We start from the raw sequence: 70,752 nt of genomic DNA, 5'->3' as shown, positions 1-70,752 counted from the left end.
ACTGGAAACTTGGCAAGTGCTACTCTCAGCCTTAATCAGAAAAACCTTTCTTTCCAGTGAACTATGGTAAATGCATGTTCATGGCTGCTCAGGTACTGAGAATAAACGATGGGTGAGCGGTCAGCCCTGACAAGACATTGATGCCACCCCTCCAAGGCTCAGGGAACACTGTTGAAGAGAGGATAGGAAGAGTGTAAGAGCTGGAAGATAAGGACAAGGCCTGTGAGGTGCTGTCTTCCGAGCAAGACTCAGCATCTGAATCGTGATCTCACAGCGGCTGTGGACGCCTTCATGATAGTGGCTCTGACAACAGACAGATGTGTGGAGGAGGGTCCCAGGGGCCTTTACCCCCACAGCTGAACTATTTGCTTCTTGTAGATTCCAGGAGAGAGAGCCATCGCCTTCAGTTGTTCATGTGCTGGTGACCCCACACAGCTGCAATGAATAGGTCAATCCAATGCTTACACAGATGGTTTGTGTTAAACTAAATGGGCCAAAAAATAAAACCTAAAGCCACCATTCTGGAGAAGGGTCTTATAGGGAGGAGGCGAGTTGATAGGGCTGGGAGGAAGATAAGAGAGAGTAGGGGGAGAGCGCTTTATAGACATGTGTGGGATTGTCAACGAACCAAATTGGTCAGTAAGAAGTAATTTCTAACATCGTTTAACAGAACATGTAAAGGAGGCAAATAATGCAGGGGACTATGAGCACAGCAAAAGTCTCTCCACTGCTGGTGAAGACCACCTTCCTGCCAGGCGGCCACGCAAGCCAGTCACCCCTCCTGGGCAGTGCCAACAGCATGGTTTCCTTAATTCTGATGCCTATGACTTATGATGCCTGAGGGAGTGTTGCAACCATGATTGTTTTAGAGGTCTGAGTTGGTCAGTACTCCCCAGGAGTGCCTTGGCTGTTCCTGGAAACCTGAAAAGATGCCCAGCTGGGCAACGAGCACATGAGAACCTCCACACATGCCATCCTATATCCAGACAGCTCACTTGTGGCTACAGCTGAACGGGGAAGGGTTCCAATATGTTCATCAAATGACACATTTCAGGACACTGGGCTGTTTCTAGCTTTGAGAGATTTTGAGCAGAAGAGCCATCTACACGTGGTAGCATATGCACCACACATATGCAATGACTATATGTCTAGTTTTACAGTGCAGTGGGAAGCCCCTAGACTTCCTTTGCAGAGCAACTAGACCATCATGTTCACCAACCGTGTAGGAGAGGCTGCACCCACCACCGTTCGGAGATGCTTAGTGTTCTACCTCAGTCTCTTGAGAAGCTAGAAGGCCTGGTTGGTCACCGTTGATTCACGACACCTACTGGCTAATGGTAGTTTATGACTCTACTTTGAGGAGGGGTTGGTTGGTTTATCAGCTCACATCTAAAGGGGTGGAGATTTGTGCTCTTGGTCGGCCTTGCTAAAGACATGGGTGGATTGAGCATTTGTTTACACCTTGGGGCTCACTCTCCTGCCTTAAACTTAAGGTGTGGAATTTGTGCTAGTCCTTGAATGATGACACTCACAAATTGCAGGACTGAGTAGGGACCTACCTCATCCTCTCCTGGACTCGACCTTGTCATAACACTCTATAGAGTCATGTCCTCCCTGCCTTGAAGAGAGAAGGTGGTTATGATCAGGACAGGACCATGTGGCCAGAGAATGAATGAATGGAGAGGAAGCTCTGCAAGGGCCTGGAGGCTTGGACAGGGTGCTGGGGACAAACACCAGTGACACTAAAAGGGCTGAGTTCCTTGCCAGCCCATGCCACCCAACACAGGAGACCAGAACTAATTGGCAGTATGGGGCAGATATACTTCACCATGGGGTAATTGGGCCCTGGAGTCCCACATCCTTGCACAGGGGGAAGGAAGCGTCCCTTCTTCCTTGGTGCCTCCTTTAAACCAGCTATGGCTAAAGCAGCCCAGCTGCTCTCAGGATTAGTCAGGTTGCAGTGGAAGCCAGCTCTCTGGGAGTGACAGTGGGCAGAGAGAAGTGAATCTTTGGGTTTCAGCAGACTGAAGACAGCCACACAGACTCCGGCAGATCTCCAAGGTAGGAGGCCCTGGCATCCTTCCCTCTCAGTAAAGGGATCACTGTTCTCAGAGCTGATTGTACCATGCAGGGACCCATGCACCCCGACTCCTGCCTCCCATTGGTATTCGCATGCATCAGCCTTTCCAGATTCCATTTCCATTTCCTTTTTTAAAATCCAAACTCCATTTGCATGCCCCTAGAAGATGTCCCTTTGACCCTCACACCAGAAAAAATGGAAGAAACATTCTGAGCCTCAGCAAATGCTGACATCTGCCCTGCTCCACAGGAAGCTAGCCTGTGCTGCCTCTCTCTCTCTCTCTCTCTCTCTCTCTCTCTCTCTCTCTCTCTCTCTCTCTCCCTCCCTCTCTCTCTCTCTCTGGAGGGATTCATTTGGGGACACCAGAAAACCAATCCTCCCAGTATCCAGTGCCAATAAGCCAACCCCATATACTACCAGGGCAGGCAGGACTGTGGGCCAGTTGCAATTCCCAGCGTCCACCTGCATTGTAGCCGTGGGGTGTTGATGGATCAGAACCAAGGACCCAGCCCCTGGGAGAGCTGCCCTCTCTGCCTCCCACCTGCGCATTCTCCCCTTTGTTGCCCTGCTCTTTCCTGCTCCCTCTCTCACCCATTTAAACTTCTGTTGCCCATCTTGGTGAATCCAGAGAGAACCACAATTCTCCCTTGCAACTGGAAGTCTAAGGCCAAAAGAAGCAAAGGAATGCTGAGAACAGCTTCCCCCCAACATTTCCCTTCAGAAGTGGGACTGCCCTCTTTCCTGACCCCTTCCTGGGTCCTGCCTTGCCTCCTTGGGTAGTTAGTCGTGCCCCCGACTGTAAGGAAGATGCAGTACAGTCCCACCTCCAATCCATCCCAGGCGCTAATCCAAGGCAAAGCCCAAACTCCATTCTAGTCAAGCTCTAGCTAGAACCACTCTTTCCTCCATAATTGACCTGAACCTAGGCAGGGCTGGAGACTTCGGGGACAGGCATGGAGGAGGATGTCTACGTTTCCGGGACCCCTCACTTCTCAGGCCCTGCCATACCCTCTCCAGCCTGCTCCTGTCCACTGCCCCTTAGACTGCAGGGTGAGAACGGTCCCCCGGCTTCTCTTGGGAACCAACCTTCACCTCCGCACTCGCCGCAAGTCTTAACGGGGCAGTGGAGAGACAGATCTTGTGCCCGAGCACTCTGCATTGCTTCTGTGAGCCGGGTAAGGCTGGGCTCTGAAGCCCCCGTGCCTGGTGAGCTGGTTCTCTTTCACGGTGAGGCGAAGGGTGAGCAGAACTGAGAAGCGGCAGATGGGTGAGTCTCCAGCTGTCCTCTTCTGAGAGGACTCGGCTCCACATGCAAATGTGCTTCCAGCCCCACTTTTCCACGTCCGTATGTTGTGGTCCTGGCCCCTAGCCAGACAGCAGTATCCCACTGCTGAACTCCAGCAGGGAGACTCTGCTTGGCCTGCCTGGGACCTCACATCTCCAAATGTTCCCTTCCTCGAGATGGCCCGGGGGCACTGTCCTGTCTCATTTCTAGTCTTTCCCCTTGGTTCATTTAATTCACAGCTGGTGGCAATGATAATTTTTTGGTAGAAATATTGCTTTATTGTCATTTGTAAAGTAGAAATGAGCCATATAATATTTTTAAATTTTATTTATTTATTCATTTTATATCCTGATTGCAGCCCCTTCCCTTCTCCCAGTTCCCCCTCCACACACCCCCATCCTCCCCTCTCCTCCTCAGAGAAGGGGGTACCCCATGAGTACCAACCTGCCCTGTGGCGCCAATGATGTATCACCCGGTGTCACCCTCAACTCTCAGGGACTATGCTCAGCCTGAATCCACCGCCTCCTTCCAGAGGGGCCAGCAGCTTTCCACTCGCACCCCTCCTCTCTCCTTCCTCCTTCCTCACTGCACTGATCACTTAGAATGTGGATTGGCCCTGACACAGCCATCCATCAAAAGAGCCAGCTCATCAGCCTCACGTGACCTTCAGATTCTCTTCTTCTCTCGTCCGCACCCCTCTCCAACTAGAACAGCCCTGACCACTTTCACATCCCTCAGCCAAGCGGTATGCAGTCTCTGTCTTCTTCTTCTTCTTCCCAGGAGCCAGATCCTCCTCTCTTGGAACCTTTTCCCGGGTGACACTTCTTGCTACTGTTCCCACCCAGCTGTACCCAGTCCCACTGACCCACTCCTGCCAGGCCACCTCCTCCTCCCAGGCTAGGATCTGTGTGTCCTATCTGCTTTCTACGTCACTAAAAGTCTCAGTTCATGAAGATGGTGGGTGAGGGCTGGTCTTTCCTCCTGATTGATCCAGTGGAGTGACTGCCATAGAGTGGGCACTTGGTGAAGCTGGGTGGGTGATTAAATGGCAAACACCCCACCCCAGTTTTGCCATCCAACCCCTGCCTCCTGATGAGTCCTGTCCATCACTGATTACTCCTGGCACTTTTTGTGGCAATCACGGGTACCAAAACCCAGCATGTCTGCTTTCTAGGTCCTCTTCCACAAATGTACTTCTCAGTACCCAAAGCCCCAGGAAGGCAAAAGCCTTCTTTGTGATCTTTGAAGCAGTCCTTGTTTCCATCCAGGAAGGTCCAAGTTAGCAGGGGCATGGGATAACACTGTGTGAGTGTGTGTGGGTGTGTGTGCACACATATATATGTATATATTAATGCTGAGACAGGATCCCTCTGTGAGGTCTAGGCTGGCCTTAAACTGGTGGTGATTCCCCCTGCCTCATGCTCAAGAAGACCATTTTTAGTATCTATTTAGAAAGCTTGGAGTTGTAACAGTGTTCTGGATTTTCTGGGTGAACAGATCATGACGTCTGAAAATCGGACAATTCGTCTGTGCCCTTATCCCTTTTGTATTGGATAACACAGGAGGCATTGGTGCACAGTGGCCATGGTGGAGAGCCTGCTGTGCTTGAGGGGTGGAGGGGACAGTGAAGGCTGTTGGGTGGCTTTGATCACAGAACAGACTTCCCTGCTGCAGTGGCTGTGTTTCGGTGTGAGGGATTTGACAGCTCCCTCTCTAGCCCCAACCTGGAGGTGAACTGTGCTCCTCTGTAGCACAGCTACTTCCTGGGATCTCCTCAAGTTCCGAGAGTGCAGTAAAACCTGCTGCCACTGTGCGTGCCTTCTTTCCGCAACCTTTGTCAAGTGCGCTGCTGTTAGGAACTGGCTACCACTAAAATAAATCCGGAGGAATTCCTCCTGCTGGGAAGTGGTTCTCGTGGAGCAGGAAGGACCTGAGGTCTGCACAGGTGAGGCTTTTGGGCCAGTCCCTCTTCTCTGAAGCCACATCAGCAGCCCTGTTGGCCTCATGGTGACATCAGCTCTCATGTCAGCATTCTCAGCAAGCAGCCCCTCACTTGGGCATCTGGCACTTACCCTTACAGGGCGACCTTTAACCTGGGGTGTTACAGGGCGCCTCCTCTCACTTGTGAGGAAAGGTGGAAGAGAGCAGAGGTGGCACACCTCCTGGGCAGTCATTACAAGATGCCTTGACATTTGGTGCCCCTGCTCTCCTTGCCTCTTTCTCCAAATACTGTTTTGTTTCTGTTTTGTGTTCTGCAGGGGGTGGCTCTGATACTAAGATGAAGTAATCATTTTTGGTAAAAGGTTATATAAGTAAACTCTCTGGTCGGGGCATGGATTTTACTTGGTGAAACTGTAACACTGAACTCGGGCTTCCTGAGACTCAGTGTGCAGTTTCCAGCTGAGTCTTCAGTCCATGTGTGTGATCGATGTGTGCAGCCAACTCTCCATCAAGTTAAACAGTCCTTTTGTCTCGGTGACCCTATTCTATTCGCATTTTTCCTCACAGCTGGTAGTTTTCCTAATCCAGTTCTTGTTCTACAACACCCCACACATTTTCTCATTTCCTTTATTTCTATACTCCACGTCATTAAACACTTAGTTACCTTGAAAAGATCTGAGAATGTGCTAGTTCCAAATTCTGAGGATAAGTCTTCTGACTTCCTCTTTTGAAAGAAGGCCAAATGTTCAGTTTGCTTATTACAATCTCAGCCTCTCCCAAGGTCCCCTCCGGTATTAACACGGGGCCCGTCATTGTCCCGAAGACGTCTTATTTTCCACTGTGTATCTTCTCCATTGGCAAGGGCTGATGTATGCTGCATTGCCAATGTGCCAACAGCACCTGAAGGACTGAGGGGTCTTTAAAAGATTTATTCCTATCACGTAGCCCTCTCCTGTGGGCAGTCCTCTCCAGGGGCAATGCTCTTAGCCTGGGATTACTGCTTTGTCCCTGGTTAATGGCCGAGACACTTGAGTTTCACACTGCGGGAGAGTGTACAAGTCTTTTCAGAACAGGTGGTCAGAAGTCTGGCCACAGTCAAACAAAGATGGCTCCGGGTCTGGGTACAACTGGTCACATACTCTCAGCCCTCCATGCACTCTGCCCTGTTGTATTCTGAACTCTCAGTGTTTGGGCCTGGAGACTAAGTCTAGACCAGCTGGACTTCCATTTTATCCAGCATTTTATTCATCTGGATGCTTTAGGGTTCTTCTGCCTTGAAGTTGCATTTGTGTGTGTGTGTGTGTGTGTGTGTGTGTGCGTGTGCGTGCACGCATATGCTGTTTGTCATTTGAAACCATCACTGTTCATCTGGGGAGCCCTAGGCAGACTTTGCTGATCCTTTTCCTTGAGTGACCACCACTGCATTGGTTACTTTTCTTGCCACTGTGGCAAATACCTGACAGAGCAACTCAGTGGAAGAACAGTTTGTTGTAGCTTACAGTCACATGTGCTTCCCCTTCTCACAACATGAAGAATTAAGAAGCAGAGAGCTTGAGCCTTCACCAGAATCATATATGGCCTTCAAGACCCACTTCACCCAACTAAGCTACATGTCCTAGCTGGGGACCAAGTATTTAAACAACATGAGCCTGAAGGACACATTTTTACGTTGACATTCAAACCATGATGTCCTTTGAAGGCCCATCTGTCATAGGTCTAACCACAGCCTGGGGAGCCACAGGGGACTGGTGAAAACTTGGGGGGGGGTGGACAGGTGAAGAGGATGCTGGGTCACCTAGCCACTTTTCCCATGATTCCTGCTGTCATGGGGTGGACAGCCTTCACCACATGCTCCCACCATGATGTGCTTAGATTGCCAGAGATTAAGAGCAAGATGGCAGATGTCCATGGACCAAAACCTCCGAAACCATTAGGGAAAACAAAGCTTTACTTCCTTAAGTTGATCTCGCTGGTATGTTCTAGTTACACTGATCAGATGTGACTAACGGGCCTGCCCTCCCTGAATGGCCGGCAAATATTTTATAGTATTAGGCAGTAAACATAGCCATGCCCTCCTGAAGGGACATTGGGTAACTTGTTAATACTTGCTTTAGGTTAATAACAGCCATCTCTCTACAGCCCTGTATTTCTTTCTTGGAGAGGATTCTCTGCTTTTCCTTTTGAGCACTGCTTTGCTCATCATGTGACCTTTGCTTTTGTAGTCTTTGAGAGTAATGCCAGATGGTACCAGCATTTACCCGTCTTAACACTGCACATTTCTAGCCGGCATCCATATGGGTCACTTTTTCTGTTGTTGGAACCTCATGAAGAGAGCCGTGGCCCTGGTATTGGAAGACTGTTTGGTGCCCTGGTGCAGCTGTGGTCTCAGGTAAGTTTACAGACAGAAAGTGTAGGGGAGGCTTCTTCCCAACTGCAGTGAGAGATGGGGAGGTGATTCATGTTACATACTTGGACATGGTAAGAGCAAAGATGTTCTTCATCTTGTTGAGTCTGGCTCTGGTGACCTTGGCTAAAGGCAACAACGAGACTGGCACAGAGTGTGCGACCATAGTTTTCACTCCGAGTGAATCCTCCCTTGACTCTGGGCACCTCGATACTATTCTAGACTTCCTCGACTCTGTTCCCTTCAGACCCTAGAATGGGGGATTTCTCTGTCCCAGAATGGTGCTGAAACTCCTCCACTGTTGATGTCACATGTGGTGTAAAAAGACATGGATGGAGCCACCATCCTGTGCCAGAGACCAGTCCCAAGGGAGTGTCTGATTATAGGCACTACATAACCTGAACCGACCACCCCAGGAGACCTGCTGACGCCATGTCTATTAGAAAACAATCTTCCCTGAAGCCAAGAGGAAGGCCCAACCTCTACTAACATAGAGGACACAGCAAACCCTGATGACCCTAGCAATTGTGAGTCACTTGCCCAGAGAACAGGCACAAGGAGCCCACCAGTGTCCCATGTTCACAGATTTGCTGGAAAGTTCAAGAGTGCAAATTATAGCCTCACCATCACTGTGGATAGAGAGGGGTTGGGCAGTCTATGAGCCCAGTATCAGAGCCATCATCATCTGGCATTAGGCACTAACTACACTTGCATTTTTCTTCTTCCCTGGTGTTTGTAATGGCCAGATGTATCACTTCAGGCCAATCTCATCTGCACGTTCAGCTGCCTGTTCTCCCTGACAGCTGCCCTTCTCCTATCCCAATGCCTTGTCGGTTCTTTCAGGTGAAGAAACATGAGGGGGGAGAATATCACCAAGGTCAGCATGTTCATCCTGCTGGGCTTCCCCACAGCCCCCAGGCTGCAGTACCTGCTCTTCCTCCTCTTCCTGCTCATCTACCTCTTTGTGCTGGTGGAGAATCTGGCCATCATCCTCACTGTCTGGAGCAGTGCCTCCCTCCACAGGCCCATGTACTACTTCCTGGGCATCATGTCCACCTTGGAGATCTGGTACGTTTGTGACATCATCCCTAAGATGCTGGATGGCTTCCTCCTGCAGAGAAAACACATCTCTTTCATTGGATGCATGACTCAGCTCTACTTCTTCAGCTCCCTGGTGTGTACGGAGTGTGTACTCCTAGCTTCCATGGCCTATGACCGCTATGTGGCCATCTGCCATCCTCTGCGCTACCAAGTCATCATGACCACAGGGTTGTGTGTCCAGCTTGTGGCCTTTTCCTTTGCTAGTGGCTTCACCATCTCTGTGATCAAGGTCTACTTTATCTCCAGTGCCACCTTCTGTGGCTCCAATGTCTTGAACCACTTCTTCTGTGACATCTCCCCCATCCTCAAGCTGGCCTGCACTGACTTCTCTATAGCAGAGCTGGTGGACTTCATCCTGGCCTTCATCATTCTGGTGTTCCCTCTCCTGGCCACCGTTCTCTCCTATGGCCACATCACCCTGGCTGTGCTGAAGATTCCATCAGCCACAGGCCGGTGGAGGGCCTTCTCCACCTGTGCCTCCCACCTCACTGTGGTCACCATCTTCTATACAGCCTTGCTTTTCATGTATGTACGGCCCCAGGCCATCGATACCCGGAGCTCCAACAAGCTCATCTCCGTTCTGTATACAGTTCTCACACCAATCTTGAACCCCTTGATCTATTGCCTGAGGAACAAAGAGTTTAAAGATGCCTTAAGAAAGGCCTTGGGCTTGAGTCAAGCTCCCTTGTAGGAGGGAGGGCACCTTTTGATAGCAGAGCATTTCCTGAGCATGTTTCCTTGGTGATGAGGCTATGGGAACACTTGCCATTGCTGTAGTGCTGAAAATATTTAGAGCATCACTTTTTCCTCTGTGGCGTGGCCATCATGGACACTGCGCAGTGATGCCATTCTATCCACTTTTCTGTGTGAACAGAGCAGGACTTGGTAAAACTGAGTGCATTTTCCACCCCTCGAAGACAGTAAGCCCTGCTGGGCCAGGCAGGTGAGGTCTGTAGTATCAGTAGGTCTCATTAGGCGGATGTGTGAAAATACTGAAACTCGGCAGAACAGGCCCCAGGAACCCCCAAAGCACAGTGTATCTGGCAACTGTGCGAGTCCATAGGCTTGTTTTAGCTCACAGGGTATGCTCTGTGCTGTTTCTGGGGACAGCTTTAGCTTTTTCCTTTCAGAGAGCCTTGCCCACAGCCCTTCCACTGCTGAGAATGTGTTATTACTGCTGAGTTGATCCCCAGTGTACCGGGCATGCACAGGTTTGGCCACTAAAGCTTACAGTCCTGCCTAGGCCTACTTGCAGCTGTGTAAGAGATGGAGCGGGGACCTCTGGGAGGAGGAGAGACTGAGAAGGAGATGTTGGACTTTTCTAGAAGGGATGAGTAGCTCCCAGATTGAGCAGTGAACACACGGGAGTGGGATGAGGTGGTCAGGGGTCAAGTGAGCATTTTAGGCTAGGGTGGAGAAGACAAATTGGTGACCCAGACTGAATAAACACAGACCATCCTCTCTCCCTAGGCCTCCTGACTGAATAAATGGGACCAGCTGTCCCACATTCCCACGACATAGCTAGAGCCACTGTCAATATAATTTCTCTGCATGATGGACCTTGCCCTCTAACTGTGAGCCAAAATAAACACTCATTTCCTCACATTGCTTTTGTCAGGTTTTGTCACAGCAAAGAGAAGAGTAGTAAATACAGACATGGTCAAACAATATTCATGGATAGAAAATGGAAGTGATGGTGGAGAGAGAGAGAGAGAGAGAGAAGCAAGAGCACCGTGTGTATCTACAAAGCCCAACTGCTGTGTAACTCCTCCCATGAGATGGATGCTCCTACCAACCTCTGGAGATTCCTCCAGGGATGTCTCATAGAGAAAATAGATTTTCTGATGAATTCTTGGATATTGTTACATTGGCTTTCTTACATACAAATACTTTCCCAACCAGAAAGCATACAGTCTACTGGTCAGGGTGTCAGTTCAGTAGCTTATGTCTGGTAGTGGGCAGACAGAACCCACATGAAACACTGATTGTTCTCTCAGAAGACTGTGGGAACAGTCACCTCTCAGTTGTCTTGTAACCCAGATGACTTCCCTGTCCCCGAGCTTCACAGAGTTGGGCTTTTAACAAGAAAGCTCCGAGAGCTCAGGAGTAACCAGTCATGGAGCCCTCTGTGAGCTGTGCTTACACATCCTTTCAGATATCAACTTTGTTTTTGCCAGATCAGGAGCACAGGTGCTGCCTCTTCATTAGATCTTTCTTTCTGAGGAGGCTTGGACCACTCTGTGGGAAACACTAGTTACTTCTCATCAATGTCAGCACTGGCAGATGCGGCACAAAACCCTGCCTTGATGTTGACTGACATGTGTGAGCTCCATCTTAATGGTGGCAATGTGACACTGAGACAAGGAAAGGAGTTTGTCCACTTGGGGTTGTTTGATGACAGTTCCATGCACCTGAGAAGTCCTGTGTTCCCCTGAGGCCCACCATGCGGCCACTCGGCAACTGTAAATGTGTATGGACGTTTGCTGATTTGTCCTGAACAGTATGGAGTGCAGTGTAGGAAGCTCCATGGCTGGGCCGGCTGGAACCCTGAAAGGTTTTCTGTTACTATGAGCTTACTTGGAGTTTGAGCATCTAGTCTGCCCAACAGCCTCCTTCTGCGTTCTTGGCGTAGGATGCACCAAGGGAAGATATGGCTGAGGACTGTCCAGTAGATGATCTCACAAAGCAACAGCATGAGCCTCTGCACTGGTCCTCCACCCACAGAGCGGATGGCTTCTCCGTCACCAGGCAGCAGTAAGAGGCAGGGTCCAGTAAGATGTTTTCTTAGACCAGCGCTCCTTAAACTTTCTATTTAAAACTCTTTTCACCTGGGAAATTTTTACATAAACCCAAATCCACAGGTACACAAACCAAACATTTGTTGATATTCAGCAAAAGAAAATTATTTTTAGAACAATTCTTTTGTATGTGTAAAATTTTGCCATTATTAAAGAGGGAAGCAACTTTACCAACTAAAGAGATAGACATATTTGTTTGTTTTCACACAAAGAGTAAAGATCTTTAGGGAGGGAAAATGGGACTTCCCATCACAATGAAACTCTCAGGGATTTGCAACACAATTCTAAAGGAAGATTTAGAGAGATCAGGACCACTCACAAAGAAGTCCCCATTTTGAGGCGGCCGTCCAGTAGTCAAGAGATGAACAAGCAGCTTTCATATTCTATATTTCTCACCCAGAAATCTCTTCCTTCTCCATATATTCCTTTATCTACCACCCAGTGTCTGTTTAGAAGGCCTGCTCAGTGCTCCTCTGATCTAGCCCTATATAGTATTTTCTTCTTTTAGCCTTTCTCTTTCTTGTTTCAACTTTTCCCCTCCTTCCAAAACATAGACTGGCCCAGTTTACATGGTCTCTGTGGCTCAGCCTCATGAGAGATAAGACTGTTCTGTCTTATCTGACAGCATCTCCTAACTTCTCTATTTTCCAGTCTATCTGCAATTGGCCTTTGACTACTTTGTGGGCTATTCTTTCTTCTACTCTTCTCTACCCCTTTTCTTTTACCCTTTAAACCCCCTAATACTAGATAAAAGAGATAAAAGGATATAGATGAAAGGAACAAGATCCCCGAATAAAGTTAGAGATAAGAAAGACTACATAGTTGCATAGAGTTTCCTTGAAGCAAGTTTGATCTTCAATAACAGGATGTCTAATTTCTTCTTGTTGTTTCTTCTTTTTGCACGAGTACTTAACAAACCAAGACCAGCAGCAACCAACCAACAATCCATACCCCGCCCTGCCTTTTGGGGCCCTAGCATTTACACACCCTTTGAAAACTCCCCACAAACCCAAACATCACACAATTGCAGAAACTATCTGAAGCTGGCAAAATCACGCCCCTGTTAGGGCACAAGGCAAACCATAGCCAGCTGCTGTGAACAATCTGAAGCAGCTCCATATCCCACACCTGGATTAAAACAAAAACATATTCTTGTAACATCTCTGTGTTTTTTTTTTTTAAAGAAACCAAAATTTCAAAATTCTTACTACATCTACCTTTTGTCAAAATATTCTCACATCCAACTCTCCTTTTCAATTAAGTCTCTTTCCTCTCCTTTTGATTTGAAAAATCAAACTGAAATGAAAAAAAATCAATAAATCTAATGGAAAGCCTCATCAATAAAAATTATTTTGGGGAAGATAGAGTATGAGGACTTAAAGACACAGTAGAGAAATTGGAACATTCAGAGAAGTACAAAAATGAATAATAAAAATTCAAAAGTGAAAACAGCAATTAGTGAATTTAGATCTATGGAATCTGGCCATTAAAAAGAAGAATTTTATATCAAAGGCATAGAAAACATTTTCAAAAACATCATACTAATTTCCTAAATATGAGAAAAGAGATGCTAATCCAGATACACAAAGCATATAAGACACCGAATTGAAAGGACAAAAAGAGTCTGTGTCATATTATAGTTAAAACACTAAATACATAAAACAAAGAAAGCTAAAATAGAAGAACATCAGGTCACATTTTAGAATAGACCCATCAAAATAACAGATGCTTCACCAACGGAAACTTTAAAAGCCAGAAGGATTGGAAAGATCTTTTTCATATTCTGAGTGACTATAGATTTTAACACAGCCTACTATACCCAGAAAAACTATCTGCCATAGATGAAAGAAAAAATAATAAACTATCAATGATCACTAAGCCAGATATACAGAGCAATTTTGGGGGCCAAAGAGAATGAAAAGCATTCAAGAAGTTAAGGGTAAAGAATATACTATACTAGAATAATAATTAAGAAAATGATGATTTAGAAAATGCCAAACACAGCTGGGCACAGTGGCACATGCCACCCAGTACTTAGAGAGGCAGAGGCAGGCAGATCTCTATGAGTTTGAGGCCAGCCTGGTCTACAAAGAAAGTACAGGACAGCCAAGGCTACACAGAGAAACCCTGTCTTGGAAGAAAGAAGCAGAAGCAGAAACAGAAGAATAAAAAAAAGAAGAGAAAGGAAGGAAGGAAGGAAAGAAAGAAAAAAGCACCAAACACTGCATCAACAAAATGGCATAAATTAGCATGCATCTTTCAGTAATAACTTTGAATATTAATGGTCTCATTCCCCAGTCTATCAGACTGAATTAAAAATAAGGATACATAGCTAGATAGATGGCTCAGCCATTAAAGGGTAAGCTTACAACCAAAAATATATATATTTCAAAAAATGAACATCCATCTATTAGTTGTCTTAAGAATCACCATCTCACTATCAAAGACAGACAAGGTGAGAGGATGGACAAATGTATTTCAAGTAAATGGAACTAAAAAACAAGCAGGCATCACTGTTTTAATATCTGACAAAACAGACTTAAGCCCAGAACTTATCAGAAGTGTTAAAGCTCACAATTCATCAAGAGGACATTACAGTTTTAAATATATACACCCAAAATGGGTGCCCCCAATTTCATAAAATGAGTAGTATTCGATATAAAGTCACATATTAACCTCAACACAATAATAGTGGGTGGGTGACTTTACTTCCCAATTTTCATCTCTGATTTTCGAAGTTGAGTCTTCTCTCTCTGTTTTGATTGCTTTCACCAAAGTTTTGTCCATCCTATAGACCTTTCACAAAATATATAGAATGAAAATATCCCTCCTACCTGACCTAGTTGCTTTTCTCTCCCGTTGATAAAATATCCTGACAAAAACAACTTATCCGGGAGGGTTTCCTTGGCTCCCATCTGAAGGTTACAATCCATCTGTGACAGGGGCTTGGGGCAGCTGTCACGTTGCACTAGCAGAATTAAAACAACGAGCACTTGTGCTCAGCAGCTTCTTCTCTTCTTACAGTGCAGAACCAAAGCCTAGGGAATGGTGCTGCCCACTTTGAGTGTGGGTCACCTCAACGAAGGATGAACAATCAGTAATCAACATAGTGCCTCAAGTGCATGTATGGAGGTTGAATATTCCCTCACAGGTGTGCCTGGAGGTCTCTGCTCCAGACATTCCAGGTCCTGTCGACTTGATGATTGACACTAAACATCACACTATTAAAAACTCAAGCTACAGATTCAATACAATCCCAAACAAAGCTCCAATAGCATCCTTCACAGAGATAGATAGAAATCTTAAAATTCATATGAAAAAACAAAAGGCTTTGGATGGCCAAAGCAATTCAGAGCAAAAAGAATAGTGCTGGATGGTTGCCACTACCAACTTCAAGTTACACATCAGAGCCATAGTTAAAAAAAATAAAAATAAAAATAAAGCAGTAGGACATTGTCACAAAATAGATGTGCAAATCCACGGAGCAGAACAGAGGACCCAGATATTACTAAGCGGGGCCACAGCCACCTGAGGCCTTTTTCCCCACAAAGATGCCAAAAGTACACATTGGGAAAAGACACCCTCAACAGAAGGAGCTAGGAAAAGTACGTATTTACATGTAGAAGAACGAGGACCCATATTTATGTCTCACCCTACACAAGAGTTAACTCCAAATGAATGGGAGGGCTTAATCCACAAACCAAAACTCTGGAACTGTTAGAGGAAGAGGGTGTAAAAACACCTGAAGATATAGGTAAATGCTAGGGTTTCTCAAAAGGACTCCAGTTTTTCAAGAAATAAAGACAAATGACCAACGGGGTTTCGTGAGATTAAAGTTTCTACACAGCAAAGGAAACAGCTGAGCGAATTGGTAGCCCGCAGGATGCAAAGAAATCTGCAAGCAGAATTACCATCTGACACAGAATTACCATCTAGGTGTACAAAGAACTAAAAAAACCTCAACGAGCAATCAAACAACACAATCAATAAATGGGCCAATGAAATGAACAGATAGTTCTCAAAAATTACATATGGCAACAAACACTGAAAAGTATTCAATGTCACCAGCTATCAAAAACAGCAAGAAGCAAGACTGTCAATTCTTTTCCCTCAGACCTCTATATCTAGGCATCCTTTTGGAAGCTGCCCCCTGACTCTGAGGAGGAGACTTCCCTGCTTAGGTAATCTTTTTTTTAACTTTTATTAATTACACTTTATTAACTTTGTATCCCCCCATAAGCCCCTCCCTCCTCCCCTCCTAATCCTACCTTCCCTCCCCCTTCTTCGCACATGCCCTCCCCAAGTCCACTGATAGGGGAGGTCCTCCTCTCCTTCCTTCTGATCTTAGTCTATCAGATCACATCAGGAGTGGCTGCATTGTCATCTTCTGTGGCCTGATAAAGCTGCTCCCCCCTGAGGTGATCAATGAGCAGGCCAATCAGCTTATGTCAGAGGCAGTCCCTCTTCCCATTACTATGGAACCCACTTGGACACTGAACTGCTGTGGGCTACATCTGTGCAGGGGTTCTAGGTTATCTCCATGCATGGTACTTGGTTGGAGTATCAGTCTCTGGAAAGACCCCTGTGTTCAAATTTTCTGGTTCTGTTGCTCTCCTTGTGGAGTTCCTGTCTTCTTCAGATCTTACTATTTCCCACTTCTTTCATAAGATTCCATGCACTCTGTCCAACAGTTGGCCATAAGTCTCAGCGTCTGCTTTGATAGTCTGCAGGGCAGAGCCTTTCAGAGGCCCTCTGTGGCAGGTCCTAACTTTTTTTCCTGTTTTCTCCTTCTTTCGATGTCCATCCTCTTTGCCTTTCAGGATAGGGATTAAGCATTTTAGTCAGGGTCCTCCCTCTTGATTAGTTTCTTTAGATGTACAGATTTTAGTAGATTTATCCCATATTACATGTCTATATGAGTGAGTATAAACCATGTGTGTCTTTCTGTTTCTGGGACAGCTCCTGCTTAGGTAATCTTATCCCAGATGCTGCTTCAAAAAGCAGCCCAGAGCTCTTGGTTCCAGATTGCTCAGAAGATCCACTACTGCATTCACACCACTTCTGATCCCACCTAGCCACTGCACACAGGCCTGGGCTCCTGCCAAGGACCAGCACGACTCCTAATAGAAGTGTGTGTGTAACTGTTGAGTCCAGGGCCACAGGTGATCCAGGATCCTCCATACAGTGTTCCTCCAGTGGGGGCGGGGTGCACCAGCCTGCAAGCCAGGCAGGTGGAGTGAAAACCAACAGAGCCAAGACACTCCACAAGTTGATACCCATTGGCAGCAGCAGGGGCAGCCTGCCCCAGGGGCCCTGACCCAGCTCATTACCACTATGAGCAGCTTCATAGGCTGCAGGGGGGTAATTGGGCTCTGGAGACACTGGGCTCCAGCTACAAAGCCATAACTGTTCCTTTCCACACTTGAGGAGCCCATGTCCTATCAATCTGTCTGAGGCTCATCTAGTCACTGTGGCCAGCGTGGGAATCATCAGCCAGGAAGATACCTTGTTCCCAAGATCTGTCCAAGTGAGGCTTCCAGAGCCCCAGGTAGGATGAGGGTGATCCTCTGGCCAGGATGGGCCCATTCTGTGACTTTAGAGTACATTATTCAATGTGCATTGAAGAGCAGTGTGACAGAAACCCCATCATACATGTCCACATTGAGGCTGGAGCAGGGTTCACCTCCGCAGCTGCAGCACCAGGCATGAAGGCTCACAGGCCACACCAAAGGGTCTTGCATCTGTAAGTGCTATGCTCAGTGGTCATCTGTGGGTCCTGCAGTGAGTGTATATTGAGGAGTCTTGTGTTGAGTAAGCACCAATTGGGGCTGTGTTGAGTGTGGATTTGTGAGAATTGTGTGGCGTGCACATTTGGAAGTCCAAGCTGAATAAATAGCTCTGGGAACTGTGCTGATTCCTGCCATCCAGCAGCACACAGCCTTAGTCAGCACCCTCACTGTGCTGAGCAAATCATCTGCTCCCTGCCATGGCTAGGTTCTTGTCCATCTGGTTCTGCCAGGCAGAAGGGCAGCCCCTGAGCACACAACCACAGGCTTGCAGGGCACAGGGCCCACCCTCTCACAGACTCCCAAAACCCACTATTCTGCAGACATCTTCCTCTCCTCTCTTGATTTCTTTCATGGACCTGGGCTTGAACTCTGGTCAGGCAGAGGTATTCTGTCTGAGGCAAATGGCAGACCTGGCTTATGAAAGAACGCCTGGCTCCTCTTCAGAGCTCATGTGGCCCCTTGGTCCCCACAAGAACCATGAAACCTGGCATAAAAATGTAGCCTCCTGTGTCCTGGGCCACATCTCTTCTCACGATCATTTAGGACCATAGCCTGGGGCTTCTCAGAACAAGCATGTATCCCCTCACAATTAGGGACTCTAGAAGTTTAGAATCAAGTGGGAACCTGGTCAGGAAAAAACATGGGAACCGTGAGGTGGGAGCTACACAATGTGGGTGCAGCTGTGATCAAGATGCCTGGTCCCACCTCTCACTCTAACAGCCATTAGCCTTGAGGAAGATGAACGAAAGGTCCCCAGACTTCTCTAAGTCCATAATGATTCCAAAAGAGAAAGTCTGTTTAAAAGCTCACAAAACCATGAACAAGGCTCTGGTGAAACAGCAGCTCTGAGGGGGCTCAATTTGAAGATCAATATTTTATCCATCCCATTAATCCATTGTTAATTATCCCCCTGCTCCCCCTGCTCCCCCTGCCCCCCGCATAGGGATGGGTAGAGGCATCCTAACAGCAGCAGTCTGTGGCTGTGTGTAGCGCTGAATGGAGACAGGAGACAGCACCCCTAGGTAATCCCAGTCTGTAGTAGAATGCTGGCAGCCATCCTCTGAGTGCGGTGTGTGTTTCAAAGCCCTCTGCGGCCACTCAGTGGGAAGAAACACATCACGCCCTGGACCGGATCCAGGACCACATGTTTAGATCCCAATGGCAGTGGCCACTGCTGAACTGACGTAGAGGAGGCTGTACTATGTCCCGGAAGATGCAGAAACACACTAGCATTTTACAGCAGGAACAGCTGCCGTAACAGCATCAAAAACTTCCCCAAATGAAAACCTGTCTCTGGGAAATTCATTTCTAGAAGTTTCCTTTCCCGCCCAGAACACTCATGTGAAGCTATCTACATGGCAGTGATGTGGTCCAGGAAACACATCATACCTCCCCAGGCAGACAGAGATCCTGGACATCCGGCAGGCATGGAACTGTCTCCTCTTTTTTCCCTTGATGACAAGTATCTTAGGTAGGCCAAACACCTAAGCTTACGTGAGCCCTTACCCACTTCTTAAGATCACTGAGGATCATAACATGGGTCTCAAGGCAGCAGGTATCTATTCCTTCATGATTTGGAGGACCAGAAGTTCAAAGTCAAAGTAGAGGAAGGCCATCTTCTCTCTTGATCTTTGAGGAGGATCTCCCTGTTTTTTCTAACCTATGATTATTTGAGGATTTCTCAGTCCTCAAATGGCTTCATGGCTTGGGTCTTCCCCCCTGTTCTTTGCTGTCTCTCCCGAGGACATGTCATCTCCCTTAGGGTCCACCAAGTAAGGAGACCAGAGGTTTGTGAGATCTAAGTCAGCCTTGTACAAGTGTGAGTGCTAGAAGTAGACATCAATAAGGAAACTCCATCCATATAGAGGACCTGAAAACCTGTGACTCTGAGGCTTCCCACCTCACAGCATCCCTAAGAGTCACTACCACTTTGCTGTAAGTCTGGACCCCTGCCATCTGCAGCATACCAAGGTGCTGGGGAAACTCTTCAGATCTGTATAAACCACAGTACTACAGTTGGAGCACTCAGAAAACATCATCCCTAAGTGCTCCTCTGCCCTCCCTGTGCCAGGGAAGGTGTGGTCCTGGTCCAGAGCTCGCCCTCTGGTCTCACTTAAGAACTTGGTATCCACCTCACTCTGCATGAACTGGGACTGTAGCTGCATGGCCCAAGTGAGGTGTCGGAGTTGTTCATGGGGGATAAAATGGGAGAGATGTGGGGCCTGAGCCAAGCAGGCAGCTGCCAGCTGATCCCTAGTTGGAGGGGCTGCAGCTTCAACCCACCCAGCTTGCTGGGTGGATGCCTGGGAGACTGAGAAATTTCCACAGAGCCTTCTTTGATACCTATTTATTAGTTTGGGGAGGTCAGACCCCAAGCTGAAGCTCACTGCCCAAACTTGCAGGCTTTCACTGTGGTGTTCATTTGGCTGCCCCCCTCTTAGGGCCCATTGGAAAGCACGTCCACCCCAGCCAGTCTTGGGCGGTGTCATTCCCCTAGTTTCAGAGCACTGAGCTCTGCGTACCCTGGAGCCCCTGTCCAACCCCATTAGTGCTTCTAGATTCCCCAGCCTTCATGATCCCCTTGCTCCCCTGCACCCTACTCAGGAGCCCCAAAGGCAAATCACCTCATGAATGACAACACTCATCTCTGCCTTTCTCTCATGTTCCCTCTGCTAGTTTCTTTAATTCACACCTGCCAGCCAATTCCCACAGAGGCTGTTTAAAGTAGGGCATCACTCAAGTTTTCATCATCAGGACCAGGACAGGTCCTGTGAGTTATGCTGATTCTCACCCTCCCACCTGACAACAGGAAGAGCCAAGACCAGGAGATGGCATCAGCACTTGCCACATTGGTCCTCAGGTATACCCCATCCCACTGTCCCCACACTCCATCCTTGCTTGTATTCACTTCACCCAATGCTCCTGGACACACCCAGCTACAGGACCTCCCTCCCTGAATCAAAATGGGGTACTACAGCCCTTCTCTCTCTCCAGCTCTCTACTCTGTGTCCCTCAAGACTCCAGAGGTAGTTCCGGAGGGGATTATTCATCTACCGAGAGACCAAACTTCCCCACTGTGACTTCGAGGGTTGCCCTAGACTTCCTCTGGCCTGTTTCTACATGTTCAAATTCAGCTGTCTTTCCAGCTACCACTTTAGTCTGAGGACAAGGAAGACAGTGTTGATATCATCAACACGTGGAATGTGTGGGTTCCTTCATGTACATGTGCATGTGGTGTGTGTGTGTGTGTGTGTGTGTGTGTGTGTCTTCATGCTAATGTGGGTAGGCGGTGGCAAAGCAATTAATCACAGTAGTAAGGCAACTTTGAAGATCTCATTTAGTCCTAGGATCCCACGGATCATTACACTCACGTATCTGGGAGATGGAGCATGATCCCAACTATACTCACCCCTAAAGGAGGAAGACCGTGGCCTCATCAGTACTCATTCACACTTCCAGGGTGGGATCATGCACTAATTTTTTTTTTTTTTTAACTCCTTAAGGGTTGAGGTAAAACTCTATCCATGCTTCTGGATCCAGGGTAGAGGGATCCTACCTGATGGATTCCTTAGTAGCATAGGAGACATGGATCCCTCTATACCTAACACTCCAGGGTGGGGCCTTACACCCTGAACACCTATCCTCAGCACTTCCTCCCCTCTAATACCCATCTTCATTATGCACCCAAACACAAGTGCACAGGTCTTCCAGGTTTTAGACCTGGCAGGAAAATGAATTCCTTTCCCTGCTACTCATGGCAACCAGGTGTGCTCTCTGTCTTCCAGCTGAGGTTACTGCCTGGCTCCCTGTTCTCCCCTCAACTGATGCTTGGCCCTTCCTATTGGCCTGTTGATCTTTTGCAGGTGCAGAGGGATGAGGGGGGAGAACATCACCAAGGTCAGCATGTTCATCCTGCTGGGCTTCCCCACAGCCCCCAGGCTGCAGTACCTGCTCTTCCTCCTCTTCCTGCTTGCCTACCTCTTTGTGCTGGTGGAGAACCTGGCCATCATCCTCACTGTCTGGAGCAGTACCTCCCTCCACAGGCCCATGTACTACTTCCTGGGCTCCCTGTCTTTCCTAGAGATCTGGTATGTGTCAGACATCATCCCTAAGATGCTGGATGGCTTCCTCCTGCAGAGAAAACACATCTCTTTTGCTGGATGCATGACTCAGCTCTACTTCTTCATCTCCCTGGTGTGTACGGAGTGTGTACTTCTGGCTTCCATGGCCTATGACCGCTATGTGGCCATCTGCCATCCTCTGCGCTACCAAGTCATCATGACTACAGGGCTGTGTGTCCAGCTTGTGGCCTTCTCTTTTGCAAGTGCTTTCACAGTCTCTGTGATCAAGGTCTACTTTATCTCCAGTGCCACCTTCTGTGGCTCCAATGTCTTGAACCACTTCTTCTGTGACATCTCCCCCATCCTCAAGCTGGCCTGCACTGACTTCTCTACAGCAGAGCTGGTGGACTTCATCCTGGCCTTCATCATTCTGGTGTTCCCTCTCCTGGCCACCGTTCTCTCCTATGGCCACATCACCCTGGCTGTGCTAAACATTCCATCAGCCACAGGCCGGTGGAGGGCCTTCTCCACCTGTGCCTCCCACCTCACTGTGGTCACCTTCTTCTATGTGGCCATGATTTTTATATATGTGCGGCCCCAGGCCATCGATACTCGGAGCTCCAACAAGCTCATTTCTGCTGTGTACACTGTCCTCACCCCCATCTTAAACCCCTTGATTTATTGCCTAAGGAACAAGGAGTTTAAGGATGCTCTGAGAAGGACCCTGGGGTTGGGTCACACTCTATAGTGAGACATTACATGTTCTAGAAATCTAATTTGTTGTAAAAATGTCTCTTGTATAGCACTTAATGTTCTTTAATTTTTTTTCAAAATTATAGAGCTAGCTACAGTAATGAGCCTTTATCCAAATATGTTTTGTGACATATTTGTAGAAAATGTGTAGGCTCAGATAACAAGCTCCTAGGTAAATCCTAGTTACACTCTCTGCTTCATGAGAACCATTATGTTGGTTTCTAGTGCCAGAATAACCTGGGGGTTTGGGGCTTTGTGAAAGTAATCATGGAGCACTTACACCTTCCTGCCCTACTTCAGCTCAGCATCATGTTTCTGTGTCTCCCTGTGTTTGCATGTAGCAATGATTCATGTGTTGTTGCTCAGCAGTGCTCACATATATATCAATATGCAGTTATGTGTTTTGCTATTGGCTGACATCCTTATGGATATTGTCTGGGATGTGTAATGCTGCTATATGCAATCCAGGTAGTATTTCTATTTGACTAATATCCATCCATGCAGTTTGGTGAGCTACACACACGTGTATCTAGGCCAGACCCCAGCTGCTGAAACACAAGCTATGTGTGTACGGACAGATTTAGCAGAAACTGTGAAATTGTTTTCCAAGCTTGTATGTACCACTTTTACTCCCACTAGCAGTATAGGAGAATCCCAGTGGTTCTAAATCCTGGCCAACATGTAGTATTGTTCATGTTTCAATTTGGCCTTCCTTTGGTGCTCCAAAGGTATCTCACTGTGACTTAAATCTATATTCTCCAAATGTCCCATTGCCCTAGTTTCCTTTCCTGTTGCTGTGATAAAATACTTTGAGAAAAATTGGTTTATTGGCTCCTAATTTCAGGTTAATACGTCACTGCAGGGAAGTGAGCATGGCAGGAATATGAAACAGCTAGCCACACCCACTGTCAAGAGCAGAGAGAGTAAACACATGTAAGTTTATATTCATCTCATTTTTCATTTTTATAGTTTAGGATTCAAACCTAGAGACTGGTGTCACCTACTTTTAGGCTGAGTCTTCCCACATCATTTAACATAATCCCCCAAATCTGCATAGACATGACTACAACCCAACCTGCTTGAGAGAGCTCTGTATTAAAACTCCCTCCAAGCTCTTCCATCATGTGTCCTGTTGACAATTGCAGCTAAGCATCACATTCACCAAGGGTGTCAGTTCAGGAGCTTACATCTGTTAGTGGGCGGACAACCCACATGAAATGCCGATTGTCTTTCCACAGTCTTTCCCCAAAAGACTGTGGGAACCAGCCAGTAGTAAGAGGCAGGGTCCATTTGGCTACTGGGTCTTAGAAGAAGGCTTCTTAGATACTTTCCACTCATGATTTCCTTATACATGAGAAAATTTTCAAAACCTTTGAAATACAGGTACATAAAAGTGGTACAAAAAATCAAGTATTTACTGAAATAAAGCATACATAATTTTATTTTAGAACAATTATTGGTATAGAAGAATTTACCCATTTATTAAAGATAAAGGCAGATTTGTGTATTTAACCACGTGATGTGCTTATTTTTACACAAGGAATGAAAATTTGTCTGAATTCTTGACACTGAAGGACATAGGACATCTTTAACTTCTTCAGTTGATAGATATCTTGATTTTTACAGTTGTCAATGTTGAGAACGCATCTTCACATAAGTATATAGCATAAAATAGCATAAGAACATTTAGGACCCTTCCAGAAATTGTTGGAAACTCTTGGTCTCAAGACAAAGTGAATTCAACACTTCTCCATGAAACTCAACTCAGTGACCAAACAGCAATTCCTTAAATCAAACATTCTACCTAATAGAAAGATAATAATGTTTGATTCTTGCGTGCTAAGGAATGACAATAGGAGTACATTAAAAGCCTTTGATTTTCATAATTAAAACAGTATACTTCTAAAAGAGCAGAAAAGTGCGCTCTGGCAATACAGACACTGCAGTTCACGACACACAGTGGCCCGGAATGTGAGTCGGGTGTTTTAGGCATAGTTCTTTGTTGTGTGGCAGGAGGGCATACACAGTACTGGGTATTCGTGTTGTGTTCAAAAGGAAGACTGCAGTGAGGTTGCATGATACAACACAGATGAGTGCTGTTAGCCACCCTGCATTCATTAGTTCATTGTCATACATGTTCGCAAACCATTTGTATTGCTAAGTCTTTCATGATGCCCGTGCTTCGTTGAATACGTTTGTCTCACATAGAACTTCTGTAAGATGACAGCCTGGCTGCTGAGACACACTGTAGCTGTACAGGTCAGCAGCCAGATGTTCATATGGGTGGGGAGGCAGCAAAGAAAGGCTCCACGGGCTCCGCAGGCTCCGAGGGCTAAAGGGCAGGGTCAACATCAGGTGCAGCCTGCCCCAGGGGCCCTGACCCAGCTCATTACCACTATGGGCAGCTTCATCGGCTGCAAGGGGGTAATTGGGCTCTGGAGACACTGGGCTCCAGCTACAAAGCCATAACTGTTCCTTTCCACACTTGAGGAGCCCATGTCCTAACAATCTGTCTGGGGCTCATCTAGTCACTGTGGCCAGCGTGGGAGTCATCAGGTAGGAAGAGGCCCCTCCTTGTTCCCAATGTCTGTCCAAGTGAGGCTTCCAGAGCCCCAGGTAGGATGAGGGTGCTCCTCTGGCCAGGATGGGCCCATTCTGTGACTTTAGAGTACATTATTCAATGTGCATTGAAGAGCAGTGTGACTGAAACCCCATCATACATGTCCACATTGAGGCTGGAGCAGGGTTCACCTCCACAGCTGCAGCACCAGGCATGAAGGCTCACAGGCCACACCAAAGGGTCTTGCATCTGTAAGTGCTATGCTCAGTGGTCATCTGTGGGTCCTGCAATGAGTGTGTACTGATGGGCACCGTGTGAGTATGCGTCTACGAGTACTGTGAGGAGTGTGTTTGGCTGGGTAGTGTGCTCAGCCTGTTGAAGACATGTTCAGGATTTCCATGTTAAGTGTATAGGTATGAGTTCTGTGTTGCATAAAGCATTGATGGGTGTTGTGTTGAGTAAGCATCAATTGGTACTGTGTTGTGTATGAATCTGTGAGAACTTTGCTCAGTGCATAGTGCCCAGGACCAAATATTGAGGTTTCAATGACAAGGCTATTACTTAAAGATGCACGGGCTGCATGCCATCTTGGAGGACATTCTGAAGTCGATTCTTAGCCTTGAACTAGCATTGTACGGCAAGAAACTGCAGTGTTACCTTGAGACCACCCACAGCCGTGGCAAGTGTGGGTTCTTGGAGGACGTTCACCCTTGAGGCAGGAATCCCCACCCTGTACTGTGCCATGTCTTTTCTAGATTTTTTTTTTCATCCCAGAACCTTCCTGTGGATTCTAAACCTGCTGAGCCAACCTTGCATGATAACCATGAGGCTATGTGACAAACACTCATGGCACAGCTCCCCAAGCGGAGCTCCTAGACATGGGGAAGCCACAGGACCCTCTCCTATATGTCCCATCACTGCAATGTCCTGAGTAGGATGAACAACAGGACTCACCTAGTGTCTTCTTTTCCTTTCTTCTTGCTGCCAGTTTCCAAGGCTACTGCCACTGAGGCCTGGAGCCTGGATCTTAAAACAGCAGACATCTATTCTTTCAAAGTTTTGGGGACCAGAAGTTAAAAATCAAAATGTAGCAGGGTTGTTCTCCCGTCTCACCTCTGTGGAGAATCCTCCCTGCCTCTTCCTGTATCTGGTGACTTGAGGGGTCATGGTTTCAACATCGGCCTGGGTTTTCGTGTGGCCATCCTTCCCAGGTGTCTATTCTTTGCTATGTCAATGTCAATATCATTGACATTGAATTTAAGGTCCATCAAAAAGGAGGTCAGAAATTTGTGAAATCTGAGTCTTCCTCGGGACCACCATGTGCATGCTATGACAGCCAAGAGGAAGGAAAGAACTCCTTTTTTTTTCTTTTTTTACTGAGCACCCAAGACCTCGTTACTGGAGCTCCATTGGCATAGCCTTTCCAGCAAACATGTAACCACTGATGTCATCTGGACATCTAAGTGTTCACATGATGTTTTCTTCTTTTGCAAACCAGAATTCTGGGACTAGAATTACAGTGTCACAGGGAGCTTCCCCAGATTTACTTTCCCACAGCCTGCAAGTTTGCAGCTGGCTGGCCATCAACATTGGCATAGTTTCAGCATCTTGAGCAAGGGTCCATCACTCTAGTCTGCCTTCGGATTTGGTGTCTACTTCATCTTAAGCACAGCTGTGTGTCTGGGAGTATACTAAGCCTTACTGTGAGGTGTCAGGGGTCATTCATGGACAACTAAAAAGGAGAGGCATGAAGCCTGAGCTGAGCAAGTATATCTATCAATGGGTAGTGGAGAAAGCATGAGAGCAGACCCCATCATTGGCCCAGAGATTTGCAGACACAATGGGATAGGAAAGATGTCTGCTTGTAGCTGGGGGAATACAAGTACAGAAGTATGTGAAAGTAGCTCTATCATCAGCCCACACAGATGGTCTTCTAGCCTAGAGCTGGCATGTATCTTGGATGTTTGTAGAAAACAGATCTGTCTGTGCCTGTGTTCGCTGCCACTCTGCTATCTGAAGAACTATCTGTGGCTGTGGTAGCCTGTCCTAGGCCTACCCCCAACCTCCTGAAATGAGCAGTGGCCGTGGCACTAGCTCCCCCATGGTTGTGAGCTGCTGGGTGCTTTCCCTACCCCATGCCCATACCCAGGATCCCTAGCTGGAGGGGGCCATAGCTCCTGACCTCCCTCCTGCCTGCCAGTTCTCCAAGAGCCTGAGTAGCCTCTGGAGCCTCCCTCAGCTCCCTATTTAGTTCAGAGTCAGCTTGGTTGCCTGGCATCCAGAGCTTGTGTCAGCTTACTGCCTGAGCTGCAGGAATCTTAGAGGCTGTACCATGTGCATTCACACGGCTACCTCTGTGTCTGTGCTCCCTATCCACCTGAGTTCAGTCTGCCCTGGAACCCTTGTCCAGCTCTGTCAGGGCTGCTAAGACCTGAGCCTGTCCCTTTCCCATGAGCAGAGTAACTTCTGCAAGTGGCAATGCCCAGCCCTGGCCCCCCTTCCCCTTTCATTGTCAGAGCTGCCGTGGGCCAGTATTTGCTGCATAGGTCCATGGCTGCTCCTCGGCTCACAATCTTGCCTGTATTCTGACCTGTCCTCACTTCACCCAGTGTTTCTCGTCACATAAGGCCTCCCTGCCTGAACCTGCCTGGGGTGCTGTACCCACTCTCCCCCTCTAATCTGTGTGCCTCCAAGCTGCAGTTGTGGCCCTGGAGTAATGTTCCTTATCTGCGGAGAGACTAACTCTTCCCTCAGAGTGCTTACAGGATCTTTCCTGGACTTCTTTTGCCCTCAGTTTTCCTATGTTCAAACCAAGATGGCTTCACAGACCTACGTTCAGATTAGGCCAGCCTTCCTACCTGCTACTCTAGTATGTAGCCAGGAAAGGCAGTGATGTCATTATCAATGTGTGGGGCAGTAGTTCTCAACCTTCCTAATGTTGCAACCCTTTAATAATTTTCCTCATGTTGTGGTGACCCCCAGGCATAACATTATTTCATTGCTACTTCATCACTATAATTTTGCTGTTGTGAATTGCAAAAAATATCTGATATGCAGTATATCTGATATGAGACTCCTGTGGGGGTAGAGACTCACAGGTTGAGAACCACAGATGTGGAATGTCAGAATGTGTGAGCAGATGTGAGTTTCTCCCAGTGGGGTGCGAGGTAGGGTGTGGGGGAGCTGGTCACACAGTCAACGAATCTTGGTTGGAGACTTCACTGAGTCACAGCAACAGCCTGGGCCATTATGCTCACACCTCCAGGGAAAGGATCAGAGTTCTTTCTATACTCTTGTTTCCAGACTTAGGAACGAGGTCCTGTCTGTATTTACCCCTACAGGATAGCACACACAGCCCTGACTATACCAGCCTTCTCTCTCCATGATAAATGTTTATGATATAAGAGCACACAGAACAAACACTAGCTTGGCACCTCTGATTCAAGGAGAGAATACATAAAAAAAGCATTGTCATGTTTGCCATGATTGAAAAGGGTGTAGATGCTGATTATGGTTGGATAAAAAAACCAAGGCATTTCCAGAATATAAGACCCAAACCTCAGCAACACAAAAACAACAACAAAAACCTGTTCCAGATCCTAGCTACTCTCTTGATAGGTCATTGTAGGCTTCCTATGTCTTAAATATCTATCTTCAGCACTTCCTCCCCTCTAATACCCATCTTCATTATGCACCCAAACACAAGTGCACAGGTCTTCCAGGTTTTAGACCTGGCAGGAAAATGAATTCCTTTCCCTGCTACTCATGGCAACCAGGTGTGCTCTCTGTCTTCCAGCTGAGGTTACTGCCTGGCTCCCTGTTCTCCCCTCAACTGATGCTTGGCCCTTCCTATTGGCCTGTTGATCTTTTGCAGGTGCAGAGGGATGAGGGGGGAGAACATCACCAAGGTCAGCATGTTCATCCTGCTGGGCTTCCCCACAGCCCCCAGGCTGCAGTACCTGCTCTTCCTCCTCTTCCTGCTTGCCTACCTCTTTGTGCTGGTGGAGAACCTGGCCATCATCCTCACTGTCTGGAGCAGTGCCTCCCTCCACAGGCCCATGTACTACTTCCTGGGCTCCCTGTCTTTCCTAGAGATCTGGTATGTGTCAGACATCATCCCTAAGATGCTGGATGGCTTCCTCCTGCAGAGAAAACACATCTCTTTTGCTGGTTGCATGACTCAGCTCTACTTCTTCAGCTCCCTGGTGTGTACGGAGTGTGTACTTCTGGCTTCCATGGCCTATGACCGCTATGTGGCCATCTGCCATCCTCTGCGCTACCAAGTCATCATGACTACAGGGCTGTGTGTCCAGCTTGTGGCCTTTTCCTTTGCTAGTGGCTTCACCATCTCTGTGATCAAGGTCTACTTTATCTCCAGTGCCACCTTCTGTGGCTCCAATGTCTTGAACCACTTCTTCTGTGACATCTCCCCCATCCTCAAGCTGGCCTGCACTGACTTCTCTACAGCAGAGCTGGTGGACTTCATCCTGGCCTTCATCATTCTGGTGTTCCCTCTCCTGGCCACCGTTCTCTCCTATGGCCACATCACCCTGGCTGTGCTGAACATTCCATCAGCCACAGGCCGGTGGAGGGCCTTCTCCACCTGTGCCTCCCACCTCACTGTGGTCACCTTCTTCTACATGGCCATGATCTTCATGTACGTGAGACCCCAGGCCATCAATACTCGGAGTTCCAACAAGCTCATCTCTGCTGTGTATACTGTCCTCACACCCATGATGAATCCTCTAATATACTGTCTGAGGAACACTGAATTTAAGGATGCTATGAGAAGAACTTTGGGTTTGGGTACGACTCCTCAGTAGCTATTAAGTATTCTCAAGTGTAATTCAAATAAAACCTCTTATACCATCCAATTCTATCTAAACTTTTTTTAAATGAAATTTAACAAACCTTTATATCTACCTACAGTACTGAGCCTTCATCCAAATATGTCTTCTGAGTGTAGACTCAGGGAACACTTTCCCAGGCAAATTAGGCATTAGAGTCCCACCCCTAGTCACTCTCTCTGTCTCAAGAGAACCACTATGCTGCTTTTTAATGCCAGAGAGTAGCTATAGGTACACATAAAGGCTGTATGTGCCTGGTGCTGCTGCAATACGAGGTATGTGGATGGTCAGGTTTAGCAGAAGCTGCAGACTCTTCTAAACAGTATGTACCAGTTTTCCTCCCATTGGCAGTGTAGGAGAAACCCAGTGGTGCCATACCCTGGCCAACATGTAGTGTTGTTTGTATGTTTCAAGTCAGCCTTTCATCTGCGCTACAAATGTGACTTAAACCTTCGTTTTCCAAATATAAATGGTGTCCTGCTGATATCAACAGAACTGTCTCTGTTCTTTTGGATATGACCTCTTTGATGATCTTTCCACAGCTTCTGCCCATTTCATATGGGGTTTCTTTCTACACAGGCTTTTTCCATCATCTGGATCTGAGCCCTCTGATGCAAAATTTTCTTCCAGCTAGTTACATGCCATGTCCTTGTGGCTCTTACAATAAGAAAAAATTTTTATTTAATGTCTAGATTGTACATTTCCTCTTATAGAGATTTTCCATTTAAGAAATACTTGCCTCTCCTAAGTTCATGGAAATGTTCTCATGTCACATTCTAGATGATTTGTCTTTTTAAATGTTTAAATCTGTAATCCAGCTGAAATTGAAACCATTTTCCAAAAAGACTGGAAATTGGTCTAGCACTCACCACTGTTTGGTAGGTCACGCTCTTCTCTAGGTACCGTCACCCTTCATAAACCAAGTCACTGAAATCATATGGACCCTTTTGCTTGGACCACACCTGCTCTTTTTTTCTATCTGTTATCTGGAGCCAGACAGACCCAACACTCTATCAGAAGCTCAGATGAAGGGCAAAAAGAAGTTGGTTCTGTGTCCTTGTCCAGGAGTGGACTTAGCAAGGCTGGTTTAGGGCTCAAGCCAGTGCCTCAAAGAAATCAAGGCTGTGGTTTCTGGGAAACCAACTCTTCTCCCTGAGCTGAACTTAATCCGTCCTAAAACAGCTGTGTCTAAAGGCTCCTGTGTTCTCTTGCCAACATGGTCTGATTTAGGTCTCTGTTGACCTTAGCCATGTGCCTCCTGGTATATAAGATGCTGTACTTCTTAGTAAACTTCCTTAAGTTATCAGCTAATGTAAGACCTCCCGGTTCAGGTCCAGCCTCATCATCTATCATCTTCTCTCTCTCTCTCTCTCTCTCTCTCTCTCTCTCTCTTCCTTACCCTCCCCCTCCCTCTCATTCCCTCCTGTCTCCTCCTCCCATCTCTCTCCCTCCCTCCTGCCCCTGGCACCTCTCCCTCAGGACCCTGTCACTGAAGAAGGACCTAGCCCGGGTCAACCTGTTTCTTCCTGAACCAGTTACAGGGTTTTCGGAATTTAGCCTTCCATGTACCATGAGGTCCTCTAGCATATCCTCCATGTGCTTCTAGTCTAGGTGACCTTTGTTTGTCTTAGGGCTTCGTGAAAGGAGGAGTTACACGACTTAGAATCTGCTTGTCAGCATCAACAAAAGATAAGCTTGCAGGTTCTTATTTGTGGGATTGTGTTGATTCTACAGATTAATTTTGAGACAATTTTTATCTTCACAATTTTGAGGGTTTTTTTTTAATCAGAAAATAATGAGCACCTTGAGAGGGCCTGGTTAAATATTCAATTTCTTGCTAAACAGAACAGGCCTAAGAGTTGCAGGAAAAAAACACAGAAAAGGGATACCAATCAGAAACAGCCAAAACATCTGGCCTGAGGAAGATAAGGTTTTTAAACTACCGGTTTGAAAAAGCACCTAAGTCTTGACCAGAGTCGCATAGTCTCTAGGGGAACCAGGCAATCTCAATCAAGGTTACATAGCCACAGTAAGAATTCCACTTTCTGGCTTTAAAAGGGGCATGCAAGGCTCCCTTGGGTCTACCACCATGTTGTGAAGGTGCTGGCCCCAGCATGCTGGACTTTTGCAGAATAAACGCCCTTTGTTGCTTGCATGCTACTCAAGTCTGGGGTCGTTCTTTCAGTGTCTTCTGGACCCTAACAACCTCTCTTCTGGTATAATTTCAATCTCTTAAAACTAATGTAGCTTTGGTTAACAGTCCTTCTTTCCAGGGCTCCAATTTCTAAATATTATAATACAAAAAGTATCTCTTCTGTTTAAATTTTAAAATTCTGTTACTTTATTACACTGCACACAATATAATTTCAACTTTCTTTTAGAGATAATGGTAGATTTTCAGAAAGTTGCAAAGAAATATGCCAGGCAGTGCCATGTGTTCCTTGCCTGGTCTTCCTACTAGTGTCATCTTGAATGTCTAAGGTACAGCTCAGTGACAGGACATTGACTTTGGCATATCCTACAGAACTTGTTCAAGTTCCATCAGTTAGGCAGATTTGTGTCACAGAATGTGCACATTTGTGATGACTGTGGACATGAAGGAGTCAAGGGGCAGAGCATTTCCATGACCGGAGGAAGGTATTTGGTGTTGCTGACTTGCAGCCACATCCCCACACTGCAGCCTCTAGAAGCCCCTAACATCTTCTTCCTGGAATTTTATTTCAACACATAATACAAATGGAGCCACTCCACTCGACCTTTGGGGTGTGCCACTCTGCCCAACCCTGGATTGTTTCTAAGGTGAATTTAAGGAAGCTCATAATGGAAGTTTGGGTTTCTTTGTACACTCAGTTATGTTATGTCATTTTCTTCAGTCTGAGTGTGGGATTTTAGTTGGGCTTTAGTTTGTCCACAGTTGTTAACTGTGGGGCACAGCCTTTGACAGCCAGTAACGGCCTGCCCATTAAACATCCTTTGTGGAGGTTTTAGTGGGAACTCCATTAAACCTATAGATTGGCTTGGGAAGATTTTACATTGCATGTTTCTTCCAATCCAATAGAGAGAGAGAATTTATACATATATGTCTGTGTGAGTATGCCTCTCCATTTTCCAGGTCTTTGATTTCTTACATCAGCGTTTTAAACATTGCAGCCTATAGATGTGTTAAATTTTTTTTTAGATGTGTTAAATTTAAACTCAAGGATTACAGTTTACTCAGACCAAGGATAAACTGAACCCCACCTACTATTCATCTCTGACTTATATGCTGTTAGCCTAAAGAATATTGTGTGATTCTGTGTGACTTTTTATATTGCACAGCCTGGCTGAACTTATTCATTCTAGGAGCTTTTCGGTCATCTCCGTTGGGTTCTTTGAGTACAAATGATGTCATCTACAAACAGTTTCATTTTTGCCTTTCCTATATGTATTCTGTTTATATCTTTTGTACTTATTACATGGGCTAGGGGTGCCATTGTTCTGTTGAGTAAGTGGGGAAAGGAGAAAGCCTTTCTATTCAAAAGGCAAATCCCATTCTTTTCTATTCACATGATGTTAGTCTTAGGGTTTTATGGGCACGCTTTGAAGCAGTTGCCCTATAGTCTTTGTTGAAGCCCATGTGTTCTTTATTACAAATAAATATTGAGTTTTGTCAAAACGCTTTTCCTGCAGCAGGCAATCTGATCACATATATTTCTTTTGCTTTAACTTGTTTTTACATTGGTTGATTTTAAAACATCAGGTGGCTTTGCTTCCTCCACATCACATTTGCTTATGGTGTACTACTCCCTTTAGATGTTGTTGGATTCCATTTGCTAATGATTTCTTGAAGACTTTTGTATATAAGTTCATAAGGGATATTGATCCATCGAGGGCTTAAATTGTTGTACTGTCTTTAGCAATCATGGCAGCGTAACTTGTGGTGGTAGGCATTATCCCTTCTGTTTTCTAGAGGAGGCTGTGCATATTTAGTATTATATATTTATGTATTAAGTAAAATTCCTCAGTGAAAATGTGCTTCTCTTTTGGTTAAGTGAGTTAAATTACAAATTCAATTTCTTCAACATAGAACTATTAAGGTTGTAATATAATTGATATAGGAAGGCTTAGGTATGACTTTTTCATGTTAATGACTCCAAAAGGTTATGCAGTTTTATACAGGCTACTTCATGCATGTATGTAATATACTTTGAACATCTCACAGACCTCACTACTCCTTTCTTACCTCTTACATCTCACATCACTCCCTTTGTTCCCCAGTTTCCCTTCTATGTTTATATCATTCATGCATGATTTTTATCTACCTATAAACTCTAGGACCCACAAATAGCAAAACACAGTAAGACAGTTGCCTTTATGGCTTTTTGTTTACTATGATAATCTCCAGTTGCATCCCCTCCCCCCAAATAACATAATTTCAAGACTTGATAGATAGGAAAACTTCACTTGTATACCCAGCACTTTTTCTTCTTTCCTCTGGCTGGACACTTAGGTTGGCTCCATAACTTAGCTATTGTGAGCAGTGTTGCAACAAACATTGAGGTGCAAGTGTTTTTGTGGCATGTTGACTTGGACTTTTTGGGTGAGCACCTGGGTGTGGTAGAGCTTGGTCATATGGTAGCTCTATTTCCAGTTTTTGAAGAACCATCACACTTATTTCCATACAGGTTAGCTTAGTATACATTAAAGCCAGCAGTATACTGTATAGATAAAGATTCTTTTTTTGTTGTTTTTGATTCACATCTTCACCAGAATTTGTTGTTACTCATTTTCTTTATGACTGTCATTCTGACTGGTGTGAGGTGGAATCTCAATGTGCTTTTCATTGTATTTCTTTAATCACTAATAATGTTTTAAAATTTTTCATGTTTATTGGCCATTGGTGTTTCATCATTTGAGAACTCTCTGCTCATTTCACTGGCCCATTTATTGAATGGACTGTTTGGTGTTTGGTGAGTTCTTTGTGTATTTTAGACATCAATCATATAATACATATGTAGCAAACAAAGATTTTTCTCTCATTTTGTAGGCTATCACTTCTCTTGATTGTTTCTCTTGCTATGCAGAAGGTTTTTAGTTTCATGAAATCGCTGTTTTATGATTGTTTTTCCTTTGCTTTTCTTTCACCTTCCAAAGGGTATCTTTAAAAGAATCCCATCACTATTTGCTTATGTTTGGGGACTATCATTTTTGCAGTATTGTTAGTGGTGAGTCTAGGTGTTACAGTATATAGATAAATGTACAACAACCTGCTGTAGGGCTGATTCACTACTCCTAGCGCTGGACCAAACATTACTTTCGTTTAGGTTCTTATTGACCACCCCCATTTTCCAAATATGATTAGTCTGAGTAATTTCTATATACACATGAGGTATTGCAGTATGATGAGACAGTTTTGTTTCAGCCACCAAATATGATTATAAAACCCATTCACTGAGGGATAGATATGAAACTTCCATTCTCCATTCTCTTATTCTGTCTTTCTGAGGGAGTCCCCAGCCTTCTGTTGTCATTTGGAAAGCTTCCCTCACCCAACTATTCTAAAAAAAAGTCTTGCTGGAGATGAGAACTGTCATCCAAGTAGATCTGTTCTTCCTCTGAATGTCTGTGGATTTCCTCCAACAGCCCCAGGTGAGCCTCAGCCCACATCAAGAAACCCACTGGTTACACGAATCCAGGGAAAATAAGATGGGTGGAAATACTACCCAGGTCATTTTGCTGAATACTATATTATCTTAGCATTAAGATGAGACAAAAAGAGCTGCTAACTAAAAATCATTGGCCATTATCCTTCATGAACATGTGAAGGATTCTTAAAAGCTCAAGTACAACTCATTACTATAATGACATATAAAATCAAATGGGGATGTGTAATCCAGGGATTCAAGGCTCATTCAATAGTCAATGTTCAAAAATATCTCCCAGTTACCTCGTAACCAAAAGTCTCAGCAAACCTGGGGCAGATGAACCCCCTGCAGCCTAAGTAGCACTACGAAGACCTGCAAGCTATTAACGTACACCATTTTTCACTGTGCCCCCAGAAGAAGTTGTCAAACACACAGACCTTATCTTAGGACGTAAGGTAAGTGACTTATGGTCAGGATGCAAAAGGAATGTGGAGAGGATTCTCCTTCTCATCCCCAGTATACCGGAAAGGACGCTGGACTTTCTAGAAATCCAGAAACGCAGGGGAGGCTTTGTGTCACCCACACGGAGGCGGTCCGTGGAAGCCCAGCCCGGGACTCCCCACTGTTTTGAGGATCCTTTCCCTATCAGCACTTCCTGGCTTCCTCAGAGTCTTCTTCCTTAGCCTCAGAGAGTCTTGAAGCTGAAGACTTTTCCAGGAGGTGATTGTAAAGTCAGTAACTGTGGAAGTGAGACAGGGGCCTCTGCCCTGGAGATCACTGAGGGGGCTTCAAGACACCTCAGGTCTCAGCACTTACAAGAGCTCAGAACCTGGCTGAAAGCGGGTCACACTCACAAAGTCCAGGCGGGAGAGGTGACCCCATAGAAACCCACATAGGAATGGGCTCTTCTCAGCGTCCAGGAGAGCAGGGAGCGGATCCTCCCTACAGAACCCAGACTAGGAGTGGGTGACATCCACAGAACCCAGGAAGTAGGCCTCTCCTCAGAGCTAGGGCGTGCAGCAGGGAGGTGGGTTCTCACCACAAAATCTGGGGAGCGAGCGGGTCCACTCCACAGAATTCGCAGAATACCCGGAGCGAGGGGGTCACACTTTCGTCACACACCTCAGGCATCTGCGAAAACCCCAGGTCAAAGCTGGCCTCTTCTGTGCACTCCGCAAGGCTCAGGAGGGGCTTCTCGCCCTTTGCTGTACACTTAGTTCAACTGTCCAGCAGCCAGCCGCGACGGCCGCCCCAAATGGTCTAACCCCCAAACTCGGGGTGCTGCTGTCTAGACCTAAGCCCCGCCCCTCCCTTACGGCCCCGCCCCTGTTCCAACCCGGTGCGCCGCGCGGAAAATTATTTTCCACAGGCGCCGCGAACACCTCCGCCGTGACGTCATTGCAGCGCGTCGGAGACAGAATAGGACCCCGTCGCGGTCGCGTCCCTCTGGTCCTTGAGCCGTCGCGGACGGTGGAGCTATGGCCTTGAGGCTGCTGAGATTTGTCCCGGCGTCGGCGCCCTCGCGCAGCCTCGCGTCCGGAGCCCAGCGCGTGGTGAGCAGCGAGCGGCTAGTCTCGCTGGGGTCTCGGCCTGTCGGCCCTGAGCCCTGACACCCCGCCATTTGTTGGTCAGATCCTGGAGCTGCGAGCTCCTGAGGCCTCCACTCACAACTCCCGGTGCAGCGATGCGGCGGGACTCGCTGTCCTGGCCGCACTTGGGGAACCGGGATGCGGGAGCCTGGGCCCGCGCGCTCATCCGTTCAGTAATTGGTGAAGTTGCTTTGTCGAATGCCCTGTAAACTCCGGGGTGACGTGATGTGGAGCAGCAGCAGAGATTGTGGTAGATTGGGGAGGGTTAAGACTTCCTGAGGTGCATGCAGAATAGTGGGTGATACTAGGTGCCTAGCGGACCCTGGCTGGGAACAGGACATGTTTTATGACGGCATCACAACTTCTTTGCTTTCTGGTAGCTAGGAATACATAGATGTTAGATTGTAAAGAGGCTGACCTTCATCCTCAGGATCTTTATTTTGAACAGAGGAGTGGAGAAATGGGGTGTATGTGAATGGGAGCCTGAATCAGTACTATCAGCCTAAACCCCATTAGGACCTCACCAACCAGAGCATACAGCATAGTCACAGTGCACTTTTGACTGACCCTTAGAGGCTACACTCATTTCTCTGTCCCTTCATCACCCTTTTGTATGTTGGAAGTTCAGTCACATTCTGTGTTCCATCCTAATTAAGTTTTGCATGCATTAAGTTCATTCCTTGTGCTGTGAAGTTCTGTCGTTTACACAATAGAAAATGTAGCTCAGTGTTTACAATACCACACAGAGTAGTTCTAAAAAAAATAAAAATCAGCCCTAAAAACAAAATCCATTGTGCTTAATATTCATTTCTTTTCCACCCTCAACTCATGATAGCCACTGCGCTTTTGATTTGTCACACATGATATTACCTGTCACATTGCTTTCTTTGTTTACACTTATTTTCACAGTTACAATTCACTTGTGTGGCTGGACAGATAGCTTAGTGGTTAAGAGTATTTGTTGCTCTTTAACACACACACACACACATACACAATAAATCTAGATAATAAATCTTAAACCAGATGTCATGGTGCACACCTTTAATCCAAGTATGACACAGGCAGATCCATGAATTCTAGGACAGCCTGGTCTATACAGGGAGTTCCGGGCCAGTCAGGGCTACACAGTGAAACTCTTAAAACCAAACCCCCAAAACAGCAAGGAGAGAGAGATTCACTCATGTCTTTATGGCTTGTTTAGTCATTCCTTTCAATTGGTGGGTGATAATCCGTAGTTTGGATATACTATCATTCGTCCATTACCTATTGAAGGTCCTTCTTGGTACTTTCCTCTTCAAAGCAGTTGTGGAAAAAAAAAAAGCTTTATATATGTAAATTTCTTATGAGAATATGTTTCCTATAATTGGGTGATATGTTTGCTGGGTCATTAGTGAGACTAATTTTATAACCATCTGTCTTCCACGGACAATTCCATGTGCACTCCTTAGCAGGGCAGAGCGTCCTGCTGCTGTATGCTGTCTTTCTGGTACTGGCAGCCATTTGTATTTATGAGCATCCTGTGAGCACACATAGTGCATTTCCTGTTCCTAGTGGGAGCGTCTTAGGCGCTTACTTGCTGTCTGCATTATCTTTATGAGATCAGTTTACTCCTTAATTTTAGAATTTGCTGCCCTTTCAATTGTTCTCCTTTTAATTATGTATCCTCTACTGTCCCCAATTAATGATTTTTATTTGGGGAGAGTGGACTATTTTAGCTTTAGTTTGGTGAGTAGACTGGAAGACTGCTGATGAGGATGTCCCTTGCCTTGTTGATGTGAGAATGACTTGTGCAGCAAGAGAGGGAGGTGATGCCTCTTCCACAGAGCCTGGGTTTCTGTAGGTGATTATGGTATTGAAGGAAGGGAAAGAGAATGCTTATATTGCTCTATATAGGCAGTTCCTGCTGTTCAGGGCATCATACTTGGGTATTAGAGTATGTAAACTCTACTTTGGCTTAAGTCTTCTAGCTTTCTCATCTTACAGTGTTTACTCAGTGGGTAGGTAATTAGGAACAGTCAGAAGACAGAAGCCGAAATCAGAAGGTGCTTTTATTGTGTCAGGTACCCCTCCCTTTAGCCATTTGTCCCTCCATCTTTCTGTCCCTCTTGTCATCCATCCAGTTCTCATTAACATAGCAAGCATCCTTGTTGCTGGCCCTGTTCTGAGACCTAAGAAGGTAAATAGTCATCTCTCAGGGAGCTGGTGCTGAGGAAGAAGGGAGTCAGATCATCATACAAGAGGGACCTCTTAGTATTTTACTTAATAGCCGCTAATGCCTGCAATAACCAGAGTGGTTATGTGATTTTGTGTTTTTCAGGGGCAAATTCATACCAGTGCGAATTGCAAGCTGAGGTATGGGCGATTGGCCTTCCTTCTTGGTGAAAGGACAACCAAAAATCTGAATGAGTACAGCCGAGTGATAACAGTGGATGGGAACATCTGCGCCGGGAAAAACAAGCTCGCAAAGGAAATCGCAGAGAAGCTAGGTATGGACATCATGCAGAATGGCCCTGGCTGTCGGGCATGTGGCTGCTTATTATCCCACTTAGAATTTGCTTGGCTGTTGACTAGATAAATTTAGGCAGGTCTTTTACATCTTTTAGTTGCTTGTTGAAAATATGCTTATAGTTTTAGTGTTTGAGAAGCTGCAATAAGATTGCCATGTAATTGAGGCAAACTTGGACTATGTAATGAGTACTAGGCCAACCATGGCTTCATGGGGAGACCCTATCTCAAGAAGACCAATTTGGGGGGATGGGTTTTAATCTTTCAAATGTAGCAAACTTTAAAATCCTTGGGAGTTACCAGTTGGAATTGGATTTTACTTGTGAGAGCAGCAGAATGCCTGCCTTAGTTCTCCTACCAGAGTTATCACTGCATTTGCTTTCACATGGGGTGAAGGGGAGGTAGGCTGACCTGGGCCTACTTGCCTTTTGGTGATGTTCGACAGCAGCAGTGCGCTGAGGGTTGGAGGGGGCTGTGCTGTGCCGCTTGCTTGCAGGGAGTGGAGAAGCATGCTCTTCTGCTGTTGTCCATGTCACCTGTTGTGATTCTTGAGCATGTGATGAGGTGTGAACACAAAGGTGACTTTCCCTGGGTTCAAATGCCCAGCCCTGGCAATAATGGAGACCTTTTCTTTGTTTCTGTCCAACCACACACTGACTGGGAGTGAGTAGTCTGCCCATGCTTCATGTAGGTCTTCTCTCCTTAGGCATGAAACACTTTCCTGAAGCAGGGATACAGTACTCAAGCAGCACCACAGGTGATGGAAGGCCCCTCGACACGGAATTTAGTGGCAGCTGTAGCTTAGAGAAATTTTATGATGATCCGAAAAGCAACGATGGCAACAGCTATCGCCTGCAGTCCTGGCTGTATGCCAGCCGCCTCCTACAGTACTCAGACGCCCTGGAACACCTGTTGAGCACAGGTACTACTGTGTCCTTGGTTGGGGGTGGTGGGCATTCTCTTTCTTGATTCGTTTCTGAGTAGAGGATTTCTAAAAAGGTTTTTTAGGCAAGTCTGTGTTTCCAGTAAGATCATAAGTCTTTGAAATCCCTGTTGGCACAGGCTCAGAATAGCACAGCCTTATCATTGCTGCCCACAGCAGGGAGATCTGCAGCTTGAGGACATATGAGACTACTGTATGCATATACATGAGGGAGGACAGTGTACAGGTAACTGGGAGAATGTGAAGTCACGCTCAAGTGCATGGGCTGTGTGTCCTATAGAGATATGGATGACAGCCAACAATTTTCTGGAGGGACAGTGGTCAGGCTGGAAGTTGCCAAAGGATAAAAGTTAAACCTTGAAAAGACAGCAGGGGTTGGGGGAGGCAAAACATTCAGGGTCCCAGGAGCTCATGCAGTTAGAGTCTGTCCTCAGATGTTATCTAAGCTGACTACATTTGGGCAAACCAAATGTAGAGTGGGAGAAGGCAGCAGGGACCAGGAAACAGTTAGGACCTACGAGGAGAGCAGATGACAGATCAGGAATGGGGAGGGGGGTCAGGGTACAGCCCCTCCCTGTCCTGGGAAATAGCAAGGGTGTTCACTTGGACCTGAACCCAGAATGCCCTGAAAACTAACAGACATACTGAGGATCCTGTAGCCAAAGCCATGTGCCAGGAACTGTATTCACAGTGTGACAATGGGGGGTGGGGTTGGGGAGAGGATGTAGCCAGTATTTAAGGCTGTGTTTACCCCTTACAGCAGTGGCTGATTGGGTAGGAGAAGGGTTAGTTGGCGGTTAAGGCTGTATGTACTTTGTATGGCTGCCCATGGTTGTGTGGGACAGATTGGGTGTTTTATAGTTAAGGTTATATTTGTTAAGAATTGGAATTGTAAGTGACTAGATTTTTTTGTTTTTCCATTTCTAAAATGAAATTTTTAGTTAGCGGATAAATTTAATTTTTATCCATTAAATTCAAATCTTTTGTTTACCTGTTTTAACAGGACAAGGTGTGGTCTTGGAGCGCTCCATCTACAGTGACTTTGTCTTCCTGGAAGCAATGTACAACCAGGGCTTCATCCGAAAGCAGTGTGAGTTGTTTGACATGTTCTCGGGTGTCCTTGTGCCTCTGCTGATGGGCAGGGCTCCGCAGAGGCTGACAGGAAGGTGTTCTGAGTTAAATAAGTGCTGCTGCAGACCGTGTTCTCCAGGGGAAAAGGAGGCTCACTAAGCTCCCATTGTCCTCTTCATCCTAAGTAGGTATCTTTCCACCTTTTGATGCTCAGGAATACCCAGGCACCCCACAGCTCTCGAAGCCATTCTCAAGAGACTCCTGATCCCTGATCCTCAGTTCAGGCCTACAGCTTCACTGTTTTGGGGGGTGGGGGGAAGGGGGGAGTACCTATGTAGCTAATTGTGCTGAACTCTCTAGTTCTGTTGTATGGTTTTTATGGACTTGGACTGTTTGATTTTGCCTCTATCCCTGCACAGTTGCCGGTGTCATTGCTTCCCCTCCAGCACATTGATGAGCCTATTTTAGGATTATGGCATTGGTTGGGTCACTGGCAGATGACAAAGGAGAAAGAGTAAAAGGCTGTTAGTTAGAGCAGCCTGGCCTGGGCAACCCCAGGAGGTTGGTGTATCTGTTAAGAGACTGGGCAGTGCTGTGCTTGCCCTGGGTCAGTTTCAGTGTCAGGTTCTTACCTGTGTGCTTAATGGCTATACCAGGAAACTGAAATCTGAAGGTCAGTGTGAATGTAGCTGACCAGAGAAACTGAGGCAAGCAAAGGGATGATTGTAATCTGAGGCTCTGCTGTATCCTGGTGACTTGAAGCCACCCACCCTTGCGTGTAGAGCAGAAAGAGTAGGCAGAAACACTTGGCTTCTGCCTGAGGGTCAGCCTGCCACCTACAGGCCAGGCAGCAGTTGGGTTGGCTAGCAGGTTTTTCTGGGAGCTGTTGTGAACACAGCTCTGCTGGATGCTAAAGGCTTTGGTACCCTACAGGCAGGGCATTAACTCGGCAGAAGTGATGAGTGGCAGAGCAGCGTCCCTGAGCACCGCGCAGCTTGGATCCAGCACACTGTGGAAGGAGCACGCCTGTGATGGGGCTGATTTGTGAGGGAGTGGGAGCCATTGTCAGGGACAGCTCCTGTGTGAATCACCTTCAGGAATCATCCACTGAGTGCAGAAGGGAGTGAGGATGGGTGCATTGTGTGCACTAGGCTAGGGGTGCTGTTGCAGAACAGGAGGAGGGCTGGAGCCTGGCCAGTAGTGGGGTGGAGTGCCGGGTGGCATGCACAAGCAAGGACTGGCACTTTATTAAGATTGGATATCTTCTGAAAGTACTGAGGGATGATGAGCATTTTAAGTGTAAGAAGGAACATTTGGCAGTTAGGTGGTCACAGGAATGTCTGGAGAGAACAGCTATGGTAAGGGGAGGTGGTCATTTGGGAGGAAGTGGGAAAGGTTGGAGGATACACTGGCAGCAGGGGTTATCTACTGAGGAGGCTAAAGCTGACAAGGAGGGGACAGTGTTCACTCAGAAGCACAGCAGGAAAGTGATGTAAGACCAGTTTCTAGAATGAGGAGGAGTCAGTAGGCTGAAAAGTGGGCATCTTGGATGTGGGATTCTTTGAGATGGCTCAGGTTACACCTACAGGCAGATTCATGCTGCTAAGGCCTGAGGAATAGATGCCAACAGGTGTAGTTTGGTGTCAGCACTGACATTGGGGCTGTTTTGATGTGGTGATGCCCATGAGTGATAACAGTGGCGACCAGGTCCTGGGTACAATAACTGAGGAGGCAGAAACCCTAAAGGGTAAAGCTGCATAGCTACATGTGCACAGGGATAGCTGGGGTAGGAAGGGGTTGACCATGCCACATGTGCTGTATGTAACAGGTGACCATTGGATTCCATCTGTGTAAGGTTGCTGACTGTACCAGGATAGGAAGAGTGCATTAGCTAAAGTCAGTGAGGGAAAAATGGCCTAAGGAATGGGATGTTGACACGAATAAGTGGGCAATGAAGATGTAAGGAAGGAAACAAGGTAATACATTATTCAGGCAGAGGGCAAGGCTGGTCTATTGCAGTCTAGCAAGCAGGGTGAGGCTTAGCTTTCTTCTTGGACTTATGGGTGTGTTCGGGGCAGTCTGTGCAGGTGCCCTAGGCCCATGGGCATGTCTCCTCCATCATACTTTCCATATTGAGCTTGGTCCTTCTTGGTCTTGGACGCAGACCAGTCCAAAGATGGCCTTCAACATAATGACCACGAGGGTCCCTGGCATGTTGTTGTGAAGTGTCTTTCCATCGACCTTAGTGTGAACACCCACTTGTCACTTCTGGATGATTTGCCATGGAAACAGTGCTTTCTCAACACCGTACAGAGGTGTTCCGGTGTGGGTATTCTCCCTGTTGGGGGCTAGTGGATAGGGTGTGCATGATGATGCTGGGTTGTAGTTTTGTTGTGTTTATTTTTTTAATAACTGGAGTCTGATCATCGGGACTGTGGTCTGTGTGCTGTGTGCTAAGGATGAGCTGACTGCAGCAGGCAGTGCTTCCAGTTTATTTTTGGTGTAAGTCTGATTAGGTAGAGGGTTATGTGTAGTCCGTCAAAGTCTCTGACATATTCTCAACCCAGGTAAGTATAGCGTATGTTCTATTACTTGAGAAATACTTTGAACTCTATGGAGCAGACTCTTAATTGTGTATCATAAAGAAATAGATATACAGTGGGTTATCATTCATCCCAGCTCAAGAAACACATGAGAACACTGCTGTGCCTCCAACTTCCCCAGGAAGTGAGCTAGACATACGCAGGGTCTGTCCTGTGGGTGGTGGTTAGGGTCATAGTTTAAATCCCCATCTGCCAGAAGAAGCCTTTAGCTCTGTAGACTCTGATGACCACGGGCTCTGTTGTAGGTGTGGACCACTACAATGAAATTAAGCGGCTCACTCTCCCAGAGTACCTGCCACCCCATGCAGTCATCTATATTGATGTGCCTGTGCCAGAGATACAGAGACGGATCCAGAAGAAAGGAGATGTAAGTCATGACCCATGGGAGTCAGGTGTTCTTATGATCAGCATGTGACAGGGCCAGTTCCCATGTGCAGGAGGTCTCAACCAAGACTGCACATCTGACCCTGAGCCAATCTTGTGGGGAGGCAAAGAGAGAATCTTGTCTGCCCTGCATGGCCCTTTTCTCTTCTCTGAAGGTCTCATGTCCTGTTGTCCGAGTAATGAAAGTGATTTGGATGTCCTTTCAATAGCCATAAATGGAACCTCCCCCTCCTTCACATGTACTGGTTCTACAGAGAGCCATGTTCTCCCACACATCCAGCTGCCCTTTTGGTTAACATTCGGATGGCTCCTAGATTGATTAGTAAATGCTGGTCATGGGGGAGACATGGCTTTAGCCTGATGTATTGTAGATGTAGGTTGCTGTAGTGAGCCTGAAGTAACCATCCTCGGTGCTATGTCCTCACAGGTGCTCCAGGAGCATCTTTCCTAATGCAGGCGTCGGGTCTTTTAAGATTTGTTACTTACTACTGTTACTCTGTGTAAGCTGGGAAGGGGTGCATGTATCACAGCACCTGTGGAAGTCAGGACCACGTTGTGACGTTCTCTCCTTCCCACTGTATCTGGTCCCAGACATTGATCCGGGTGTGGAGGCTAGATGGCAAGCACCTTAACCCACTGAGCCATCTTGCTTACCCTCCAGATGGACCAGCTCTTCCCTTCCCCTGACAAGGACAAGTAAACCATTTTGTTTGTGCCTGTCTGTGCCTCAGGCTACATAAGAGTTCACCCTAAGTGGGATGAATAAATCAGGACTTACCATCAAATTACAGAGGGAACTGCAAATACTTAATTTTGCCAGTAAAATAATTTTCAGCACAATTGTTTATGACAGATAGTCATTGAGAAGACCCAAGCCATATATTCCATGCTCTAGAAAACAGTTTTGTTATGCTAAATAACAGTACTTCAAATAATTGCGAGTCCAAATTTGAGCTGTCAGCTGTGTTTTTTCTAAGTTGAGTCTTGGTCTCACAATCACTTTATAAAGATGACCTCTTCTATGGGAGAGACTTGTGCTCTTGCTGCTCTGTCAGTGCAGCCTGCTTAAGCTATGGCCTCGTTAACAGCTGTGGGCATCTCAGACTCATTCAGCAAAGTTACTGATAACTCTCTGTTTTATCCATTGTCTGTGGGTGGGGTGTGCAGTGGGTGTTTTGTGTTGGGTGTGTATGTTTCTGGGGATCTGCATGTGATCTTGCTTCACTTTGGCTATGGCTAGTGGTGGAGTCGTTCCCTGTCGCCCCAACAGTGCTTTTGTGGCCCCTCAGCTGTTCATACTAAGTGCTACATCTGTCACACACAAGTGCCTGGGGTGCCTGCTTGGCACTTGTGCTGCAGCAAATTCTCCAGGGAAGTCAGCCCCTTCACCTTTGCGGACAGAGTGCAACGGATAGTCACATTTTCCTGTCTGCTCTAAGTGCCAGGGCCACAGGCACTTTTCTGAGTAGCATTAGTGAGATATGATTTATACTTGATCACATGCACCCAGCTGAAATTTACAACTAATATTTAACAAACTTAGCAAATTATGGCAGTTTCTACCACAGTCCAGTTTTAGAATACTTTCTTTATTTTGTAAGTTAAAACAGAGGCTTCTCCTCTTCCCTCCCACAAGTATTTCCTGAGCAGCTCTGTACTAGGTTGGCTAGGACTACGCTAACTGGGCAGGGGAGTTACCCACCCTCTTGCCACCCATCCCCCTACCCCCACCCCAGCAGCTCACGTTCTGGGAGCAGAGCCCTGCAGTGAGCAAGGAAACAAAAACCCGCAGAAGATGAACCAGGGTGGAAGAATGAATATTAGCTTTGGCGAAACTGTCAAGAAGTTTTAAATACTAAAACTTGCTACTCTTATAAATTTTAAAATGTTCTAAAATTGTCTTTAGATGACAAGGGAAGTGAGAGAGTGAAAGAATAAGTGGGGGTGAAAAAGAAGGGAAAGAGCAGAGGTATAGAGAGGGTCTGCAAAAGCGGAAAGCTGAGTCAGATGGGAAAGGGTGGGCCTCTCAGTCTCTGTGATCCTTCATTGCCTTCACTTCATGTGAGGAGCAGCTGAAGGACAGGTGGGGTTTACAGAGCAGGCCTTTTTCCTGACCCTGCTCTGTGTGGAGGAGGGTCATGACATGGGTTCCTCTGTAGTCGGAAATAGTTCTCACTGCTTGTGAGCCCCCTCCCTGTCTTCTGGAGCCCTTGCAGCTCGAACCTCAGAAAAAAAGTGCTTCCAATTGTAGTCATGCCTTAACATATGTACAGTAAGAAGCTGAGTCTGAACGCCTCTCGGGCTCTTTTCTCTCCTGTTTAGCCACATGAAATGAAGGTCACATCTGCCTATCTCCAGGATATCGAGGATGCCTACAAGAAAACCTTCCTCCCAAAGATGAGGTAAACCCAGCACAGCACTCTCATGTAAGACTCAACTACCTGGCAAAGACTGGGTCGACAGCCTTGAATGCTTTCTGTCCCATTAACTGCCTCCCTTCACTGCAGAGCCAACAGGGCCTTTTTACTTTAGGTTTTGTGAATTTGTTTGGGTGAGGTTTTTTAAATGCTTTTCCCCCCGCCTGTTATATCCTTAAATTTCTTGATGCTAAAAATAGACATATGCTCAAGTCCATGTCAAATTTTAGCGCTAGAGGTTTGTGTATACTTGTTTAGATAGCAGCTAGATTTCTAGAAAAATTGCTTGAAACATTCAGCATACCCATGGAGGAAATCCACGAATACACAGCCCAGAGGTCCTTTTAGTTGGCATCCTTCAGCAGTGCCAGGGATAGCAGCACCAGACTGGTCTTCTTCCAGTTACGTGGAAGCATGAGGAGAGTGTGCTCTCTTCACTCCACACAGTTCTCAGGCCCTTGTGTGGTGTGTGTAAGGGAAGGTGTTACACTGACACTGAAAAAGTTTAGGTGTTGCTTAAATTCTCGAAGTCATTAAAATTGTGACTACAAATAAAATGAAGTGAGTGATTTGCCTCCTGCAGACATACTATGTTGGCATGAAAACCAGGATACCCCGGCCACAGACTGTGGGGGCATGCTTGTGTTTGAGCAGGGGTCTCTAGTGGCTACTGGGCATTTGCACAGACGTTCTACCTGGAAGTGCTGACCTGTGCCTCTTGTTCTCTCTTGCAGTGAGATGTGTGAGGTTTTGGTATACAGTGACTGGGAAGCTGAAGACTCCACCAAGGTGGGTGATGCTAGCCAGTGTCAGATGCTCTTCAGCTAGATGCACAGGGTTCCCCAGACCACATGACTAACGTGATTTCTGCTAGTTACAGGAGCGTTGGGAAGAATCCACTTGAACCACCTTCCTAGTCACCCTCACTGTGTTATGACGTTTTTAACTAAAAAAAAAAAAAAAAAACACCTTTGTATGTTCTTAAAATCATAGATGGCAAAGATACAGAATGCTGTGGGCATGTGTCACAAAACATGACAGAACCCTGCATTAGTTCAGAGGAAACTTAGTCATTTAGAGAGAATTGTTTTTTGTTGTTATTTTTTGTTTGTTTTTGTTTTTTTTAAGTTTGCATTTTGTGGAATTCCAATTAGTCTTAATGGAGTTTTCAGGGGACTTAATGAGTAACAACCAAGAGAATTATGAAAAGGAGTAATTCAGGATATCTGTTCTCCCAAGCACATGCATGAAAAGGAAGCATTGTGTCAAGAAGTAGCAGATCACCCAGTTACTGTGAGTGTGTTTTGTTCACCAGACTCCAGAAACAGCACAGACAGTCTTAGTTTAGCAAAGAGTTTCTTAAAGATAATAATAATAATGTGGAATCAGAGGGAAAGGTCATTTCTTAAGTGCTATTAAGGTAAATATCCATTTGGTGAAAAAACAAAAGAAACAGAAGTTCAAGGCCAGCCTGAGCTATATAGTGAGTTCAAGACCAGCCTGGGATGCATAATGAGACCCTGTTAATATCAACAAAAACTAACAGTAGCCCTCCCACAGGAGTTCTGCTTATTCATTGTATCTAAAGCGTCAGTTACCAGCAAACAGGCCTGGCACAGTGAGGCATGTTTGTAATACCAGCACTTGGGAAGCAGAGGTCTACATAGTGAATTCTAGCCGGGGCTACCTAGCAAGATCCTGTTTTACAAAGAAATGAAGGTCAGGAAGGGGTTAGTAAACAATAATAACCGTAGAAATTCAAGACTTAAGTGTCAGCTCAGGCTCCTCTGACCTGCAGAAGGATCCTGCAGAGCAGGTGGCTGTGAGCAGCCTGTGTGCTTGGTTCGTCTCTGTACAGAGGGGCAAGGGGAGGGGACCTGGTGAGCTCTCCACTAGGAAACAGCATTCTGCTTTCAGAGGAGCCTGTGTTCCTGTGTGGCTCTGCTGCTTTCTGCTTTAAGCATGCTTTTGAGTTCCTGGCTTGTCCTGCTTGGACTGAAAGGCCAGTTTCATTATCTTCCTGGACCAATGCCAACTTGTTCACATTCAGTTTCTTTTATATCTTTTGATTGGTGATTAGACATATATTTAGATGGTATATATCTTAAAATAATAAACCTCGGACCTTTGAGTAAGGTTCGAGCTGGGTGTGTTTTGGAAGAGCATTGAGCATGAGAAGATTGCCTCTCTGAAGGGCAGGACTGGAGGCCTGGGCTCTCCAGGACTATGTTGGTGTTCAGTTCCTCTGTTTCTCTGCGTGACTGGCTTTCCTTGCAGAAAGAACTCATTTGTGAAGATAAGGGTAGTCTGTCCTTAATGTGGCTTTCTATGTAGTCTTACTTTTCCTCCAGTCTTCAGAGCAGTTCCTGTCGCCTTGGTACTTTGGAGTGTTGATGAGGCATGATCATGCTGAGCATCACTCAGGCCCCAGCATTTTGTTCTTCCTGTCTTTTATGTTACAATTCTGCCAAGAGTTTGCAACTTGCAGTGTTCCCTCATTCACAATTCTAAACTGGGGTTCTGCTTCTATTGTTTTAGGTGGTAGAGGACATTGAATACCTTAACTACGACAAAGGGCCTTGGCTTCAACAGGACGATCGTACCTTTCACTACCTGCGGATGCTGTGAGTCACTGGGGGACCTGTTGGGGCAGAAACAAACTGCTCCATGGTGTACTCTACAGGGGTCTGCTGCAAGCGGTAGAAGTATGCAAATGTTAAATAATTTAGTTGTCAACTGCAACAGCCAGTACTGGGGTATTTACCCTTTTCCCTTCTGAGCAACTCTTGAATTCTCTGAACTCAGTACTTAGTTGTTTGCCTTGATTAATTCCACCTTTATTTGCTTCTTCCCTGTACCGGACTTCGTTCTACTTTGAAAAACTTTAGGATCAAATAAAATTTCTGCTCTCAGCAGAGACACATTTTAATTGGAGATGCACACAAACAAGGGCGTGGAACTCTTGAGCTTTCAAGGCCACTCCCAATTCTAACTCCTGGTAAGCTTCAGACAGAGGACTAAGTCCCACTTCCCTTAGTCCTCATCATGCAAAGGCCTATACACATTGGTTATTCCGCCCCTGTCACTCACATTCCAGGATTTGTGCATCCGTCTGTCCTGTTAAGAACACTGGGAGCACTTTCTTGCCACATTCACAGCAAAGCACACGCTACTACAATAATAGCCTCAGGAAACTTTCCAGCTAACTGCAACACCATAGAGAACCTTAAGTTTCTGAGGTACCAGAGGCTCCCTATGGTTCCTGTTTATCACTGTGTCAGCAGCTTGCAGTCCTCTGCTGGACTGTGGCGTGCATGCCGAGCAGGTACACCTCCAGGCTGCAGAGTACCCACACAGGCCCACAGGCCAAGCTGGGTGCTTCCCTCCGCTGGCCAGGAGGAGCTCCTAGGAGGAGCCTTTGTCTCGTATTTCCATGGAGGATATACTAGATTCTTTAAAGAGACTTTTCCAGAGATGTGGTTGTACCAGCAGGTTACTTTCACTGAGCTTAAGAACTATTATTGGGTCAGACTACAAATAAATACATTTTTACACACAAACACGCACACATATTGCAAGATTATTCTGTAGAAGCTGTTGGTAGTGAATATTTTATCGGTACAGGAAGTACAATTAGGATTGGGAGATAACCTGGTTAGTGAGGGACCTGAGTTAAGAGTACAGGAACCCCGACAAAAAGCTGGGTGTAGTGCATGCTTGTATGGATCCTTGGGACTTGCTGACCAGCCAGTCCAGCCAAATCCATTCAGTAAGAGACCCGGTCTCAAAAATTCATATTCAGATGGAGAACAAATGAGGACGATTAGTGCTGCCCTCTGGCCTCTACACACACACACACACACACACACACACACACAAGCACACATACAGAAACACAGATGTGTGTGCATGTATACACAGTGATACAGTATAATGAAATAAAATGCAAAGAAAACCTGCCGTTTTGTTCCCAGAGAAAAGAACTGTGTTGCAATGCAGTTCTAAATTTCAGCTTCTGTTCCTTGTGGTTGCTCGTGTGCTGTGAGTCTCCTTTTCCTGCTGGCGACTTTTTCAAAGAACCTGGTGTTGTCTGTTCATTGCTGCTTTGTTTTCAGCTGATGATTTTTGCTGGTTTCACTCTTCTCCTACTTCCTTAATTCTCACCACCTCTCTGCCACATCCCAGGTCATGCTGGGATGCTCAGGCGGCTGAGTTAGGCTCTCTGTCATAACAAAGCCCTGGTTCTCTCACTTTCTCTCTAGTCCTGCTTTTCCTGCAACCTGCACATCAGATAAGGAATATTCTTAATTTTACTAAGGTAAAATAGTTTCAGAATTTTGTTGAGATTTCCTTGTCTCACACATGATTTAGGAGTGTGTTCTTTGGTGTGCTATCTGGGGTCTTCCACCTACCGTTCTACTGCAGTGTTATCTGCAAACATTCTGCCTATTTCCCTTCTTTGACCTCTCTTCAGGTGTCTTACTGGCTGGCATGGCTTTGCCTTGACACATGCTCCATTGAGCAGTGTGGGTTCTGTTCTGGGACAGGGAGTGCTGAACCTGCCTGTTGACGGAGTTGAGCCCTGTGGTAACCAGGTCGTCTGTGTCCTCTGTTGGATCTGTCAGTTCTGAAAGAGGGGTAAAGCTCAAGCAGTGACCGCTCTCCTGGGACTCCATTGAGTCCTGTCTATTTTTGCCTTGTGTTTTGATTCTTGTTGTTGAGTACATCTTCTAATTAGATAATGCTGTCTGTATGTGCCTGATATTTTTGTTGTTGTTGTTCTGAAATTTGCTCTGGCTGAAGATACTTTTGTTCTCAGTTAGCATAGTCATGATATCTTTTTGTCTGTTCTTTTATTTTTAAATTTTCTCAGCTTTAAATCACTTTCTTACACAGCAAATAGTTAGCTCTTGTTTTTTCATGTTGTCTGACAGTTGTGTCTTCTGTGTTTAGATCTTTGAACATTCAAGTCAGCAGTGATACTGGAATTCACTTCTCCATGGTTTGTGTTTTTACTTGTTACATTGTTTTCTCCTCATCCCTGAATTTAACTGATCATTTAATGAAACTCTACCTTTGGATTAGCATTTCCTATTTTAGGAAAAAGCCCACATTTTCCGTTGCTGTCATTCCCAGCTCGTCTGTGCCCACTGCTGTCCTACAGGAGGGCAGGTGGCTGACAGCAGGGCGTGCCCTCGGTCTCTCACTGCCCTGCTGGCATCCCTCCGCTCTCCTGCAAGCTGTGACAGGGTGTTGTGGCTGTCATCTAGGAATGTGCGGTTGCCCTACTGTAGCCACACGTCAGCAAAGTTGTTGTTGTTGTCTGTCTGTCTGTCTTTCTTTCTTTCTTTCTTTCTTTCTTTCTTTCTTTCTTTCTTTCTTTCTTTCCTTCTTTCTTTTTTTCTTGACTACGGAGTATGTGAAGACTTTCCCTCCTTGTTATTCTTTAAGCATTGTGTGTGATAGCTGTGTCCGTAATGGGGAGTGCTGAAAGTATGTGGAAGGAAACATGGAGGCTGTGTGACAGCACTGTGCTTCTCTGTCCTCAGAGTTTGCTCTCCACAGAGTCCCTGGAGAGTCCCTGACACCTGTCAGTTACACATCTGAGCATTTCTCCTCCCAAGTAAAATAGACAGCCATGTGCACTGCCCATAGTTGTGCTCACTGTGAAGATTTTTCTTCAGTGTCCTTCAGGGTTCTCCAGAAGGTGGTATGTGCTTTGAATCAGCATTCAGTATATGGTACTGCTTCTCCTATAGCCAGTCTAAGTACCAGGGGGTGGAAGTAGGAATGGTTCCATTCAGTGTCACTCCTAGTATCCCAGCAGGAAATTTTTTTGCATCCTGATCCTATGGTCTTATGTCCTGCTGTCCTAGAAGTTTGGGTACTATAAAGTGGGCTGTTGCTCTGAAGAACTTGACTGTGTTTTGTTTGTTTGTTTTATTTTGAGGAACATGGAAGGTTTTGATGCTGTGGACTAGTAAGGCAATTGAATTTTGTAAGCAGAACTTAATGGACTGTTCTAATAGGAATTTGGAAGTCGATAGCACTGAGGCTAATACAGACAATAGATGGCTCGTGGGGTTTCAGAGGAAGTAAAGATTTTACCAACAACCAGACTGTTGTATCTTAGCGAAGAATCTGGCTGCCCTCTGCCTTGTCCTCAGAACGTGCCTGACATTAACTAATTTCTCTAGCAGAGGAAATTTCAAGACTATATAACATTGACTCTGTGATATGGTTGTTATTGATACCCCTGTATAGTTCTGCCTTGAAAAAGAGTAAGTGGGACAGAAAGAAATATAACATACATAATTTGGAGAAGAAAACACTATGAAGTTTAATGTTTACAGCAAGGTAGCTCTTCCAAGAGAGGCTTTAATTGTTTGAAGAGATTTGCATAGTTAAAGGAGAGCCCACCTGGTCTTCATTGGAGGAATGAGATGTCCAGAAGACGACCCCCACCCAGCTGAGTTTCCACCGTATGAGGAAGGGTGAGTGCTGTCTCCTCTAGAAAGCTTCAATATATCAGTGTGGTCAAAGGCCAAAAGGGATCATCCCAAGCTGGCACCTGAACTTGGCAGTGTTATCTAAATGGTATTGGCTCTACACACATGAAATATGCAAGAACTGAGGGGTAGGAATTCTTCTTCCATGGTTCCAGAATACTGTGAATACAGGTAGTGTGTGGCAGGAGAGTCCCTGCATGAAGGCTGTCCCTGAGAGGATGGGAGGCCATAGAAGATTACTGCATGAAGCTGGAAAAGTAAGCTTGGTTTGCAGTGGAGACCCCAAATGTTGGAGATACCAGAGCCATTGAATGTCTGTCAGAAAGAGCTACATGCAAGAAATAGAACCAGCCCAAGAGATATATGTATATTGGAGGCAGCAAAGCTAGAAGGGCAGAGACATTTAAGCCCTTGGAAACTAAAGTTCTAGACATCTGACATGGAGTTACAGGATCTGGAGTTTGCTCAGCTAGGTTTCGGTCAAACATTGCTTTGGTCAGTACTTTCTCATATGCCTTCGTTCCTCCCTTTTGGAAAGGAAATGTATATTCTGTGCCATTGTGTTTTGCAAGGATGTGATTTGCTTGTTGATTTTACAAGTCACAGTCAAAAAATTGTCCCAAGTATCAGAAGAGACTATACTTTTGAAAAGTGTTAAAGTTAAAACTGAAAGACTACGGGGACTTTCAAAATAGCTAAATGTATTCTGCATTTGATGTGACTGGGAGCCTGAGACCAGGGAGTAGAGTGTGATTTGAATGAAAAATCTCTCAGTAGACTCTAAGTATTTGAACCCTTAGTGCCCAGTTGGTGGTGCTATTTGGTGTTGAACCTTCAGGAGATCTGGAGGAAGTACCCCACTAAGGTTAGGCTTTTAGGGTTCAGCGCTTCCCAGTTTGCTCTCTGCTCCTTGTTTGTGGGTGAAGGTGTGATCTGTCAGCTCCGTGCTCCAGCTGACTTCTGCTGTGCCTCCCCACCATCGTGGACTCTCCCTCTGTAACTGTAAGCCCAAATAAACTCTTCCCTTAAGTTGCTTTCAGTCCTGGTGTTTTATTACAGCATCAGAAAAGTAACTAAAGCAACCCCCTTTTAAAAAACATTGTTGTCTGTCCCGTGCATGTGTGCTGCGCACTGTGTGCCGTGCACGTTAGTGAGTTCACCTTCGTGACGCCCACTTTATGTTTCTAACGTTGCTTGACAAGCTCTCGTCACTGTGTCACTCTCTGACCTTCATCTCTGAAATCCTGTTTGCTCCCATGTGACAGCACCATCAGGAGGGTGTACAGCAAAGTGCTCTGTACTCCATGGAAGGCCTGTTTTTCGGGTGAGGAGACCTAGCTCAAAGGCCACGTGGCTGCAGTTCATGTGAGGGCTGTGTGAAGAGTTGGTTTGGGTTTTGTTTGCTTGCTTGTTTTTAACTCTGGGAAGAGGAGCTGCTGCGGTGCTCTGCGCCTGTGGCCACCTTGCCCTGCTCTGTGGTATGCTTGGGTTGAGTCTGAGGCTGTAGCACTAAGTTGGGCCCCTCCTTTTCATGCCAGCCCTCACTTCTCCCTGCAGTCCACTCTGAATGCTGCTGTACGCCGTTGGGGTTTCTCTCCTGTCCCTGTTTCTCGCTGCCATGGTGTGTGGATGCTCTCATTTTGGATCTCTGTTTCTGGTCAATTACTAATTGCCCTCCCTGTTTTCCACTACACCTCCAGAGGGTAGTTTGCTTTGTTTGTTTTTAGGTTAAGAGTGTTCTTGTCTCCCCTTTATGCAGAGTGCTCCCAAGTACCGACATTTCTGTTCCTGGATTAGCCCGGGACCTGTGGCCTCTGCCCGGGTCCAGCACCTAGTGATTATCTGGACTCCTGCGTGAACTTCGTTTCTTAACAGCCTGCATAGTCACCACTGCCTTACTAGCGTCCCACACCTCCTCTTGATGCTGTGGGTCTATCACAAATGCCTTGTCATCCTTGCTTGTTAGGATCGGTTACTACTGGGTGGAGAATCTGAGCTCACAGGTGGAAGAGAGGACTACCTGAAATCCAGAGAGAGTTGCTGGGACTGGGGAGCATGTCTGGCTTTTGACCTCCCGCAGATAATACCATGTCATTTTCTAAATGTCATCTGAAACACGTGTTGATCTGACCCATGCTTAAAAATCATAATTTTGATAATTACTTAGTTATATGGTTATCAGCGTATAGAGCTGTGTCCTGTAATTTTCCTAGAGCTTGTGAGTTACAACATCGAATTAATTGCTTTTATTTCATTTACTGTGGCTTTGTCCTTTCCCTGTCTTGTGTCCTCTCCTCAGTTTCATAACAGTTTCAGCGGTAATTGTGTCGATTTTAATTTCTTGAGTGAAAATTATTATCTGTTTTCCGAGACAATTATTGTAAACATGCCACTTGCCAGTTAATCTCATTTGGACCAGAACTTGACCAAATTATTTCGTTAGGACGTCTCTATTTAATTTCAGTTGCATTTGTCAGAGGCTCGCTGCAGCTGCCAGGATCCACTTCCACACACAGATCTCATACTGTGGGACACATGCAAGCTCTCCACATGGTTTCAGGCAGTACTCCGGTTCAGGAGGAAGTAAACACAGGCTGTAGAGGTGGGGAGAAAGTGTCTTTTCTCCTGTTGGAGAAATCTTCACTAGTAAAACCTCAGTTGCTGTTCTACTCTTTTCTGATGTCTTGCCTCAACCTTCTGTAAAAGCTATCTGTCCATTGTATTTAGACCAGACTGTGATTATCACATCATAGTTGGACACAGTTGGACACTGGTGTGACAGGTACATTGTTCTCAGTTGGGGTTTTTCCATCTGCAGAATTGAACCAAACATTTATTCTGTGAACAGAACTCCTTAGCTACTCTTTGTGTTCTGAGTCATAAAAGCTTCCTTGCGCCTGCACTTTTTAGTTATGTCTGATGAAGGATGTTATCTCTAGCCTGTCTGAGAAGTATTTACTGGAGTTGTGGTGTGGCTGTCCTCCAGGTGTAAGTAAGGTACAGAATAGAGCAATGGATTATTTTTAAAGTTTTCTTGTTCTTTTTCTGGGGTGGGGGGGTGAATTGTAATTTTGACAAATTAAACATAGATGGCGCTGTTGTTCTGCACTTCACATACTGCCAGGACACGAAGTTCTCTATTTTCCAGCATTTTCTAAGAATTTTCAGCTATAGAGAACACCAGACACCTCCCTACTGATATTTGTTAACATTTACCACCTACTTCATTTTTAGTTGAAATATTTGTTACCACATTAACAAAATTAAACAATGGCAGGTACTGCACAATTGTGTGTGTTACAGTAGAGAGCTGTGTGCGTACGCTGCAGCAGAGTCAGGAAGAGAGTGTGAGGAAGGTGGTCAGTGTGGGGCTCTGGAGAAAGAGTGCTAGAAGGTCATGCTCAAGAGGGGCATTTTACCTAACAGCTAAACAAAGCAAGCTTACGGAACACAGCTACTTCATGTTCTTTACCGTTTGCATGCTTGAATTGTTTTTAAATGTTTTCATATCTTTTGCCAGAGAAAACCAACTGGATAGGAAAGCTAAGAAAAGCAATTTTAATCTTTACTGGGTCCAGTATGGCTATTTACCTAAACAAGTGCAAACCCACATGAGAGGACAGGCAGGCACATCTGTTGCTTGGAGTGGGGTTGTGAGAACGATGCCTTTGTTCATGACACTGCCACCCACAAAGCTTAGCCTGCCACAGCTCTCATTTCCATGAGGTTTCCTGTAGAAGCATGACCCGTGGACTCATGAACCATGCGTTGTTCTGAGGTTGTTCTAGTTTCGTGGGAACAGTTCCTGCTGTATGCAGGTTTGCATAATAAGCCTAAATACTTCTTGGGTCCACCACCAGGAGCCAGATACAATTACAGAATCTCCACTTGGAAATTTTAGAAACAACATCCTCTGTTGCCTTTACAACTTAGGTGTGCCTAAGTATCTGTTGAAAACGAGTACTTTGTTTCTTGAGACTGTAAGAAAAACTTCAGTTCCTTTTCCCCCTCGGACAGTTGACTCAGACTTAGAGCTGTTCCCTTGTCAGAGCTTCCCAAGTGTGAGGGCTCCAAGCATTCACAGATTTCAAGCCTACATGACTACCCAGATTCAATGCTTCTTTTTAATTCAAGTTGGTCTTGTCAAGCATAGGGGTTATGTTGAGACCAACTTGGAATGAGCTGTAGCAATTGTATAAACACTCTCACATCAGCAGAACGAAATGGTAAAGCAAAGGGAGAAGCCTGCAGTCGGTATTGTTAGTACCAGAAATGAAGCTGACCCTTGAGAAGTGCGGCGCCACGTGCTACCTAGTGAGTTCTGTGTGGCACTGTCTCCCTCTCTATGCGATTTCGCCTGCCTCCCCCACTGGTATTAATGTCACACATTCTTAGTGAGGGCTTCGTGTGCATTCCACTGTACCTACCGTCTGCTGGCAGCTTTTTCTCTGCTGTTGTGTGTGAAGCACACATTGGCTCCATTTTCTCATTTCCCAAAGTATTCATCCAGAGCCCACTCTCTGAAGGTACCAGGGCTTCACAAAACTCCCTCAGTTCTGGATCTGATTCAGTGGAGTGGCTCCATGGCCCCAGTAATCTTTGAGAGAGGTGGTGCTTTGAAGATACCTGCTTGTGAACAGCATTTACCTTAGGGTTTTGTTTTCTTAAGATTTATTGATGTTTACTTTATGTGCCTTGGTATTTTGCCTGCATATATGTCTGTGTGAAGGTGACAGATCCCCTGGAACTGAAATTACAGACAGTTGTGAGCTGCGATGCAGGCCCTGGGAATTGAACCTGGGTCCTCTGGAAGAGCAGCCAGTCCTCTTAACTCCTGAGCCCTTTCTCTAGCCCATATCTTAGGGGGTTTTTTTAATATGAATATGTGAAGAGTCAAATGCAGTATTTGCCTAATGGTACTTATTTTGGTGGCTTGTTATAATCCATGTTTGTCTTACTTAAATTTTCAGGGTTCAGGATAAGATAGAAGTGCTGAATTACACAACCGTCCCTATCTACCTCCCAGAAATCACTATTGGAGCTCACCAGGGTACTCGGATCTATGACAGCTTCAGAGAGGTGAGTCCTACCATTGGGTACTTGTGGCCTCTAAGCCACCTCTATGAAGAATGGATCTTCTAAAGCCCCCCTCATTTCTAGTCATAAAGCAGTGAGGCCTCAAACATGTTCTGGATCTAGTGTCATTTACAGGTGCATTTTCTTGGTGGACACATGTACTCCATTCTTTAGCTGCGATCTCCAATTCTTCACAGCTGTATCTCATATCGACAGCCTTACTCTTCACAGGGTATCTCTAAGGCTTACATTGGTGAGGTCTTACAAATATGAGGCTTACATTTCAGTGGAATGTCCTTCAACCAAGTGGTACAATGCAGCAAGGATGGCAGAGCTCAGGGCAGACAGTGAAGACATCAGTTAGCATCCACTCATGCCTTTCTCTAATTTACACATCTTCATGAGTCATTTGTTCCTCCATTGGGGTGCAGAGTCTAGGGAGCAGGGGCCTAACAAGAGCAGGAGCCTGCACCAAGCAGCAGCATGGAATGGGAAGAGTGGTCCTCTGTTGGTTATTGGGAAGTGTGAAATCAGTGCACTGATGTGAACACATGTGGGTCTGCATCCGAGAGCCGTGCCTGTGCTCCTGTCGCTTGAGTGGGAGAGGCTGCAGACCAGAGGCAGTGATTGATGGTTCCTGAGTGTGCTTTGCAGACCTGTAACTTCCTCACACCAAGGCCAAGGTGGCTCCTCACCATGGTCTGTGTCTGGATTGGCATCATCTTAGCTCAGTGGGACGGCTGCTCACTGTTGCCTCCATGTCCACACACTCCTTGCCTCCCTCTGCCATGCGGAAGCATGGTCAGCTTGCCCGCTGTCTGCTGTCACAAGAGGGTCTAGTGCGTTGCTGCACCTGTGCCCCTCTGTTCTGTGAGCTCCTGCCTCACTGGAGGCGTGGGGTGCTATTGGCTAAGTTAGTACGCTCCCCGTAAACAAGGTACTTACACACAGGAAGTACCCTTACTTACAGAGCTGCTTTCAGGTTTGCTCTGGTTAATGTTGCCTACAGCACCTTAGACTTTTTTCAGCGAGTATTTGCATGGGGTACTTTTCTAATTCTTTTCATGCCAGCCTCTCCAGATACCTGAAGGTATCGAAAACAAAAACAAAAACAAAAAAAAAAAAAAAACACTCTTGGAATATTTATATTGGAAGACTTAAATGGGGATTAGGGTTTTTGTTTTTGTTTTTTCCTGGCTTTCATTTATTTCCTTCTATTTGATGACTGTTTATCATTCTGTTACTAGTCAATCACTGTAGTGATTAACCTGGTAATTAAAGTGGTCATCTTTGCTGTATTTGAGTCTAATATCAGTAGTTTTCCAGTTGCAGCAGTGTGAAGTCATGGACTGTGTTGAGCCCTGTTTGCCCAACTCCTCCTGTGGGCTGTGATGTGTTTTTATTCCGTCAAGACATGGGGACTGTAGAGACAATTGATTCAGGATAGGTCTACACCACCCTGAGATTTACCCTGCTGTGGTTCAGATCTTTTTGTGGCTCTGCTCTGGAAATGTTCTTAGATCAAGACAAGAGGGGCTGGAGAGATGGTTCAGCATTTAAGAGCATGTCCTATGTTGTGGAGGACCTACGTTCAGTTCTTAGCCTCCTCAGGTGGCTCATAACTGTGCCTTCCTCATGTCTTTGCTGGCACCAAGGTACATAAACATACATGCAGGCAAAACACTCACAGACACAAAATAAGAATAAATAAACCTTAAAAATGACAAGAAAAAGCCAGGCATGATTGCCTATAGTCCCATCATTTGGAGATAGACACAGGAGGATCAGGAATTCAGGGTAATCTTCAGCTCTACAGTGAGTTCAAGGCCAACCAGGAAAAAAAAAAAATAGTATGAAAAAAAAATAACCTTTCCTGATCCAGCTGAGATCACTGTAATGCCCTTTTATTATCATGTATCATCAAACTCTTTGAGCACCATTCTTCTTACTTGTGCCTTATCTCTAGGGTGTGTGCTCAGGCATTAAGAATACAACACTAGGCCTGTTGGGTGACACCCTAACATGGACTGTGGAATTATCTTCTGTTGAGTCTTCAGGTCCACTGTAATGACCATTAAGATTTGGGACAGTCCACTTGAAGATGGCATTCTTATGGACACGATGCCCCAAGACCCCACTGTACCTGGCAATCTGTATAAGAGAGGACTTACATGCTGCTGCTAACCATATACCAATTGAGGGATGTCAGAGACCCAGCCTGGATGGCAGGTTATATCTGATAGCTTTGTCTCCAGTCCTGGCCTTTACATTTCCTCAGTATTTAAGAACTTGATACTTCAAAACTTTTGGAGACTACAAAGTGCTTACTTGTTGAATATCCCCCAGTCTGTTTTGTTGGATGTAGATTCAAACCATGGTTTTTGTGGAGGGACTGTCAAAGAACTCATTTCAACTTCCTGAGCAGTATATGACTTTCATTGGCCCTGCCATTGTTTAGATTTACTTTGATCATTTGACTAAATATGATGTGACTCATTCTTCAAATGTAGAAATCGCTGGGGGCATTTGAGACTGCTAACATATGCTCTTCTGTCAGATTTTCACGCCAGAGTTCTGGCATCCATTGATTTAACTACTTAGTTATCACTTTGATGGCTTCCCAGCTGTTGTTCTTTTTCTGTCATCCTTTTCACACCTTCAGTATCTGCTATAAGGAAATATTCTCCCTTGTATATGAATCGTTTGTATGTTTATCTATATATGTTGAAAATCATGAGTTCATAGCAGTGTCAGGTTTCTGCTACCTCCACAGGGCTGTGTGGTGACTGTTCAGTCCTTCTTCCAGTCTCCCTGTTGGCACCTACAGGACTGATCTTGTGAGCAGCCTTGTCTGCTCCTCTGCTGACCTATTACAGTTACCATGGTATGCCTCAAACCCTACCCATGTCTGTCACCATGGGAGTCAGAAGCCTTATTCAGCTTTATAGAAAGCTTTAGGTCAAACTTGGAAGGAAGAGAGACTATCTGCATTCTTGAAAATAATTTGCATAGGCAGAGAATTCTGAATTTCCAGCTTATTTTTCTTTCAGCCAATCCAAACTTCAGCATCTTAGGCTTTGGTTTCTGTTTCTGTTTCTTTTCTCTCTGATAGATTTGATTTTTATCTGGTTTCTGATGTGGTCTTGAACGTTGCCAAGACTGTGTACCTAGGGCCTAGGCCATGTGCCTTTTTCATCACTTGGCTTGGGGTTCATGAAGCCTTTTGACCCCTTAGCAACTCTCCATAGTCAGTGCCAGAGGCAGTGCTGTTCCACTGGGATCATGCTTGGATTGTCACTGCTCATTTCAGAAGATTTCTATTAGTTGCTTTTCTTTTGTACTGCAGCTAAAAAGTTGACAAAAAACAGCACCGGGAAGAATTACTTATTTTTCTGAGGGTTTCAGGGCAGGCCATCCAGGCACTGAAGATGAGGTAGGGGAACAGTAGCTAATGTCATAGCATTTAAGAAGCTGAGGGAGGAGCAGAACAGATCTCACCCCCAAGATTGCTCCCAGTGGTCACTTCTTCCAGCTTCCCCAACTCTTCCTTCTTACCACCTACCAAGCATCTTAACCATACTATGTATCTATCCTGGGATCAGTCCACTTACAGATCAGAACCCTTATGCTCTCCATTTCTCTGAAAAGGGGAGCACCCAACAGTGTAAACTATTGTCTTCTAGGTCATTCCCAATCCAGATTAATTGTCGCACTTCCACTTTTTGACCTGACACCCAAATACAACTGTAAGCATATATTGAACTTCAGCCTCCCATCTGCACGCATGCTTATCAGTACTTCTTTCATCACTTAATTCTGCATGATGCCACAGGTCTGGCTATGGAGAGCTGGAGGTTATCTCTGCATACATGGCCTCTGTACACAGAGCAGTTTGTCTCCAGCAAAATCTTTGACATCTGTTAGCAGCTCCCTTCAGAGGGGCCTTGTCAAGTGAAATGGGTCTCACAAATTTTAAAGGTGGTATCTTGGGACCATGTAACTATCACCATTGGGTACATACCCAAAGACAGTAACTTCTAGAATCTGTCGGTAGCCAAAAGTTCAGAAGCTGGATAGGGTACCATGAGTCCCTCCCGTATCTGTGGTTGACTATTGACAGGCTTTCTCTCATACAGGCAAAGTGTAGACAACCACAGGTGCTGTGAGATCATGTTTTTGGTGGCAGTCAAGCCCTGAAGATAACTTTTTTGCAGCCCCTTTTTCTTTCCTTCTACTTTACATTCTCTGGGTTCCCTCTTCCATGGTGTTGTCTAACTAAGGCTTAGAGGAAAAGTAGAAATACCCTTTTTAGGAATGAGCACTCAACTATCATCTGTTTTTAGTACCTTGAGCAGCTATGACTCTCTGCATTCATTGTTATTCATTGATAGAGAATGAGTAAATAGTGGTGTTTATTTTTGAGTATAAATCTGAAGTATTTAGAAGGCAGTTTGGTCTAATATTAGACAACAGTAGTAAGTTCCCCTAAGACTTAGTTCCCAGCCATAGTTTGGGAGCAAAGGTTTGTATAACCAGGCGTGTATTACCGCCTGTGAAGCAGGCCTTAAATATAATACAAGAGTTGTTGGTTACCCATAATAGTAGTGTCACTGTTGCACTTGAGGATACATCTTGTCTCACAGAATGGCTTTATAGTTTGTAGGGTTCACAGCTGGGTAAGACGACTGATGCCTTTTCTCACTCTTTAGTCTGCATAGCACCTTTTAGCACTGTGAAAGCTTTCTAGCAGGGAAGAAACAACTGGCCAAGTTTCAGCTTGATTCCTCTGTATCTTGTAACCAAGGTACATGGTGTCTTATCATTTACCAAGAAAGAATGCTGAGACTCTGTATTGGGGCCTCTATGACCAATGGCTTATAAGGAGAGATTTTGCATTTGCCATTAGAATTTTTTTTTTTTTTTTTTTTTAAAGAAGCAACCTGTGGAAAAATAGAAAATATCTGGGCTGGAGAGATGGCTCAGTGGTGAAGAGCGCTGGCTGCTCTTCCAAATGTACCTGGGTTCAATTCCCAGCACCCACATGGCAGCTCACAACTGTCTATAACGCCAGTTCCAAGGAATCTGATACCTTCACACTAATGCACATAAAATAAAAATTAAATAAATCATTTAAAAAAAAAAGAAAATACCTGGCAACTGTACATATGATAGAGGGCTAACATTTAGGTCGTGCAAAGAACTGTAAAAGAAGGAAAGAAAAGAAACTTGAAGAAACCATTCGATTTAAAAATGGGCTTTGGAACTGAATAGAGAAGTCTTAGAATAAGAAATATTAATGGCTAATAAATACTTTAGAAAGTATTCAACATAATTTAGCCACCAGGGAAATGCAAACTAACACCACTTTGAAATTCCATCTCACCCTAATCAGAATGACTATTATCCAGAAATCAAATGGCAGCAGATGCTGTTGGGGTTATGGGGAAAGAATAACTCTTGCTCGCTGTTGGTGGGAGTGTGGAGTGGTGCCTCACTGTGGAGTCTGTGAAGGTTCCACGGAAAGCAGCATGCGGACCTGCCGTCTGACCCAGCTAGACCACCATGGGCACAGGCCCCAAGGACGTGATTCCTGCTACAGAGACACTGTTGCTGCTCTTTTCATAAAGCCAGGAAATGGAATCCGCCTGAATGTCTTGTCAACAGATGAATGGCTTTTTAAAAAATGTGGTATGTTATAAAATGGAATTATACTCAGCTGTGGGAAAAATTAATTTGCAGGTAAATGGATAGAACTAGAAAATAGAGATGACCCTAGGCCAAAAAAAGACAAATGCAACATGTTTTCGCTCATATGTGGATCCAGCTTAGACTCTTTAGATCTGTGAGCTTACTTGGAGCATATATAGAAGCCAAGAATTAGAAAGAAGCCATCAGGGGACCCCTTAAGTGAGGGTGCCTGGTAGAACATGGGTGATATGAAAGTAGAGGATAATGCTGGGCATAGATTGGGTTTAGCCAGGATAGGGAAGATAAGGGTGTGGGATGGGAGCGTTAACAAAAACTGTGTGTGTGCGTGTGTGTGTGTGTGTGTGTGTGTGTGTGTGTGTGCGCGCGCGCGTGCGTGTACCAAAACCTCCTATTTTGTAAGCCAATTAGAAAATAAAAGTTTTTTAAAAGGGAGAGGAGTGATTTCCTGCATGGTGCTTCTAGAAGCCATTGGACCATGAACTAGTATCCTTTAAGGATGTAGTTCTGTTTCCTCCTGGGCTGTCATGCTGGGTGCACTCCATGACTTTGGACTCAGGTTTTGCCTGACTAACTTAACCGTTTTTACATATGGATCCAATGGTGACAAATTTGAATTGCTCTTTTTCTTTTTTAAAAAATTTATTTCAACTCAGTCTGAGAGGTATTTTCAGTTGATGCAGGATTCTAGCTTGACTGTTCTTACAGCAGTAGCTCTGTGCCTTGTGCCTGCATTGTTTCTAATGAGAGGTCCAACCACTCTTGTCTTTGGTCTTGGTGTCCCAAAACCCTTTTATCTCTGCTGTTTTCAGGATTTCTGCAACCTTTTTACTGCTTACTTTCTGGGTTTTGTTGTGATGTGCCTCTGGGTGCTGGTTTCTGTCTGTATCTTGCAGAGGTTCGCTGAGTTTCTAGGTGTGGTAGCTGTACCTTTCAAAGCTTTTGGAAAAGGTTCAGCCATTTTCCTTGACAGTTTGGGAGATCTATTTACACATGCACTAGGTAGAAGTTTTCATGGGTCACTGGAACTGTTTTGCCCTTTTTCTTTCTGCCTCACTTTGAGTCAATTCTGTTACATTCTCGTGTTTACTACTCTTTTCTATGCTGTTAAGAAATGTGCTGTCATTCCACTGTGCTCTTCAAAGAAACTGAAGACAGGGAAGTATTGAAGCAATGTATTAGGAGGAAGCAGGAAGGATAGATCCAGGTGACGTGATCCAGGCTAGAGAGGGTACCTCTGGGAGAAGCTTGTAGCCACAAAACATACTGGCACTACTCCTTCACATCCAGCCGTTGACAGGGAAGGGATGGTCTTGCCTGGGCAGGGCAGTGAGTACCAAGGATGGGTGGTTCATAGCCTCACAGCAGGAGCCCCACATAGCACATTTGCATGAACCCCCACACCCATCCAATAGAACTGTACTTCAGGAATCTTATTTTAAACTCGGAACTTCCGCCTGGTCCTTGGTGTTTTCCATTTCTCCCTTATTTCTGTCATCTGTCATTTTGTTCTCAGAACATATCGAGCACTTTCCTAACAGATGCTCTAACATCACTCTTCGCTAATGCATCATTTTCGGCATTTCTGAGTCAGCCTGATTTTCCCTCTGGTTGAGGGTCATATTTTCCACTTGCACGTGTCTGGATTTTCATCACTGGCTGCAGTACATTGTGAGTTTTATGGTCTGGAGTGCTAGATTTTGTTCTACTCTGAGACGAGTGTCAGAAGCTTTCTGGCTGCAGTGCAGTCACATGCACATCAGCATCAAGCACTGAGCTCCAGCTTTCCAAGGCCTCTAGTATAGCCTGTTTGGGGCCGTTACGGCCTGACATCGCGCTCGTGCTCATGTGGGGGGGCTGGTGGGCACCCATCTGACCCACAGCCTTCAGTGGGTAGCCGTGGATTCATTCTGCTTACAGCTCCTGGAGGCTGTTGGTCCAGCCTTGTAGGATGTCACCAGGTCAGCCAAAGACCAGTGGTCCTGCAACAAATTCTGGAGCACTTTCTCTGCCTAGACCCTACATCCCTCCCTTACTGCATACACTTGGCCTGTTCAGAATCAGAGAGGACATGGGACTCGGCTCTCCAGTTCTAAGTGCTTCTTCTGGCTGGAGGGGAGAGGCCAGGCGCAGTAGCAAGCCATGTTGGGAAGCTGCTATTAGTTGATAGCAGGTGTCAGGTTGTCAGGCTCTAGTACTGGAGGCTACTGTGTTACACCTTGACCCAAGTCCAGTATATGGTCAGGGACGGACTTTTCCACTGCTAGCCTGCCTTAAGGTGGAAGTGTCCACTCAAGCTGGCTGTGACGTGCAGAGAGAGGCACCATTTACAGCTCTCAGAGCCCCATTCCTTTATGTCACATGAATCCAGAACTAGGTTCACTTGGTATACACAAGATGACATGTTGCCACTGCCTCTCAAGCTCCCACCTGACCAGGGTGAAGCCAGCATAGCCTACTTGCACACAGTGGGTAGGATGGTGCATTGTTTGCAGGACAGTCAGTGAGCTGGGGCTGAAGGGAAGCCAGTTTGCTGATCCTTGTGGGAGGCCCTAGGAGATGAAGAGTGTAGTTAGATTTTTTGAAGGGAGGCACTGTGAGTTGGCTCCCATGCCTAAGTCTCAGCAGAGTGATCCAGACCAGCTCTTCCACACTGTCAAGTTAAATCCATGGTGGGGTGGGGGGGGCTGTTGCTGTCTACACCTGCTGTTCAGGCTGATTTGCTTCAGCAAGCAATTCTGTTTCTAGTTTATCCTAAGCACATATCGAGGGGAAGCATTTTAAGGAGTTGGGGGCTGGAAACAGCAGGGCTTGGCAGTGCGCAGCTCTACCCTCAGACTGGATTGGGTAAAATGGGGTATCTAGGGACTTAGACCCAGGACACGCTCCAGAGGTGGGAGACAAGTGCAGATTCTTGCTCTGTGGGTAGAATGGCTGTGTGCTCGAGCCATGTGACTTACTCTGTATGAAAGTACCTGCACATCCTGCAGGGCTTCTACACCCTGCTGCCAGGCCTTCCAGCCCACAGATGAGTACACAGTTAGATACCGGGAACTTAGGGGTGCTTTTGTATATGTTCAAGTGCTGTGCCTTCTCCCAGAACTTGAGAGTAGAGCACCCCTAACTGGATTTTATAGGCCAATTAAATGCCCCCAAGAATTCCAGAGAATGGGTTTTGTGAATCAGTTAGTAGGCATTGGTGAGGCTCGGCAGGTTGATGGTCTTCAGCTAGTTTTTACTTACTCTAGTTTAAAATTTGGAACCATGGTGGTTGAAAATCTCAGGGTGTGCCAGCCAACTGGCCACTGATGTAATACAAAGCTACTCAGAGAATCCTCTAAAGGGTTTATGTGTTCTGCTCGTCAGACATAATTGTGTGGATTGTTCAACACGTGAGAAGAAGCAGTTGGAGCTGCTGTTCTGCTGGGTCTTCTCCCGACACCACCACCTCTGCAGGAAAGCTTGCTGCTAGCTCTGGGGAAATAGTGGGTAGGAGGGGTGCTCCCAGCCGTGGCCTGTCCTCATGCATCCCCTGTGCTGATAGGCTGCTCTTGTGGCTGTGTGGAGCATCCTCCTCTTGTTACCCTAAGCAGGTCCCTGCCATGCCCTTTGCCTGTCTGTAGTTCTTTCTGAGCTCTGTTAGTACCTGGGTTCTTGTCTGCGCCATCTAGCTGGGGAAGGGCAGAGCTGCTGGCAGAGGCAGGCTGAGGTCTGGATCCTTTCAGCTCCCAGTGACAGCTCCAGGTCCTCTCCCATGGCTTTCTTACTTCCAGAGTAGCTTCCTGTCAGTGTTCCTTCAGGCCAGGGCATTTCCGTGGCTTCCCAAGGCCTAACCTTGTCCATCTTCACCCCAACCCTGTGCTGTCTCCCTTACCTGCCCGCACTTCCCAGTTAAGTTCACATTCCCCCCTTCCATTTTCTTCCAAGCCAAGACCCTGCTGACCATGGCCTCTTCCTTCCTTCCTTCCTTCCTTCCTTCCTTCCTTCCTTCCTTCCTTCCTTCCTTCCTTTCTTTCTTTCTATCTATCTATCTTTTTTTTTCTTTTTCTAAAAAGGGAAAAATAAAGTTAGTACAGAACAGGATACTACAGTATACGTCTCTGAATACATGATTACATACACCGCAAACTACTGAAACTCGCAAGGATGATCTGAAGTATTTACAGTAATGAGCTCTGAAAAAACTCCAAGATTCAAAGTTCACATCAATATTTCAGAATAAGCCATTGCCTGAAAAACTTTTCAAGGTTTTACTTAAGCTCCTAAAATACTAATACTATTATTATTAGTATTATTAGCTAAGATATTAGCTAAGATACCAAAAAACGAGGTTTTGAATATTTTGAGTATCAGTGATCCAGTCGGTGCCATTCTAGCATCAGTTAGTAAGTGTAGGAAATTCGTGAGTAAATCAGTAACTTCTTTTTAAACTTTTTATTGATTCTTTGTGAGTTTCACATCATGCAACCCAGTCCCACTCACCTCCCCAACCCCTCATAGGCACACTTCACTACGCTTGAAACCTCCCCCGCCCCCCGGAAAATAAACAACGACAAAAAAGCATAGAAAATATGTCATCGTGGAAGCAGTAGGCTGTCAGAGTGTGTCCCACAGTATATCCCTCTGTCCACACATCCCTACTTGTTCATTGCAGTGAGTCATTGCAGTGAGTCATGGGAGACCTGCTGCCACTCATCTGCCATGAGGTGGCATGGGTAAGGAGGTAATGCCTTGCCCCCCTTGCCCCTCATCACCTGTGGTGGTCAGAAGAGCTGGCCCTGGGGCCATGAAAGTGGGAAGCTGGCCCTGCCCTCTCCTGGCTGTAGCACTCTGGAAAGTGGGCAGTATGGTGTAGTAGGCCCTGGTGGCAAAGGCACTGGTGAGACAGCCCCGAGGTTGTGAGAGCCGGCGAATTGGCCCAGCCCCACACAGGCTGCAGCACTTGGAAGAGGAGTCCCCAGACCTTGACTGGGCAGCACAGTAGAGCTGGCTGTGTGGTTGAGCAGGAGAGCAGGGGAGCTGCCCCTGCCTCCTGCTGATGGCTGCATTGGGTGGCTTAGCCAGAGCAGCACTGGAGAGCTTGCCCCGGTAGTGTGATGAGGGAGAGCCAGCGGGCTGACCAGCTCAGCTACCACCCAGGCCCAGGTCCAGGGTTCTGAATTGGCCCACCCCAAAATCTATACCATCTGTGATTGTCTAGCATTTGTGAAAGGCCCAGTCCTGCTGTTCCAAAGCTACAGGATCTCCATGACACAGGACAACAGCAGGATAACCAGGATAATATTGATGAGGATTCAATATTGATATTGTCACAGAAGCCAAAGATCTCAGACCGTGGCCTCTTAGTAATGATTTCATCACTGGTTCCCAAAGCTAACATGATGTCTCTATTCACAGCAGTCAAACAGGCAGTCAGGGCTTGAGAACAAGACATGCCCTAGACCCAGTTCCCTCTGTCAGTTCCTACTGAGTGCTACCAATTTCTTGTCCCTCCTGTCCATCCCTTTAACGACATCACTGACAATGCTAGGGAATCTGTGTCCTGGAAAGGGCTTCTGTGGGCAAGGCTGCTTCATTATGGTGGATCCCTATTCTCAGGTGCTTCCCTGGGGACTGCATGGCAATAACTAATCAACTCTGGGGGTTGGGAAAGTGGTCTTTACTCTAAACAGTGTTTTGTTGTCTTCCCTCACAGCTGCCAGGCCGCAAGTATGCCCCTGGGTTCAATGCCGAGGTGGGTGACAAGTGGATCTGGCTGAAGTGAATGATCCCCTCTGCCCAGGTGTGTCACAACCATGAAGATGTCTGTTCTACCCAACTCTATGAACTCCTGAGCTTTACAAAACAACAGGAAAGAAACAGATGATCAAGAAATTGCCAGAAGAAATGGTCTAGCAAAATCAGTCTGTTCTGTGCTTAGTCAGAGTTGAAAGAATCAACTTCCATTGAAAAGGTTCTGGAACCTTCTAGTTTTGTTTTGGAATCATCTGGGGGAAACTAAGTGCAGCCTGTGTGCTCTGAAAGGCCAGCTCCCACTGGAGCCCATGTCCCAGTGCTGTTTCCTTGAGCCCTCTTAGCTTCATGAAATAAAGCTGGTTCTGTAGCCCCTCCTGTGTCTGCATGGCACACACATGTCTGCAGGTGAGCTCAGCCCTGCAGCCTCCACCCCTCCCTGCAGTCTGGGTCATTCACACAGTGTTGAGCATTTTCCTGGGGCATTTGTTCTTCATTTAACAGTGCACATTAGAGTAAAAAGGGAGAGAAGAATCACCATAGACCTGCAGAACAGTGACTTCTAGAGCAGGCTCACTTCCTGGCCATCCTCGGGGCCTCCTTGCTCCTATCTCTGAAGAGCAAGCTGAGTGTAAAATATGGGTACAGATACAAGATCAGATGCTATTACTAAAAATTAGGGTGCCAGTTCCAAGTGGAAAAAAAATTGAATTTTTCTGCTCACCTGTATTGGAATCTAGGGGGAAAGAGTCCTGATGAGCTAGTGTTGATCCATCCGCATCGCTCTTCAGGAGCTCCTTTAAGTTGTCCGAAGCTGTGAGTTTGTACTGAGACCCCTGCTGTGGCTGCTTGGAGCACATGTGATTTACATGTGACTTAATTAAAACTTACTGACGGTTAGCACTCAGTTCCCTAGTAGCACTGGCACCCATTCAGGTGTGCACAGCACACGAGAGGTAGTGTCAGTGTTAGT

General features: G+C 46.0%; 4 protein-coding genes across 4 annotated transcripts; all 4 read left to right on the top strand.

The window, feature by feature from the left end:
• The first annotated feature begins 1,853 nt into the window (after positions 1–1,853).
• On the top strand, positions 1,854–9,541 carry LOC110545744 (olfactory receptor 6B2). The gene is made up of 2 exons (XM_021632069.1): positions 1,854–2,061; positions 8,554–9,541. Exon 2 carries the CDS (start codon positions 8,564–8,566, stop codon positions 9,500–9,502), a length of 939 nt encoding a protein of 312 aa, XP_021487744.1. The 5' UTR covers positions 1,854–2,061; positions 8,554–8,563; the 3' UTR covers positions 9,503–9,541.
• Positions 9,542–21,271: 11,730 nt separating this feature from the next.
• LOC132646045 (olfactory receptor 6B2) lies at positions 21,272–22,207 on the top strand. Its single transcript, XM_060367881.1, has one exon. It carries the CDS (start codon positions 21,272–21,274, stop codon positions 22,205–22,207), a length of 936 nt encoding a protein of 311 aa, XP_060223864.1.
• A 6,351-nt stretch (positions 22,208–28,558) lies between these two features.
• Positions 28,559–29,595, top strand: LOC132648126 (olfactory receptor 6B2-like). Its single transcript, XM_060368876.1, has one exon. It carries the CDS (start codon positions 28,657–28,659, stop codon positions 29,593–29,595), a length of 939 nt encoding a protein of 312 aa, XP_060224859.1. The 5' UTR covers positions 28,559–28,656.
• A 7,043-nt stretch (positions 29,596–36,638) lies between these two features.
• On the top strand, positions 36,639–70,149 carry Ndufa10 (NADH:ubiquinone oxidoreductase subunit A10). Its single transcript, XM_021632077.2, has 10 exons — positions 36,639–36,796; positions 39,150–39,318; positions 40,044–40,259; positions 41,284–41,370; positions 44,200–44,321; positions 46,661–46,740; positions 47,490–47,544; positions 49,294–49,379; positions 58,235–58,343; positions 69,742–70,149. Exons 1-10 carry the CDS (start codon positions 36,722–36,724, stop codon positions 69,808–69,810), a joined length of 1,068 nt encoding a protein of 355 aa, XP_021487752.1. The 5' UTR covers positions 36,639–36,721; the 3' UTR covers positions 69,811–70,149.
• Positions 70,150–70,752: the final 603 nt, after the last annotated feature.

Source organism: Meriones unguiculatus, chromosome 15, assembly GCF_030254825.1.
Source record: "Meriones unguiculatus strain TT.TT164.6M chromosome 15, Bangor_MerUng_6.1, whole genome shotgun sequence".
Lineage (NCBI taxonomy): Eukaryota > Metazoa > Chordata > Mammalia > Rodentia > Muridae > Meriones > Meriones unguiculatus.
Note: the sequence above shows the minus strand (reverse complement) of the source record. Positions and strands in the feature narration are given on the sequence as shown.

Excerpts from the sequence above, each read along its gene's own strand:
- LOC132646045 (XM_060367881.1), top strand. The coding sequence starts at position 21,272 with ATGAGGGGGGAGAACATCACCAAGGTCAGCATGTTCATCCTGCTGGGC.
- Ndufa10 (XM_021632077.2), top strand. The coding sequence starts at position 36,722 with ATGGCCTTGAGGCTGCTGAGATTTGTCCCGGCGTCGGCGCCCTCGCGC. Across the intron at positions 46,741-47,489 it reads ACCTTCCTCCCAAAGATGAG|TGAGATGTGTGAGGTTTTGG; the intron begins GTAAACCCAGCA and ends TCTCTCTTGCAG. Across the intron at positions 49,380-58,234 it reads TTTCACTACCTGCGGATGCT|GGTTCAGGATAAGATAGAAG; the intron begins GTGAGTCACTGG and ends TTAAATTTTCAG.
- LOC132648126 (XM_060368876.1), top strand. The coding sequence starts at position 28,657 with ATGAGGGGGGAGAACATCACCAAGGTCAGCATGTTCATCCTGCTGGGC.
- LOC110545744 (XM_021632069.1), top strand. The coding sequence starts at position 8,564 with ATGAGGGGGGAGAATATCACCAAGGTCAGCATGTTCATCCTGCTGGGC.